General features: G+C 38.3%; 4 protein-coding genes and 1 long non-coding RNA gene across 7 annotated transcripts; 1 reads left to right on the top strand and 4 right to left on the bottom strand.

The window, feature by feature from the left end:
* Positions 1-11,998: 11,998 nt before the first annotated feature.
* On the bottom strand, positions 11,999-12,663 carry LOC110735727 (histone H3.2). Its single transcript, XM_021915911.1, has one exon. It carries the CDS (start codon positions 12,566-12,568, stop codon positions 12,158-12,160), a length of 411 nt encoding a protein of 136 aa, XP_021771603.1. The 5' UTR covers positions 12,569-12,663; the 3' UTR covers positions 11,999-12,157.
* A 19,840-nt stretch (positions 12,664-32,503) lies between these two features.
* Positions 32,504-33,384, bottom strand: LOC110735561. Its single transcript, XR_002514130.1, has 3 exons — positions 33,310-33,384; positions 32,914-33,221; positions 32,504-32,821 (listed from the first exon to the last, which is right to left on the bottom strand). It is a non-coding gene; the product is annotated as an uncharacterized LOC110735561 (long non-coding RNA).
* A 5,340-nt stretch (positions 33,385-38,724) lies between these two features.
* On the top strand, positions 38,725-39,592 carry LOC110735726 (histone H3.2). Its single transcript, XM_021915910.1, has one exon. The coding sequence runs from the start codon at positions 39,012-39,014 to the stop codon at positions 39,420-39,422; it is 411 nt and encodes a 136-aa protein (XP_021771602.1). The 5' UTR covers positions 38,725-39,011; the 3' UTR covers positions 39,423-39,592.
* A 1,621-nt stretch (positions 39,593-41,213) lies between these two features.
* Positions 41,214-48,571, bottom strand: LOC110735724 (protein ROOT PRIMORDIUM DEFECTIVE 1-like). 3 transcript variants are annotated; one of them, XR_002514165.1, is made up of 3 exons: positions 48,344-48,499; positions 45,568-47,333; positions 42,826-45,161 (listed from the first exon to the last, which is right to left on the bottom strand). XR_002514165.1 is itself a non-coding variant. In XM_021915909.1 (2 exons), exon 2 carries the CDS (start codon positions 47,295-47,297, stop codon positions 46,047-46,049), a length of 1,251 nt encoding a protein of 416 aa, XP_021771601.1. In that variant the 5' UTR covers positions 47,298-47,333; positions 48,344-48,499; the 3' UTR covers positions 42,826-46,046. The 3 variants fall into 3 exon arrangements, 1 of the variants encoding a protein (XP_021771601.1); XR_002514166.1 differs by lacking the exons at positions 42,826-45,161; positions 45,568-47,333 and adding an exon at positions 41,214-42,523 and having other exon boundaries at positions 48,344-48,571; XM_021915909.1 differs by having other exon boundaries at positions 42,826-47,333.
* An 18,197-nt stretch (positions 48,572-66,768) lies between these two features.
* On the bottom strand, positions 66,769-68,598 carry LOC110735811. The gene has a single exon (XM_021915997.1). It carries the CDS (start codon positions 68,596-68,598, stop codon positions 66,769-66,771), a length of 1,830 nt encoding a protein of 609 aa, XP_021771689.1.
* Positions 68,599-72,089: the final 3,491 nt, after the last annotated feature.

Genomic DNA, 72,089 nt, shown 5'->3' with positions numbered 1-72,089 from the left:
ATGTTTCTCCAAATGAAAGAGATGACATCCTTTGTCTTAATTCCCTTGACCGCCTCTACCTCAACCCATTTGGTGAAGTAATCTACAGCCACCAAGACATACCTCCGTCCGCCTGTAGCAGGCGTATATGGACCCAGGATGTCCATGCCCCGTTTTGCAAATGGAACCGGGCTATAGATAGCCGTCAAATCAGTAGCAGGACGGTGTATGAGCCGGCCAAATCTTTGACACTTATCGCACTTCTTCACCATTTCCATGGCGTCTGCCTCAAGAGTGGACCAAAAGTAGCCTTGCCGCCTGGCCCTTTTTGCTAGAGTTCTGCCGCCTATATGTGATGCACAAAAGCCTGAGTGCGGATCCTCTAGAACTTCCTTCCTCCTTTCAGGGGTAACACATTTCAGCAACGGCTGGAGGTAACCCTTCCTGAAGAGTTCTCCCTTATAGATCTCAAAACTTGTGGCTCGCTTCTTCAATGCAGCCGCTTCTGAAGAGGCATCCAGCAAAGTGTCGTCTGCCAAGTAAGCTTGGATGGCATCCATCCAGGTAGAGCTTCGGTCAAGAACTCCAATGGGATCATGTTCAATGCTTCTTTTTTCCATGACTTCCCAAAAGACTGACCTAGGCACATCACAAAAGGCGGATAATGCCAACTTAGATAGTGCATCTGCCTGGTTATATCCTGACCTGGGCACCTGACTTAGATGAAATTCGTCAAGTGCCCCGGCCTCGTCTTTGACCGCATGCAGAAATTTGATCATAGCCGGATGGGTGGCCTCGCAGTCACCATGGTATTGGCTAACGATCAACTGTGAATCAGAGCAGGCGTCAACTTTTCTTGCCCCTGGTGCCTTACACATGCGGATACCGGCTAGCAGGGCCTCATACTCCGCCTCATTATTCGAGGCTTGGAACTTGAACCGTAGTGCATATTCATACTTGTCCCCTTCCGGAGACTTGCAAATTACGCCTGCACCACAGCCGTTCATCGTAGAGCTCTCGTCTACATATACCTTCCAGACCTGGTTCACATTGTCCGGCTGAGCCGGCCTTGTCATTTCTACAATGAAGTCGGCGAACGCCTGACCTCTCACTACCTTTCTTGGTTTGAAGGTGATTTCCAGACTTTGCATTTCAATAACCCACTTAAGCATTCTGCCGGATGACTCCAAGGTTGTCATTGGCAGCTTGAGGGGTTGGTCTGTGTAGACCACCACCGGATGTGCCAAGAAGTATGGTTTCAACTTCTTGATTGCCATGAATAGGGCAAGGCCAAATTTTTCAACCAAGGGGTACCGCAGCATTTCGAAGAACATGGCTAATGAAATAGACTGGGAACTGAATGCCGTCTCTCTCAGCTAGGAGAACGGAACTGAGGGCATGATCTGAGACGACCAAATACATGTAGAGAACCTCTCCTGCTAGAAGCTAACCAGCCGTGGCAACGAGTGGAGGTGCTCTTTTAATTTCTGGAATGCCGCCTCAGCATTTTCCGCCCATTCAAATCTAGTCTTCTTTTTTATCGCCTGGAAGAAGTAAAGGCACTTTTCACCTGACCGACTGAGGAATCTCCCCAATGCCGCCAGACAACCGGTAAGTTTTTGGACTTCCTTGATAATGCGGGGTGACTTCATGTCAAGTTGATTAATGAAGACTGTATTAATCATTCGTTGGAAAGTAGCAGGCGCATTCTTCAGCCCAAACGACATCACCGTATAATAGAATAACCCTTGATCAGTGACGAATGTCGTCTTCTCTTGATCTTTTTCCACAAGGGTATCTGATGGAAGCCTGAATAGGCATCCATGAAGCTCATCAAGGCATGACCGGCTGTAGAGTCGACCAGACTGTTGATCTTTGGAAGTGAATAGCTATCCTTTGCACATGCCTTGTTCAGATCTGTGTAATCAACACACATCCGCCAAGTACCATTCGGCTTTTTAACAAGGACAACGTTTGCTACCCAATCCGGGTAGTAGCAGCTTCTTGACCTCGGCGGATGCCGCCTGAGATCTTTCCTCGCCGTGGTTCCTCTTCTTTTGCCTAACCGGCTTCTTTTTTGGATCCACAGCGAGTTTGTGGACAGCAAGATCCGAGCTGGCGCCTGGCATCTTTTCCACTTCAAAGGCAAAAATGTCTTTGAATTCTTTCAGCAGTTGGTGCAAATCTGCTCCCAACTTGGAAAAAGCAACCGTCCTCACTTTAACGGTTCGTTTCGGACGGATGTCATCTAGAACAATGTCAATATTTTCACCAGCCGGCTGGGGACGGAGATCATCTGACCGTTCCCCGATCAGTGATTGCTATTGCTTCTCTTTTTTTACGGCCATCAGGTGGTCCTCCTTTCTCTTTTTGCCGGCTGCTTTGGGAGCAGGCGCGGCTTCCTTGAAGTCATCAAGGTCAATGGGCTCCTTGCCTTGGTCGGCTGCGGCGATAGTAGGCTTGACGTTTGAGAAATAACACTCCCTTGCCGTCTTCTGATCCCCATTCAGGGAACCCACTGACCCATCATCCCTCTCAAATTTGATCAGCATGAGGGATGGGATGATGACTGCCTTGGACTCGTTGAGGGTTGGACGGCCCAAAATCAGATTATAGGCGGCCAGTTCCTCGACCACCACAAGAACTTGACGACCATGTGCCATCCCTCCCCCTTTTCTCCTAGCCGGATGGGTAGGTCAATCCTCCCCACCGGATGCACTACCCCTCCCCCAAAACCAACTAAGGGGTGAGAGACTTTGTGCATGCTGCTAGGCTTGTACTTGAGCTTCGCCAAGCACCAATAGCTTATAAGGTCAGACGAGCTCCCGGTATCAATAAGGATCTGGCCCACTCGTTGGTTGGCAACCTTGCATTCGATGACTATGGGGTCATCATGAGGTCGCCTGACCTTCCCCGGGTCTTTCTCAGAGATGATGACCTCAGGGAAGGTGTCTTTCGACGCCTGGCCTTCATCCACTGAGTTGACCTCCAGCTTTTTGATGTTGTCCTTGGTACCCTGGATGGTTGGACCCCCTCCGGCAAAGACGCCTGCTATAGTAAATATTTGCTCTTCATCAGTGTCAGAGCTTATAGCAAGGTTGTCAGGCTTCTTGGACGGCTGTCCATTGTTTGTTTTGGGGTTACCCTTGGACTTCAGCATATAGGACTTCAAAGCCCCCTCATCAGCCAGACGGTCCAGCAACCACCTGAGGCTATAGCAGCCATTGGTGTCATGGCCTATATTCTCATGGAAATGACAATACTTGCTCTTGTCCCGGCTTTTGATGGGACTTTTCATTGTAGCCAATTTTTCAATGGTCAACCGGTCTTTGATTTCCATGAGGATGGAGGAGCAATCCTTGTTGAACTCGTACTTGGGGACGTACGGCTTCAACTCTCTCTTTCTCTTCTGGGACGGCTGACCAGAATGGTCCGCCACCCAGACTTCTTTTCTTTTCTTGTTCTCTTCTTTTTTATCCGGCTAAGTAGTCCGACTCTCCTTTTTGTAGGACTTTTTAGGGTCCGACGGCTGCTTGATGGTACAGAGCTCTGTCGCCTGTATGTAGGCTTTGGCTTCCATCAATGCTTCTTGGAGGATAGCAACCCTCTTTCTGACCAGGTCGAACTTAAAGGTCGACCCGTCCTTCAGACCCTTGAAGAAGTCTGTGTAGGCAACTTCGTCAGACTGCCCTTGAATCTGAATTCTCATCAGATTGAACCGCCTTGCTTGTTATTGGTGTCACTAATGATCTTGATCTTTCAGTTTTAGAGCCATATAAAATGGGTGGTACTATTATCCTTGATTTGAAAAGTTTGAGGACAATGAACGGATCAAGAAACAGCAAGGTGACTAAGGTTATGTGTGGCTTGTTGGAAGGCCAAATCTCTCACGTCCTTTTCCATATGCAAACCTCCCTAGAGAGGGTCTCCTTGAGATGGAAGGACTGGAGACATGGGTCGTTCCCCCACACTTCGTTTCCACCCCCACTTGTTGAAGGTGTCCTATTACCGGTGGTGCATGATCAGCAAAACATGGAGGAAAACATCCCCATGCCCAAAGGTGGTGCACAACCATTTCAAGGTGCTCAAGCATTTGAGGGTGGCAACCAACCACTTATATTAAAGGAGCAAATTGCACGTATAAGGACTGACTTTGGTCACATGAGGACTGTCTTTGATGGCCTAAGAAGGGATTTTGCGGACACAAGAACTGGGTATGAAAACCTAATGAAATCTCACGACAGCATGGCCACCACTTTTGGCGAGATGAAAAGTCAATTCACTTCTATGCAGTAAGCATTTTAAGGCATAGGTGGCATGATGTGTCGTCATTTTGAGGGCGGTTCTAGCTCCGCCCCCAGTTATGATCCCTCTTCCGGCCAATAGGGCCTAGTTTTCTCTTTCCCTTGCAAGTTTTGATTGATATATGTTCACATTGAGGACAATGAAGTTCAGCTTGGGGGAGGGATTACTTTATGCTTTGTAGATATTAGTTTGTTTGCTTTTGGTTTATTCTAGTCTCTTGTTATGCATTTACATGGTTTTGTCTCAATGATGATATGTGATACACGTGAAATTTTTGAAAATTGAAAATTTTGATTTTGAAAATCCATTAACTTGGAATTGAACTTGAAAGTCTCCCCTTTTGCATTGCATAACTCAATAGTATCGTAAGGGTAAAATTTTCGGACCTTGAATTAGAACGAAGCTTTCCATAAAATAATTTCAACCTTGAATTGAATAGAAGAACTTGGTCTCCTTCTTTGAATTCTTTTCTCAGAAGACCCTTGTCATGCCACCTTTTGGTTTTCTCCTTGTACAACTTCGAGCTCTCATAAGCTTTAAGATAGAGTTCATCAAGCTCATTTAGTTGCAAAAGTCTCTTCTAACTCGCCGGTTGAGCATCTAAATGTAAACTTTTAATAGCCCAAAATGCTCAGTATTCTAGCTCACAAGCTAAGTGACGAGCTTTCCCTTAAACAAGTCTATATATATGGGGTTGTACCAATTGGCATATTAAATGCCGTTCAGTATGCCCATAATGCATCATCAATTTTTATGGACCAATCCTTCCTTATCCTTACTACTGTCTTCTCCAAAATTGACTTGATTTCTCTATTCGAGACCTCGACTTGGCCACTAGTCTGTGGATGATAACTGATGACAAGCCTGTGTTGCACTCCATATTTCTTCAACATTCCTCCGAATCGATGCTCCAAGAAATGTGTTCCCCTTTTACTTATCAACACACACGGTAAACCAAAACGAGGGAAAATAACTTTCTTGAAGAATTTACTTACCACGCGAGCATCATTGGTTGGAGTAGCAATTGCTTCCACCCACTTTTAAACATAGTCAGCGGCTACTAGAATGTATCAATTCCCATAGGAAGAAGGGAATGGTCCCATGAAATCTATCCCCCACACCTCGAACAACTTGACCTCAATTGTTGTTGAGTGGAGTCTCATTGTTCCTTGAAATGTTGTCGGTCCGTTGACAACAATCATGTAAGAATACACGTCCTTAGAACAAAGTTGGCCAATAGAAACCACATTGTAAAAACCTTTGTGGCCGTCTTCGTAGGACCTGCATGCCTACCACAAGGTAAGTCGTGACAATGGGAAATAATACAGCTTACCTCACCTTCCAGGATGCATCGTCTAATCATTGCATCTGCACATAGCCTATACAGGAATGGACCGTCCCAAAAGTGTCGTCGCGCCTCATAGAAGAATTTCTTCTTTTGTTGAGACAAGTAGCCATGAGGCATGTACATGTAGACAAAAAGTTAACTAAGTCGGCATTAAAATTTGACAGGCTTGTCGCATACCTCTCAAAAATCTCACATAGGTACTCAAGCTATCCATATGGGTTGAGCGAGGAGACCATTCTAGCCAAAAACAAGTTCAATTCCGAGTTAATAGGTTTTCGAAAACAAGTTTTTCAATTTTCAAAAATTTCACATGTATCACATTATAATTGAGGCAAAACCATGTAAATGCATAACAAGACACTAGAATAAACCAAAAGGAACAAAAACTAATATATACATAGCAGAAAGTAATTCTTCTCCCAAGCTAAACTTCACATTGTCCTCAATGTGAACATATATTAATCAAAACTTGCAAGGAAAAGAGAAAAATAGCCCTACCGGCCGGAAGAGGGATCATACCTGAGGCAGAGCTAGAACCGCCCTCAAAATGACGACGCATCATGCCACCCATATCCTAAAACGCTGACTGCGTAGAAGTGATTTGACTGTTCATCTCGCCAAAAGTGGTGGCCATGTTGTCGTGAGATTTCACTAGCTTTTCAAACTCCGTTCTTGTTTCTGTAAAATCCCTCCTTAGCATGGTTCAAAAACTCGGTCGTTACGTCGCGTATCGGCCAAGACGTAACAGATTTTGAAGCTGCCATTCCAATATTTACCGGTACAGTATGCTGCTTTACAATACTCCGCGATTTCGGTCGGTACGGCCGTTTTAAAGTGAAATTCGGCCGCATCAAACCTTACCAGCGAATATCCGAAGAAATAACACCAAGTTTTAAGCTCTGTAGACATTTTTTCCGGCGAGGGTTCTCTTTAAAAAAAATGGGGTACAACTAGTTATCAGACATCACTTTTTATTCTCTTTTTTGAAATTGACCTGACCCCACTGCTTCTCTTTCCTTCTGCTTTTTTCTTTTCTCACATCCCCCATACCCCTTCTCTTCCCCTTTTTTCAATTACTAATTTACTTCAAGGGCCCCACACTAAAAAAAAGATTTTAATTTTAAAATATAAAGAAGGGTATAAGAATACATAGTAAAAAGGGAAACACAGCAGTATACCTCTATAAGAATATAAGATTTTCAAAATTTAGAGAAAAACCATTGTAAAAATACAGAGTTTTAAACTTAAATATAATTTTAAATTCTTATGCGACAACCGCGATACGATCCGCGATCAACACATCAATTCCGTTTCCAAATCACGTGGTCGTTTCCGTGATCGCGACCGAAACCACATTTTCGTACTATGCTCCTTAGGCCATCAAAGTCAGTCCTCATGTGACCAAAGTCGATCCTTATACGTGCAATTTGCTCCTCTAGTGTAAGTGGTTGGTTGCCACCCTGAAATGCTTTATCACCTTGAAATGGTTAGGCACCACCTTGGGGCTTAGGGATATCTTCCTCGATGTTTTGCTGATCATCCCCCATCGGTAATGGGACACCTTCAGCAGGTGAGGGTGAAGTGAAGTCTGGGGGAATGACCCATCCTTCAATCTTAAGGAGACCCTCTCTTGATCCAGTTCATTGTCCTCAAACTCTACAAATCAAGGGTGATAGTACCACCCATTTTATATGGCTCTAAAACTGAAAGATCAAGATCATTAGTGACACCAATAACAAGCAAGGTAATCATACCCCCAATAGCACTCTCCCCAGAATCCTCAGCAACATTATTCACATGAACCACGCACCGTGGTTAAGAGTCCGTTCGGAGACATCCTCATTTCCTTGGACATCTGGAGCGGAGTTAACAACAATATGCCCCAAAAAATATAGCTCCTTAGCAGAGCTGCTTTAAGTCCCTCCAAAATGCTCTATCTGAATACCCCTCTATCCTAAATCGGTTTGGTCTAGTTTACTTTCCATGTGAAGGGAATCCTAAGAATCAATTAACTTGGCTAACTGTGAGAGTATGACGTACACCTATACATACATACTACCTCCGTTTCTGAAAATTCGGCTCACTTACTATTCATGTGGTCAAAATAAAATAACTTTGACCATATTTTATGAGCTATACAATATAAATAAATTAGCATGTAAGATCACATTAGATTCCCCTTGTTTTAAATAATCCAAATATAAACTGTTTACAAGCGGAGTTATTCTTGGTAATATGTTCATTGGAGACCGCGCAATTACAAAGTGAGTCGAACTTTCAGGAACGGAGATATAAATTTATATATATATATATATATATATATATATATATATATATATATATATATATATATATATATATATAAGGGGAGGGATCTAGTGAGAATAGGTCCATATGTGAAAACTCTACTTTATGAGAACTGATGTAAAATTTAGAACATGTGAGTAAAAATTTAGAACATACGAATTAAAATTTAGAACATATGAGTAATAATTTAGAACATCTGATTTAAGAATTAGACATGTGAATAAAAATTTAGAAAATCTGCTTTATGAAATTTAGAACATATGAGGAAAATTTAGAACACTTGATTTAAGATTTAGAACATGTGAATAAAAATTTAGAACACCCGGTATAAAATATAAAAAATGTGAGTAAAAATTTTAGACATAGGAATAAAAATTAGAATATATGCTTTAAAATCTAGAACATATAATTAAAAAATCTTAGAACACACGTTTTAAAATTTGGAACATACGAAATATAAGTTAAAATTTTGGAACAAGTTATTTTAAATTTATAACAATTAACTTAACCAATTTATGGTTTAGAACAAGTGAGCACTAATTTAGAGCATTTGATTTAATTTAAAACACCTATCAGATTTAAAATTTAGAACATATGAATCAAAATTTAGAACATAAAGAGTATTCTCGTATAAGAAAGAATTCTCACATAGAGGAGGGGCTATATATATATATATATGACTTATGGTTGACGGTCAAGGTGGAGAGGAACTCGAAAGTGAGATTGGCGTAAGTGTATGCATGCTTGTATAAGAAAGGAGCCTAACCTGCACAAGTGAATAATCTCATCTTCAATTCCTAAGGCTAAAATGGAGCCTCTATTCACAAATCTAGTAGGGAATGGACCTATGTCAAATCTTAAGGAATTTTGACGTATATTGCTAATTGTTCCCAAAATCACTTCAATAACTGTCAATAGGAGGGGGTTGTATATGTGGTGGGATGGGTTGTTGAACGGGTTGTCGTGATGGTGGGCGATTTCTAAGGTTGGCAGTGGAAGTGTTTCTTGGTTGGTTTCTTCTAGGGTTTGAAGAGGAAGCCATGACTTGGACTTCAAGTAAAAGCTCTTAATTGGACAAAATCAATGACTGTGTTGCTTTGAGGTATTTCTAGAAAACGGTTATAAAGCTAGGTTATTTCAGGAGAGTTTGTGTTGCCTGCTGAGAAGTTAATCTTTTGCTGTTCAGACATTCTAGCACCTTCTATATTTTAGCTAAAAGTTTACAATCTAAATGGTTTTCTTTGAGAGAGATATTGTAGCTTAAAATTGATTCACAATGCAATTAAGGATAGATTTGGGGGACTTGCAAGAATGGCTTTATGAGTTTTTAAATGTGATAACATCTCTTTGTGTGCTCAGGACGTTGTACCCAATGGTTATGATCTGGTGGTATCAAATACGATGATGGATTACTTTAGCCCAAGAACATGATGAAAAAAATGATTGTGCCATGAATAGGAGGAAAGCAAGGAAAGGAATCCTGAAATTTCTGAAAAATATCAATTTTGTTAGGATGGAGGTCCAATTGAATGTTTTACCATGGTTTTTTTATTATTTTTTTTGAATTTCTAACTGTTATAGATTGGATTGATCTTTAATTGATTAAGACAAATAGATAAAGAGTAAGCGAATTGAGAAAATAAGATAAGCTATAGAAATACAAGATTTCTAGTTTTTTACATGGTTTGGTCAATCTGACATACATCCACGTTTGAGGAGATATAGTCTTTCTATTACTGTCATGGAGAGAATATACTATGATCAACAAGACTAGCAATAATAATTTCATGGCTTCCATATGAATGGCATGGATATGTCTTTTTGAAGCATGAACCTGCAAGCCTGCTTCTCTTAAACAAGAATCTTCTGGAAACTTAGCTCGGTTATTCCAAACGGTGCCACCCAGTCATGCTGACAAACTCTTTAAAGCTCAGAACTTGCTTCAAATAGGTAAAGCCCTTTATAACAATAGTTCTAGCCTTGATTTTGCACTACCATGGCTTTTCATTAATCTCATTTTCATATTATAATGCATATAGAACATTGATACATGCTTTACTGTTTGAAGAATTGCTTTTAAGTGGTTACTTTATCGCTTGATCCGAGGGCTACAACATATAGAAGTATGAAGCACTTGTAGAATTGGATGGATTACACATTTACACTGGGTTTAATTTTCTGCTTTTGCTCTCTTCAGTATTGTGCATATTACTTTTACACGTCAAGCCTAATGTTTTCCTTTATTAGTTTCTCAAATATCTTGGAATTGAGCTGTCAGGTAAAGTTATATTTCCTAAGCAGATTGTCAATGAGAACTCTGCATTATGAAAACTTTGTGCCATACGTCGTGTTGTGCTCTTTCGAAAATTCTGTAAGAGATTGTAAGCTATGGACTATCTGGTCTGTAACTGAGGATGTTTTTCAGAAGAAGAAAAAAAATATGATGTATCTATGCTTTACCATATTGCTGCTGTTGTCTGATACCTGTAACACAAAATCCACTAAACCTGTTTTTTGAAGCACTGATCCAATTTGCAAAAATCTTTAGTTGTTATATTTATTACAATGATACTAAAATCTTTCTTTGAGCTGCATTAGTAGATGACCCTAAGAGGCTAAGATACAGCAGTGGCAGCACCAATGAGGAAGGTGACTAATGGCTTATTAGCATTAATAAATCACTAATATTAAGCTGAAGAGTCTGAACAGATTACGGAGGAGTTACTGTCATTGAGAACTCCTCTACATGATTTAATGGACTACTTAGTAAAGTAACCGGCCATTTTCATGTTTAAGCTTATCTAAATTCTTTCAACAGAGTATAGAGGAGTTAATGTTGCCTAAACAGCTTTCAGATATCAAGAGCTCCCTTTGCCTTACAAACGAAGTATTAACCTTGAAAAAAAAAAAAAGCCTGTGGCAGTAATGCAGTATCAGATTAACAGCTTATTATCAAGAATTGAATTGTTTCATGCCTCTTGAAGAAATCGACTAAGATAAGACAAGTTTGAACTCCTGATTTTTCTTTTTCTTTTCTTCTCAGGTCATTCAAGCTGTGTTTGACCAGACATCTGACTTTGTGGACATATGATCTGCAAACATCTGAATCTCTTGGTATCTGTGGCAAGAACCGTTCCAGAATTGGCTGTCTGGGGAATTATTTTTAGTAACTAAGGGAGCTAGCAGAAATGGCGATGCACCTTTCAGTGATGTGAAACCATGCAAGTATTGGTTGATAGCTGGGATAATTTCACAGTAAGTTATTCTGAGGCATCAAAAGTTGCTACCAAAAACAGAAAATAAAGGTCACCTCAGTCTCACAAAATTTTTCCCTCAGGTGACTTTCATACCTTTGCCTTTGTCAGAAGAAGCTTCGCCCAATAACACGAAAAAAATAGGTAACCACAATCTACATTTGATTGTATCGATTGATGGAAACAGGCAATGAGTCAAAGAACTGCATTTGTTATTCAGATATGGACATTGAACCTTTCCGGTGAGAAACTAGCAAGTTTGGCACTCAACAGGTGCAAGCCCAAAGTCCTTGAGCAGAAGCTATTTGCTGATTAATCCTTACATGTAGTAGTGATTTGACATACCAAACTAAGATTCTTTATATCGTCCTGTTTTCAGTGTGTACGCCATTGCTTATTGTATTGCTTATTGTAATGTAGTCAATTACTCATTAGCATGGGTTTCATAGTCTTCATTCTGCCGTGTCTAGCAAGAAGTAAACTCCCTATTTCCAGATGCTTGAAATCTCTACAGAAATTAAAATTGTCTGATTTATTAAACCGAATGATTTTGTCACATGAACATTATTTTTTGCATTCCTTCCTCCTCACATCCCCAATACAAAGAAACTCTAATTAGATGTTAGTCCAAAATCACCATCAAATTTGATACGAATCAATTAACTTGGATAATTAGTCAAACCTCTAATAATTTCCCAGAATAATTTCTCATTTCAAATCAAAATATAATACGAGTAGCATTCAACATAATTTTTTTTTTTAAAAAAAAAAAAGGAATGACAAGAGTAATTTAACAAAAGTAGTATTAAACTATAATAATAATAATAAGATTTCCGTAATTCCATTGAGCATAAAACAAACATTCAGACTTCCATTTAATTACACAAATCTTCACTACAAAACCCTAATTTCCCATCTTCATCCCCAAATTACAAACCCTAATTAAAATCAACCAAACTTAATCTCAAGCCCTTTCACCACGAATCCGACGAGCAAGCTGAATATCCTTAGGCATAATAGTAACCCTCTTAGCATGAATAGCGCAAAGGTTAGTATCCTCAAACAAACCAACCAAATAAGCCTCAGCAGCCTCCTGAAGAGCGGCGACAGCGGAGCTCTGGAAGCGGAGATCAGTCTTGAAATCCTGAGCAATTTCTCTTACAAGCCTCTGAAATGGGAGCTTCCTGATGAGAAGCTCAGTGCTCTTCTGGTACTTCCTGATCTCTCGAAGTGCCACGGTTCCAGGGCGGAAACGATGGGGCTTTTTCACTCCGCCGGTGGCTGGGGCTGACTTGCGAGCAGCCTTGGTGGCTAGCTGCTTCCTTGGGGCTTTTCCGCCAGTTGATTTACGAGCGGTTTGCTTGGTGCGAGCCATTAATGGAGGATTTGGAGGTTTTTGAGGAGAGAGAAAATGGAGGGAAAGTTTAATTTTTTTTATGTTTGAATTTGAGATGAAGAGAAATGGTGGGATGAGGGGGTTTATATAGGAGAGAGAAGGCGGGAGTTTGAAAATTTTTAGAAGGGGATTTTTGAAAGGTGTCTTTGGGTTGATATTGAGGCGTTGGATTTGATGGGAATGAACGATGGAGATTAGGTTTGGGGCATACAAATTCGCAATTCGTGTCGGTTTTTTTATTTTTTTTTATGATTCTCAATGGCAGTCATCTATATATTCATATTTGCTCTACTTTTTTTTTTTGCGGCCGTGTAAAAAATTTATAATTTGTTAACATTAATATTTGTACCTATGACTTCATATTAATTGAAGTTAAACTTTAACCATCACTCCAATAACGCATTTTATGACACTAAAATTATATTAAAAATACTAATTTTATTTCTTTTAACCACAAAATATGTTTACTTTGAAAGATTTTTTTAACATTAATAAAAATCCCTTTAATAAATTAATACGAAATATAAAATCTCTTTGACAAATATAATAAAATAAACAAATGTTTTTTTTTTTATAAAACCACCAATTTGTTTCACTTTATTTTTATTACAACTAGATTAGTGCCCGTGCGATGCACGATAGTAATAGTCTTTTCTTCCCATAACTAATTTGGGATATAATATAAAAATGAGATAAACAAATGCAATGCATATAAGAAAGATTAAATAATAAGAAAAAAAAAATATTAAACTACAATTCAGAAAAAAAAAAAAAAAAAAAAAAAAAAAAAAAAAAAAACATATATTATTTTTTATTAGTTGTGTTGAAAATATTCAAACATAGTATACAATATATTAAATTAATGATGCATGTTATTCTCAATGTAAATGTCTTATGGCTTTTTATTAATGAATTATAGCTTATTCTCCCTTAATTAAAAAGTCTCAAAATCTTGTGTAACTACGAAATAAAAAGGAATACAACTATTATAAAGATAATATATAAAATTAGGACTATTATATTATTATAATTGTATTATACAAATATTCCAAAAATAAAAGATTTTTTGCTAAAAAAGGGAGGGAGGAGTTTTGGAGGGAAAAAACAGTACCAGGAAGTAACATGTGTCATTCTTGGTGTCCGTTTTAGTATTATGTTATTGATGACCGGAGCATCACCCGGGCCTAAAACTAGTTTGATTTTAAAAATCTTAAACGTAACATAGTGTTGGTCCATGACTCGAATCGGATAGTAGTAGACAGTGGGGGATCCAGGATTTTATGGATGATAGGCCACCAGTTCATCACACATCGTCCATCAACAAGATAACGATATACGGTGTATCAATCAATAATAAATGCATTGTTTACAAAAATAAAAATCAATACTTCACAAACAGTCCTTCTCTCTCTAAGAGTAATAGATACTACCACCTTCGTTCCTTTTTTATCAAAAAAATTTATCGATCATGAGCAAAAAGAATATTACTAGGTGTACTTTCAATCTAATTAGGTGTATAATAAAATACTATCTCTTCTGTTTCGGGGTTTTCTGATGTCCTGCGGGAGAGTTACAATTCCGAGACTGGAACCGGACGCCTGTACCTGCAAAACAACGGAGACTCCTGGTGGTGGGAGCTCCGCCTCCGACGGTCAAGTTAGTACTTGATTAAGGAGTAATTAATGCGGAAATTAAAGTGATTGGGTCTCTCTAGGTGAGAGTGTTTAATGTGTGTAATCTGCGTTTTTAGCGTGATCTGCCCCTTAATGAGGATTAAGGGAGGTATTTATAACCTTGGAAAACGTGTCAATCCTAGGTTTAGGTTAACCTAGGGCTGATTGGGCTTTCCTCGGAAGTTGGGCCTGGGTGGCCGGTTCCTCCATTAGACATGGAGTATGCCACGTGTCATGACATAATAGGTCCAAGGTGGACGAATAAGCGTGTGCCACGTGGCAAACCCTGACAGTTCCAACTGGGGGACACTTGGCAGGACCTGATTGGCCCACGTGGCGCATTCCGATTGGTGGGACAAAATCCCCTAATCATTTGCCCCTCACAGGTGGCACGTGACTGGTCACGTGTTACCTGTGACAGGTGTCGCACTGTAACAGGCGACGGCCTGCTACAGGTGTCACTCGGCGAAAGGCCGAGAGATTCTCCCGCCCAAATTATGAATTCTGGAAGTGACCCTTCGCCTTCTCACTTCTCCTATATAAGGGAGTGTTGACTTCAGTCATTTTCACACTTGAGAACTTTGTGAGAGAACATTCGGACCCCTGAACTTGCTCTGACATTTTGGACCCTTTCTGCCTACCGCCTGCTCTGACAAGCCGACTGCAAAGGATTTTCAGAACTTCATCAATCGTCACTCGTTCAGGTAACCGTCGGTTCTCTTACTCTTAATTTTCTCTTTACTTTATTCTTTTTTGAAGTGGCACCACGGAAGCACACGACACGGCCTAGGTTAGTGATCAGCCGGTCACCGGGGACGGCTGAATCTAGGACTAGGAGTGTCGCCTGCCCTTTTCTGGACCCATCTTTGCCCTTTATACAAAGTCCGACTGTATCTGTGTCTATGCAGAGCATGATGGCCAGGACAAAAAAGACTGCCAGGATCTCAAACTCAGACGGCTCCTCCCACAGGGTGCCGATTAGTGAAACATCTGACCAGGCGCCAGATGTGGAGGTGAAACAAAGCGGCTTGAAAGCCGGCAGTTCTGAGGGAGGAGTCAAAGTGACCCCTTCCCATTTTACAGTTGACAATTCTTCATTCTCTCCTGCTCCTTTTAAAGGAGAGGAGGCGGGCCCCTCCGGGAGAGGGGAGGAGTCGTCCTCTTCGGACTCGTCAGAGGACGATTCCGAGTCTAGCTCTTTTGGCCATGCTTCCCTGGACACAGAAGAGAAAAACAGTCGCCTACAAGAGGCGAGGCTTTCTCACGCAGTTGAGAAGGGGGACGATTGGGCGGATCCATCCGCCTCTCACCGAGAGCAAAATACCCCCTACTACTGCACGGTACCTCGGGGCCGGATCACAGCCATGCAAGAGAAAGTGGAGAGCTTTATCGCAAACCACACAATGGGCCCCGGCTTTTTAGTGTTTGTGCCGGATCCAGAAGACACAGTCGTCTGGCCGGCTGGTACCAGTTATGATAGCGCCTGCTTTGGCTGCTACGAGGTGGCCATCAAGGCTGGGCTGCGCTTCCCACTACATCCGGTTGTTCAGCGGATCTTGGATGGGTATGAGTTGGGGTTATGGCAGTTAGCCCCGAACTCCTAGGTCAACGTACTCGGCTATGTGGCCGGGTGCGAACTGCACGGGGTGGAGCCGAGCTTCGAGGCTTTCGCCCACATGAACTACCTCAGCCGGACCCCTAAGGCAGGCGGTACCGGCTGGTATCAATTGACGAGCCACAGGGGCTACCTCATGACGAGAGGTAAAGCAAACAAATGGAAGGACTGGCGGAGCACCTTCCTCATCATTGAGAGTTCAGACACAGAGCTGAACAAGCGCTTCAACAGGTGGAACAGGAATCCGCCCCTTCTTGCAGGCGGCCGCAGCATGCCGCCTGTTCCCCCCAAGGCTAAGAAAGAGATCCTAGATAAAGGACTCTTCAAAGTCGAGTCGAAGGTGAACTCTACTTCAAGGGTACGAGAGCAAGTACCCCTGCACTGCGTCCCGAGCTTCAAATGGCTCTATGACGAGTACTTTTTGGCCGCCTGTGGCCTCAGCAGTCGGTGCTCAAGAGGTAGCCGGCCTGTCGAATACTCTGTTGTTCCATGCATTTCTTGTTATGACTTTCATTAACTTTGCTATTTGTTTTTTGCAGCGGACGCCATGAACAAAATTACCGCCTCCAAGACTGCGGCGGCCATGTTGCGGGCCTCCATCATGCAACAGTCTTCAACCGACTCCCCAACAAGGGGGCACCCTTGGTGGGCTTCGAACCTTTCACCCTCTTTTTGGAGTTGTGTTTATGCATATACTGACCCTTTTCTTCTTTTTTAGACGGGCGCTCCAAGAGCTTCTTCTTCCCAACAGCCGGACCCCAAGGCCCGAAGGACGACTGTTGCGAGCTCTCCTGGTTCTGCCAGGAAACATGCGGCGGCTGAGAAACAGCCGGCCACTTCTTCTAAAACTCCGGCTGGACCACCTAGAAGTATGAAATTGTCCTTGTAAATTTTAGACTTGCTCCCTTGTTTACTAGGTCTAATCCGTTTGTTTATGCTTGATGCAGCCGGCCCTAAGGAGCCTGACTTGGTCGAGGTGGCCAAGTTTATGATCAAGGCCGTTCCTCCAGCTGAAAGGGAGGCGGTCAGAGGTGTCGGCACCCTTGACCTAGACGGGATTGCAGGGGTCCTTGCTGAGGTATACTTAGCATATTTTTGAGTATTTGAATTCCAGGACACCTGTTTTCTTTTTGTTTGGAAACTGACGCCTGTTCCCCTTTGTACTTAGGCCCTGCTCCGAGTGAACGGCCTTCGCAAGCCGCTTGACCGGAAGAACAAAGAGGTAAAGGCTGCAAAAGCTATGGCCGCCTCTGACTGTGATAAGGCAATGTTTCAAATTGCCCAAAATGAAGTTCTGACCATTGATATTCTTTATTATCAGGCGCAGGCTACCGCCGCTATCCGAGCTCAGTTAGAGGCGGCCCAGAAGAGGAATAGCGAGCTGGAGGCGACCATCAACAACCTCAAGGCCGAGCTGAGACCTCTTCGCCAAAAGATGTCCTCATACGAAACCTTGGAGAAATCCTTGGCGAGTGTAAAGGTACGCCTGGTGACCCAGGAGAAGAGTCTTACTCAGGAGCTCTCGGAAAAGGCCGAGCAAGAAAAGAAAGAGCTGGTCCGGGAGATGATGGAAGACTCTGCTCAAATCCAGCGCATGACTTGGGGCCGCCTCTTCCCCAATGCCGACTTTGCCTCATGGGAAAAAACGTACCGCCAGTGTTCTGATAGATATAATCAAGAGATCCTGGCGGCTGCTGAGAAAGAGGCGTTGGAGGAGGCGTTGGAGGAGGAGGAGCCGGTAGTGGCGCTTGTGCCGCTTGGGGGTAATGCATCAAAGAAGGATGCAGCTGAAGCCGAGTCCAGCAAGAAGAGTGCTGACCAGGCAGCAGCTGCTAATATTGAAGATCTGCCCCCTTCTTAAGCTTTATGTCTTCTTTCCACGGCCTGCGTGCCGTTTGTTTGTATTTACCCGGCCAGGGGGCCGGGGCTCTGAATATTTTGCCGATCTTTAATGACCGGCTTCTTTTTAATGAATTTTTTTGTTTTGCTTCAAATTTGTTTAAGTATTGAATATTCTGATATCCAATTGTACACTATACCGACTGTTTTACATGGCCGATAGTTGCAGATAGGTACGGATAGTTAGTCACGCCGCCTATGCCCCTGGACGACTGGTTGTCTGTTTCCAGGCTAGACGATCAGTCGGCCATTTATCCAATCGGTATTCGAACCATTTTAAAGGCTGGATCCCCTTTAGGCAGGCGGTCCTGTCATTTGTAAAATTAACCAAGTAGGAAAGTGGTTTGACCAAGTAAACATGGTTGTTACCTAGTCGCCAAGTAACTGAGTAGTAGAGGTATCAAGCGGTTGGTACCGGTTGTTCCCCTTCATTCGCCAATGTCTGTTGGCTTTTAACTCATAGGTTGTTAACCTAGCAGGAGTAGTGGTTGAGAGCCGTTGTTTGCTAAAAACAGGCGGACGACTCATACCTTTTAGGCTCCATACTAAGTTTGAGAGAGTGACTGTGAGTTAACTTTGGAGTTACTCAGTCGTCGTCACTCCTGCTTGAGTAGTAAAGGTACCAGGCGGCGGAGGTCGGCTGAACCTTTTGATTCGCTAATGTTTGTTGGCTATTAACTCAAGAGGTACCCCCTGCATTTATCCCAAGTAATACAGGCGGTCATCTGACTCAGATGTCAACTGCTACCACTGGTTTGGTTAGTGATAGAGTTATCCTTGTCTCAAAAACGGCTACGTGGTTGCCCTTGGGGGCAGTCGTATAGGTGCCGTGTAATTAGTTTATAGAGCAATGTTCCACCCAAAAGGGAGCTGCTCTCTGCGACGAATTTCATCCGGAGGGATGCCGCCGGACGCCTGCTATGATGTTGGGACAGGTCGTATTAGTTTTGAAGATTGGATCAGTTGGCTTGGCGCCTGGTCTGATCATTCGGCCTGTGGCCTTGGTTAGTTCTTGGTGAACGTAGGTACTAAGTAAAAGGAGGGTAGCCGCCTGTTTAGGCACAGGGTCGGCAAGGCCCTGATCATTTTTAGTTAAGTATAAGGGGGGGTGGCTGTGTGTTTGGAACCAGTCAGCCCTCTTTTATGGAGAGTAGCCGACTATATGTCCAGACAGCATGCCCCTATGGTGAGTAAAATATTCAATGGAGAGTAGCCGACTGTAAAGGTACAGGCGGCATGCCCCTCTTAGAGTAAAATACTCAATGGAGAGTAGCCGACTGTAAAGGTACAGACGGCATGCCTCTCTGAAGATAGAGTAAAATACTCAATGGAGAGTAGCCGACTGTAAAGGTACAGGCGGCATGCCCCTCTGATGATAAGAGTAAAATACTCAATGGAGAGTAGCCGACTGTAAAGGTACAGACGGCATGCCCCTCTGATGATAAGAGTAAAATACTCAATGGAGAGTAGCCGACTGTAAAGGTACAGATGGCATGCCCCTCTGATAGAGTAAAATACTCAATGGAGAGTAGCCGACTGTAAAGGTACAGACAGCATGCCCCTCTTAAGTAAGAATAAAAACTATGGAGAGTAGCCGACTGTTTGTTAGTAGGCGTGCCTCTCTTAGTACAAAATTGAATATTAAGTATGCAAACTTTTATTAAGTAGCCCTTGACTATTTACATCATTCAAAAGAAATATTTCTTAAGATTATCTACACTCCAAGTTCGAGGCAACGGTTGTCCGTCTGGTGTTCCCAGACGGTAGGTACCGTCCCTGACCTCTTCACAGATTCGGTAGGGTCCTTCCCAGTTGGGAGTTAGTTTGCCAGACTCATTAGCCCTACCAACTGCTTCCATTTTTCTAAGTACAAAGTCCCCCACTTTGAGTGGACGCCTGTGTACTTTTTTGTTGTATGATCTAGTCATTCTCAGGCGGTAAATTTCATGGCGCAAGACAGCATTGCCCCTCCTTTCAGGAAGTGAGTCTAATGCCAGGCGCATGGCTTCCCAGTTTGCCTCTTCGTCATATAGCATTACTCGAAGAGTCGGCTCGTAGTGTTCTATTGGAAGAACAGCTTCCGTACCATATGTTAGGAGGAATGGAGTTTCTCCAGTCGCCCCTTTTTCAGTCGTCCTAATGGCCCAGAGAACATGTGGTAATTCATCCGCCCATAGGCCGCCTGCTCGTTCAATCTTTTTCTTGAGACCGTCTGAGATGATTTTATTTAAGGCTTCTACCTGGCCGTTTGCTTGTGGACGGCCGGCTGATGCAAAGTGGTGTGCAATTCCTTGGTCACCCAACCAGCTTTTGAGAACAGGCGTCTCAAATTGGGGACCATTATCAAAAACCATAGACATGGGAACCCCGAACCGAGTGATGACATTTTTCCAGATGAATGAAATTACATCCTTCGTCTTGATTCCCTTTACAGCCTCCGCCTCTTCCATCAGACGGCTGTTCCCGTAACTCCACTCTCGACTTGGATTATATATCCAAAAAGGTCCGCTCTCGGCCATTCCACACGCTACCTAGCAGAGGCGTGGTTATCTGAAGTGGATTCTCTCTTTTGTAGTAGATGCCGAACCTTCTGCTCTATTGACTAAGAAGGGGGCGGACGCATCAGCTACATGGACCCCTTCCTTTCTGTTGTAGCCAGCGCTTTCCCGGGCCGAGCCGGAATTCTTTATTAAAAAGAGCGAGCAGGCAAAGCCCAAAGGCTGCTTTCCCAATAGGCCAGCGAGCGGAACGAGGAGAAGGCCCGAAAATCATACCACCGCGGCCGAAAAGGTGTGTTCCCTTCTTTCGAAAGAAAGATTGACATTCTCGGTCTTCTTCGTTTTCGATGAAAAACAAAGAAAATCTCGATCTCCGAAAGCCCTTTCCTTCCTTCGTCGAGCCTTTCCCTTAATGGTTAGAGAAAGCATTCTTTTATCTGAACTTGGCGGGCTTCCAGCCTTACTCAAATAGGGAGTGGGTTTGGTTTGAACATAGGCTCAAACATGATTTGAAGGGTCCTAGCTATGCCATGCAGAAAAAAGAAAGAAAAAGACCAGATAGATCCTATCCCCTATATCGAGAACTCATTCCTATCTATTGATAGAAAGAAAGATCTTCGTCAAATACCGGACTTTGCCTTTTTTTTGGGAATTCTTCATATCCAAGGCAGCTTACCAAAAGCACCCCGCCCCATACGACTAGTTGGGGGGGGGCTGTTCGCCTTTTGAATAAAACAAAGTAAGTAGTAAGGTAGCGTAAGCTACTTTCATTCTAAAGGAAACCGAAGAAGCAACCTTTAGTCAATAGGAGCCCTACTTTCCTCTTTGCGACCTCATCACTTCAATTCAAGCGCAAACCTATTTCTTAGTCATCGGGCGGAGCGCACCTTTGGTACTTCAGTCGTGTGAGTTCTTTGATAGTGACTTCTTTCCTTACTTATTCAAGTAAGTGAATAGGAATTACCTTTGGTAAGGCGACGAAAGGCTACTTCAATCTAGGAAACTGCCGGAAACTCGAGAGGGTCGCCTTTGAAAGCGTTCGCCGGTAAGCGTCACTCCTTCCTTTTGATTATGTCGTGACGCTGACTGAATCCAATCCATAAACCCGGAAACAAAACAAAGTGTGTTCCCTTTCGTCAAGTAGGTAAAGTAGGCATACGAACCACTTTAGCTTTGCCTTAGACTCTTTTGGAACAAAGCAAAGAAGAAGGAAGAATGGAGAAAGGAAAGGGACAAGGGCGGTCTTGCTTGGCGCGAAGGCTGCTGGTTCGGGGGTAGGGTACAGTACTAAAGGTCCTCGGACTTCCAGGCGGTTTTTCTTTTAGGCAGCTATTTACCGTTGGATCTCGCCAATACAACCTCCTATAGTTTTCGATACCGAGATATCTATTTTTTTCATTGTTCCCAGGGATTTTTTGGGTCATCTGCTCCCATACTGCAAACAGTCAAATCTGAACTGAACCTTGTCGCTCTTCTTTCTTTCCTCGCGGGCAGGAAGCACACCAGCAGCGTGCATTGCGTGATTATACTGTGTTTTTTGCACTTGACTGGGTGGACAGTTGACCGGAAGAGAACTTCGATTCGCCCGGCCAGCAGGCGAGCGGCGTGCTTATCTTGTGTGACAACACTAGAGAGCGAGTGGCTCTTCTAGGCGGGCAGCTGTGTGACAACACTAGAGAGAAAGCGTCGCTTTCGTTTAACATGCTATGGTCTCAACGCCCTTACGAGGTAGTGATGAGTTTCACGCGCTCTAAGCCCGGCCCGGCCCGCGCGCGGTTAGGAAGATTGGCCGCAATCTGAGCGGTACCACCCACCCTACCCTACCACTTATAGGCGGCCGTCCGTCCTACAGCCGCCCGAAAAGGAACTGCAGTGATCTTGAATAGGGATCCTACAGCGATAAAAAGAATCCCCATAAAAATACCACTAGATCGAACACTAGTGATTTCGCATCCGGTCAAAATCTTGGCTAATTGATCGAAATGGGTAGCTCCTGTAGACCCATAGATCATGGAACAAATAGGGTGGGTAGGCCCAACCACCACACTACACGTATAGACGCGAACCCCCCTCGTTACCGTACGTGCGACTCTCACCGCATACGGCTCGCACAAAGACCCCCATTTAGTGAAGTAGTCGACGGCAATAAGTATGTACCTCCTTCCGCCTGTAGCAGGCGTATATGGACCCAGAATATCCATGCCCCACTTAGCAAACGGTAGTGGGCTATGAATGGTAGTGAGGTCAGTAGCCGGACGGTGAATTAGTTTGCCAAACCTTTGGCACTTGTCACATTTTTTCACCATCTCCATTGCATCTGCTTCTAAAGTAGGCCAAAAGTAGCCCTGCCGCCTTGCCCGTTGAGCAAGCGTCCTACCGCCTATATGGGAAGCACAGTAACCAGAGTGAAGATCGTCTAGAATCTCTCGTCCCTTTTCTGGAGTAACACACTTTAAGAAGGGTTGAAGGTACCCCCTTTTGTGAAGTTCTCCCTTTATTATTTCAAAACTGGTTGATCGTTTTTTCAGTGCTGCCGCCTGTTGATGATCATCCGGCAGGGTACCGTTTGTCAGATATGCCCTGATTGGATCCATCCAGGTTGAGCTTCGGTCTAAGATTCCAATAGGTTCTTCCTCAATGCTTCTCCTCTCCATTACTTCCCAAAAAACAGTTCGAGGAGAATCACAGGAGGCGGATGATGCTAATTTTGAAAGTGCATCCGCCTGGTTGTTTTCTGATCTCGGCACTTGGGTCAGATGGAAATCCTCAAGGGAGCCGACTGCTTGTCGGACCGCCTGTAAATACTTGATCATGGCCGGATGGGTTGCTTCGTATTCGCCATTGTACTGACTCACTATCAACTGTGAATCGGAACAGGCGTCTATTTTTCTTGCCCCCGCCGCCTTGCACATGCGGATTCCGGCTAGTAAAGCTTCATATTCTGCCTCATTGTTTGAGGCCTGAAAACTGAAGCGTAGAGCATACTCGTACCTGTCGCCCTCTGGCGACTGACATATGACGCCTGCTCCTCAACCATTTGAAGTAGAGCTTCCGTCCACATATACCTTCCAGACTTGGTCTGTAACTTGAGAGTCAGGAGGACGAGTCATCTCAACAATAAAGTCAGCAAAGGCTTGCCCCTTCACTGCTTTTCTAGGCTCGAAAGTAACTTCGAGGCTCTGTATTTCTATGGCCCATTTGATCATTCGGCCTGACGACTCCATGATGGTCAGTGGCCGCTTGATAGGTTGGTCTGTATACACGACGACTGCATGTGCCAAAAAGTAGGGCTTCAATTTTTTAACAGCCATGAAGAGTGCAAGACCAAATTTCTCCACTAAGGGATACCTCAACTCGGCATTTTTCAGTACATGACTGACAAAGTAGACCGGGAGCTGACAGCCGTCTCTTTCAGCAAGGAGAACAGCGCTTAACGCATGATCAGAGACGGCCAGGTACATGTAGAGTACTTCTTTGGGCAAAGGGCTGACCAGCCTCGGCAAGGAATGCAAGTGAACTTTCAATTTCTGGAAGGCCGCCTCAGCATCCGGCCCCCATTCAAACCTTGCCTTTTTCTTAATTGCCTGGAAAAAGTATAGGCATTTGTCACCTGATCAGCTTAGAAATCTTCCCAAGGCCGCCAGACAACCTATTAACTTCTGAACCTCTCGGATGGTACGAGGCGACTGCATGTCAATGACCGCCTGCACCTTCTTAGGGTCCGCCTCTATTCCTCTCTGATTGATAAGGAATCCGAGAAATTTCCCAGACTCAACTCCAAATACACATTTCTTGGGATTGAGCATGACATGGTGCCGCCTGAGTGTGGCGAAAGTTTCTCGGAGGTCCGACAGATGATCTATCTGAAGCTTAGACTTGACAATCATATCATCAATGTATGCCTCGACGTTTCTCCCAATTTGATCAAAGAACACAGTGTTTATCATTCGCTGGAAGTGGCCGGGGCATTCTTAAGACCAAACGGCATGACCGTGTAACAGTATAACCCCTGATCAGTGACGAAGGCCGTCTTCTCCTGATCTTTCTTCCATAAAGGAATTTGATGAAAACCAGAGTAGGCGTCCATAAAGCTCATCAAAGCATGGCCGGCTGTTGAGTCGACCAGGCTATCAATTTTAGGCAGAGGGTAACTGTCTTTGGGGCACGCCTTGTTTAAGTCTGTGTAGTCTACACACATTCGCCAGGTGCCATTTGACTTTTTAACAAGCACCACATTTGCAACCCAGTCTGGGAAGTAACATTGCCGAATGAACCCTGCATCAAGTAATTTTTTAACTTCGGCGGCTGCCGCCTGACTTCTTTCTTCGCCATGGTTCCGCTTCTTCTGCCGTACCGGCTTCTTTTTCGGATCCACGGCCAGTTTATGTACCGCCAGATCAGGACTAATGCCTGGCATTTCATGGACTTCGAATGCAAAGATGTCCTTGTATTCTTTCAATAGTTTGTGAAAGTCGTCACCTAGGTCCCTCAGAGCAGTCGTCCCAACTTTGACTAGTCGGTCAGGACGCGAGTCGTCTAAGATCAGGTCCGTATGCTCACCAGCCAGCTGAGGGCGGAATTCATCCGACCGCTCCTATGCCAATGATTGCTATTTTCTGTCTTTTCTTGCGGCCCCTGTCTGGGCTGCCTTTCTCTTCTTGTCGCCTGCTTCTTGAACAGGCGCACTCTCCTTGACATTGTCAAGGTCTGTTTTTCCACCACTTGACCCAGTGGCCATAACAGTGGGTTTGACATCCGAGAGATAGCACTCTCGGGCCATCTTCTGATCTCCCCTCAGGGACCCGACTGTTCCATTATCCCTCTCAAACTTGAGCAACATAAGAGATGGGATTTAACAGCCTTGGAATTATTCAGGGTTGGTCGTCCCAGAATCATGTTGTAGGCCGAGAGTTCTTCTACTACCAGGAACCGGACTACCATGTGTCGTCCTTCCCCTTTTTCGCCCAGGCGGATGGGTAAATCCACTCGTCCCACTGGGTGGACGACTCCTCCTCCAAACCCTACTAAAGGGTGGGATGCCGGATGTATGCAATCAGTCTGATATTTTAGTTTCGACAGACATTTGCTACTGATGAGATCTGAGGAGCTTCCGGTATCTATGAGGATTCGGCCAACTCTCTGGTTGGCCACTTTACATTCAATAACGATAGGGTCGTCATGCGGCCCTCTTACCCCTCCTAGATCTTCTTCAGTGATGACAATCTCAGGAAATGAATATTTGGAGGGCCGTTCTTGGTGAACGAAATTTACATCTAACCGTCTGATATTGTCTTTGTTGCCCCTAATAGTGGGGCCGCCTCCTGAGAAGCCGCCTGCAATGGTGTAGACGACTGCATCATCTGTATCGGAGCTGTCGGCCTGTTGATTCTTTTTGGTCGACTGCTTTTTTGAGGAAGTGTTCCCCGTAGATTTCTTGACATAAGTGTCAAGATCACCTTGTTCAGCCAGGCGGTCCAGATACCGCATGAGACTGATGCATTCATTGGTTTTATGACCAACATCTTCATGATAATCACAGAATTTCTCTTGGTTCCGACTGTTTGCAGAACCCTTCATGGGAACCGGCTTCTCAATTGAGATCCGTCCCTTGATTTCCTTTAGGACAAATTGGCTATCCTTGTTAAACGCATACTTTGGGGAGTATGGTTTGAATTCTTTTTTCTTCTTCTGGGCCAGTTGTTTAGAGAAATCAGCCGCCCAGACCTCTTTTCTCTTCTCGTCTTTGGTTGACGACTGTTTCTGTCGTCCTTCTCTTTTGTCGGACCTTCTCCCGTCCGACTGTTTTACCGTACTACAAAGATCATTCGCCTGTATATAGGCTTCCGCTTCAATCAAGGCCTCCTGAAGAGTCACCACCCTCTTTCGGACCAAATCAAATTTGAAGGTCGACCCGTCTTTGAGACCTCTGAAAAAGTCAGTATAGGCTACTTCATCCGGTAACCCTTGAATCTGTATTCTCATCAGGTTAAACCGCCTGATGTAAGAACGAAGCCCCTCCTTCTCGCCCTGCTGAATTGTTCCTAAATCAAGGGTCGTCTTCTTCGCAGGGATGTTCATGGCGAAGTTGGAGGTGAATAAGTAAGCAAGCGTCTTGAAGATATTTACACAACCAGTCGGCAGGTTGCCGAACCATTGTTGCGCGATTCCTCTGAGAGTCGCTGGGAAACACTTGCACCAAGTGGGATCATCCAACCCTTGAAGGTACATCAGGTTGGTGAATGCCATCAGATGGTCTTCTGGGTTAGTAGTGCCGTCATAGGCGCCTACTAATACATTTTTCACTTTGGCCGGCTGAGCGGCTTCAGTAATTTCCTTGGAGAAGGCCGACGGCTGTTCACCAAGTCTAAGCAACCATAGCTGCCAGTCCATAGGTTGGACGTTTTTTGCTGCATGTCCACCAAACGGAGGTGGCTGTAAAAAATACTGTTGTTGCGGTACAAACGGTAAGTTTGGTACCGCCTGGTCGCTATGATAGCCGGACTGACGGGAGGTGCCGCCTGTCTGACTCTCATGATACGACTGAGTATGCCTCATCGAGGTATTTCGCACACTGTCTTGGAAGTTTGAAGTAGAGGCCGACTCTGATAATCGGTCACTCTTCTTCTGCTCTAGCAGTAGCCGAGCGTCTGTGAATGTTTTCCTCGACCCGTCCGCCTGAATATGACGAACAGGTTTCCTATTTCCTGGAGTAGGAAAACGGTATTTTGTGAAATCAAGGGCAGTCGGCTCCCGCTTCCTAGATTTAGGATGAGGAGTCGCCTCTCGCCCTTGAACTGGCTTCCTCTTCTGTGAAGTGGAGGATTTCTTAGCCGACTGCTCCTTGTCCAGAGCAGGCGGCTTCTTGTTGATCAACTTTTGAATTTCTCCCTTGAAGTCCCTCATGAAGGTCATGAGTTCACTCCTTGTGATGGGAGCAGACCCATCAGTCGGCTGTTGCCGAACAGGCGGTGCGCCTGCTGGCTCACTACCTGTATGAAGATGTTCCCGTTCCCTCCTTTCGGTATGACGGGTACGTCGGGCCCTTAGGGTCCCGTCTGAAGCTGTGTGAGCTTCAACTTCAAATTCATTCTTAGTATCGTGGTCCGACTGAACTAGAGGGTCGTCCAGGGGACATCTCTCTTCAGGAGTCGGTACAAACGTGGATGCCATCTCAGAAGTACTCTCCCCACAGACGGCGCCAAATGTTTCGGGGTTTTCTGATGTCCTGCGGGAGAGTTACAATTCCGAGACTGGAACCGGACGCCTGTACCTGCAAAACAACGGAGACTCCTGGTGGTGGGAGCTCCGCCTCCGACGGTCAAGTTAGTACTTGATTAAGGAGTAATTAACGCGGAAATTAAAGTGATTGGGTCTTTCTAGGTGAGAGTGTTTAATGTGTGTAATCTGCGTTTTTAGCGTGATCTGCCCCTTAATGAGGATTAAGGGAGGTATTTATAACCTTGGGAAACGTGCCAATCCTAGGTTTAGGTTAACCTAGGGCTGATTGGGCTTTCCTCGGAAGTTGGGCCTGGGTGGCCGGTTTCTCCATTAGACATGGAGTATGCCACGTGTCATGACATAATAGGTCCAAGGTGGACGAATAAGCGTGTGCCACGTGGCAAACCCTGACAGTTCCAACTGGGGGACACTTGGCAGGACCTGATTGGCCCACGTGGCGCATTCCGATTGGTGGGAGCAAAATCCCCTAATCATCTTCTTTTCATATTATGAAAAATTAGAGATAAAATTGGAATTATTATATACCTTTTTTTTAATTTATGAAAGATATTATTAGGTGTACTTTATATCCGGGTGTATATAAGGCTAGAATCAATCTCTTCAAGTTGATATTATGTAAAATTAGATATAAACTTGGAATTATGTACCGTTTTTTATGGAAAGAAACAAAAAAGTAAAGGGGAAAGTCTAATAATATACAGTACGCGATGAAGAGATAGAATAATAAGGACCGAGGGAATACATAGTACAACCAGTTAGATTAAAAAATCTGATTTTGTCCAACTAATACGGTGTACTCCCTTCGCTTCATCAAAATCGCAGCATTTTGACTGGCACGCAAGCCAATGCACAACTTTGACCATTAATATTTGTAATTAGGTAACTTTATACCATAATTTATTATTTATCTCATTTTTCTAAAACCCCACCCAAAATATTTTAGGAAAAGTTGTGATAAATAAAAACAACATTTGGCCAATCTTCTTCCAAAAATATATAAAACAGTCTTTTGGTTATTTAAAAAAAAAACAACCTTTGACAGCTATCTACTCAAAATAGAACGTGAATGGTTGATAACTTGTTTAACAGGTTATTATGACATGTGTCGCAATGTGATTGATATTTTATTTAATACCGACCCCCTTCACCAACCACCAGCCGCCTAGCAACCACTACCACCACCATAACCCCACCGCTTCCCTTACCATTTTCTTTTGAATCCAAGGTTGTCTCCCCTTCCCTATGATACAAGCATTTATAATGAATCTAAACGATCTATTTTACCTAAATTATTTTCGTTAATAACTATATATTGATTTTTTACCTATATTATTGAAAATGAACATTAAAATTTTAAATTTGGTGATATTATTACACTACTATTGTTTATATGAATATGACACTATTTTAAATGAACATTGTAATATTGTGAAGTTTATATATGAACCTTTTAAATTAAATGTTTATGTTAGTTCTTACTCCCTCTGTTTTTTTTTTTGTTTTTGTTTTTTTTTATATGAATCAGTTTGAGCGGTACATTATCAAAACATAATTTTGACCAATAATATCACTAATTGTCTATTAGTAAAAATTGTAACACAATTATATTATGAAAGTAGACATTATGACAAATCTAATGATATACTTCCTCTGTTCCACAAATATTGCTACAAGGATGAAATTATGCATCCGAAATCACATTTTATATGTTAAATATCTATAATTATATAAGAGTAAAAATTATTAAAAGTTGATATTGTGAAAGTATTTTATGATACGAATCTAACAAGACCCCACATGACTATATTTTACTTTACGTATAAATCATAATTTGTGGTCAAACAAGCATGATGAAAGTGCAAAAGTCCAATTGTTGCAATATTACTAGAACGAAAGAAGTGTTATATAATAACATTTATTTATTGGAAAAATTGGTAAAAATAATCCCAACTTTTGCCGGTTCGCTCAAAATAATCCCAACTTTGGATGGTTTTTAAATAAATCCGAACTTTGGGAGTCATTCGCTCAAAATGGTCCCAACCGTTCACCACTGTTATAGCAGGTTAAGGTGACACGTGTCACCACATGAATGGTTGAAAAATTAAAAAAAAAAAAACTAAAACTTAAAAAAAAATTAAAAAAGAAAAACTTAAATAATCAAACAAAAACCCAGCCCCATCCACAACCATCGTCCCCACCACCAGCCACGACCATTCTCGGAACCCCCCACCTTCATCGCTGCCCGGAATCCCCAGCGTCAACGCCCAAACCCTCCCTCCGGCGTGCCGGCGTCGACGCTCCCCCTAAATCACCTAATTTCGACCCCAACACCACCATCATCACTTCCCGAAACACTTTAAAAAGCCCAGCCCCACCGCAAAACCCTCCAAACGGCCATCCCCACCATCGAAACTCTAGCGTCTAGGGTACCGAGGGTGGGAGAGGGCCGATTAGGGGGTTTGTGCGGTAGGGTTGCGTTTTTTTAGGTGATTTGGGTTTGAGTAAGGAGGTTTTCGGGTGGGGGTTTTGGTGGTTTAGGGGGTTAGGGGAGTGGCAGCGCCGGAGCCGCTGCGGTGGGGAGGCCGGGTTTCTAGGCGTGACAACGGTTAGGGGTGGGGGATTGGAGTACTTGGGCGGTGGGAGGAGGTGGCTACTAGAAAGTTGGTGGTGGAGGGGGTTAGTTTTTTTTTTTTTAGTTTATTAATTTTTTTTTCAACTAATCACGTGATGACACGTGTACCTTAAACAAAAAAAAAATTACTTCTTTAACAGGTTGCTGGTCACATGGGACTATTTTGAGCGAAAAACCCTCAAAGTTCAGATTATTTAAAAATAATCCAAAATTGAGATTATTTTGAGCGAACCGGCGAAAGTTGGGGTTATTTTTACCAATTTTTCCTTATTTATTTTATAATAGCAAAAAAATTAAATCAAACTAATGCATTAAAAAAAAAAAAAAACAGAGGGAGTATAATTGTATGATGAATGTTCATTTTTATTGTAATAAATATTCATTTTATAGGGTATGGACCAGCCAGTTCTAATTGGTCTACATTGAGTGCAACGTATAATTATTGACAGTTAATGGATCGGAGTCAATTAGTAAGTGTACCCCATTCCATGTGATCATCAATTATAATTCGGAAATTTCACGAGGTACGTACCCTTGAGGTTTAGCAAAATTCACAAGGTGCCCCTTCGTTTTTAAAATTTACAAGGTACCCTGAGGTTCATGTGTAATGTACTAAACACCCCTAATAAATAATTGATATTGAATACGTTAATTAAAGTGACTCAAAATCAGTTGACCTACAATGTATTTCCTTCAACATTACATACTATGTCATATAAGCCTAATAAAAGCAAACAAACTTGTTTAATTAAAAGACACTTTGACCACTATTAAATCTATTTTGACCATTGATTTAAGGCATCTCCTATTGATGTTAGAGGACATTTTTGATAAATTATGGGTTAGTAGGTGAATTAAGTTGTAATTAACTAATTTTAGATTATTTAGGTTAGCGGAAATAATATATGTGAACTATTAAGGGTATTTGGTACATTATACCCAAACCTCAAGGGTACCTAGTGAATTTTGAAAAACAAAAGGGTATTTCGTGAATATTGTTAAACCTCAAGGGTGCCTGGTGAAAAATCCTTTTTTTAAAAAAAAAAATATAAAAAAATTATATATATATATATACGGGGAGGTTCCGCTAAAAACAGGGCTTATGGTGAAAACTAAAAACAGAAAATCTCAACCATCCATTATTACTAACAAGATCTAACGGTTTAAAAAAAATAAAATAACATAGAGTCACTATATATAAAAATAACGTAACTATATACAAAAATAGGGTAACTATATCAATTTTTACAACATTTGTCACTATATACAAAAATAGGGTAACTATATCAATTTTGATCCTATTAATAGAAGTCACTATATACAAAAAAAGGGTAACTATATCAATTTTGACCATATTTACATAGAAGTCACTATATACAAAAATAGGGTAACTATAACAATTTTTACAACATTTACATTAAGGTCACTATATACAAAAATAAAGTAACTATATCTGAGTTTTTGACACCATTTACATAAAGGTCACTATATACAAAAATAAAGGTCACTATATATAAAAATAAGGTGATTGAACCAAAATTTACAACATTTCCATAAATCTAAGGTCATTATATCGAAAATAAGGTAACTATATATACATTTCGGGTAATTATATATATCAATTTGACACCATTTACCCAGAGGTCAATAAATATAAAAATAAGTATTAAAAAAGTCTATGTAGGATTCGAACCTACATCCCGTGATTACACGGTGCTCGACCAATTGAGCTAATAGGCTTTCAACATGCCAAAAACGTAGAGGCTTAAAACCAACACATATTTTAGATTCATAAACATATTCACTAAAGTCAAGTACCTTTACCAGAGTTTTCAAGCAGATCACATACCCTTCCAAAGTTGTGGGTCTAAAAGCAGACACTTCAGGATTCATACAGTCACTTTCAGGAAAAATCTCCGGAGCCTCATCCAACTTGTCATTACCACTAGTAACTTCTTTTTTTTGGTTGAAAGGAGGCCAAAGGTATGTTGATATCAAGTACAATCCAAACCATGCAAGCTTCAGCAATTAAGTGGCGCATATTCCCAGCTGCAAGTGAATGTAATAAACGAATCATCAGCAACAATTCAAACTCACATGTGGCATCAGCAAAGCATATGCAGTTTTTGTGATAATAGATCACTAGTAGATATTCTGTCTGTATTGTTGGACGTTTTTATATATATATATATATATGCTTCTAAGCAATTTGATTTAATCCATTTTACAGTGGACAATCAATGTATACTGACACCCACACAATCAAGTTGAGCCAATCATGTAACAGCTCTAATTAGCTCTAAGAATTGTTTATTGATCAAGAATGTATCATACAAAGCCACATAATTTAGACCCAAATATTTTTAAGGTATACGAAGTATGTCTCTACAAGAAATTTGCTTCAAATCAACATTTCAGAATAACAGCAAAAAGAAAAAAGAAGAGTGTTCGAGACAAATAATCAGAAAGAATATCACACAAAGAACACAAAAGTATCACACCTGCCAATTATGTGGAATAAGCATGCAGTCCAAATGAACGCATTCCAAGTGTCCAAACAAATCATGTTGATTTCAGGCAGAAATTTGAGAATTTAGAAAAGCTTGCAGGAATGATAACATCATCAATTTTTAGCCGAAGGTGTTCTTGGGCTGTTATCCTCATGTTTTCAGCAGCCTTTTCATGAAAAAGATAGATTCTTCTGAAATTAATAAGGCTGTATCCCATGAAAGCTTATTAACTATCTAGCAAGAGAAAAATTCATATACCTTTGGGGCTGCTTGGGCAGATTTCCATAATATTGCAACGCATGCTTCAGGAATGTCAAAAGGGAAATAATAAGGTAAGCATGTATTGGAAAATGATGAAGGAATTTGAATAATAATAAGAAACCAAAAATAGACAATAGATGCGAAGAAAACCTAGCAACATAGAAAGCAGGATTCTCAAGCATAAACAATTTATTGCAGCAACAGATGGCCAGAGCTCCCCCAAAACCACCTTCACCGGTGACTATTGAGATGACAGGAACTCTCAGTCCAAACATAGACCTTATGTTTTGAGCTATAGCTTCACCCTGAGCTCAGAGAGACAAATCATTTTGTCCTCATTACCACAGGTTTAGTCAATATAAACTTGAAATAAACTAGTAGTTGTCTACTCACCTGACCAAGTTCCTCAGATTTGAGATCAGCATAAGCTCTTGGCGTGTCAATAAGTGTAATTACGAGAAAACCATGATGATCGGCATACTTCAATTTTCTGTCTCCTGCACATGTAGAAATCTGTTTAATATTTGCAATGGAAGCCTCAATATATGCAATGGAAGCCTCTTTATAAAGCCTTAAAAGTACTAAACATAAAGAAAATATAATCCAAGAAATTATACAATTTCACCAAGTTCAGCTTGCTAGTTCCCAAAAATGTAACCCTATTTCTCATCTTTACTCTGCATCAAAATGCAAGGCAGTACAATCACAAGAAACAGATGCTAAACTACTCGAATTCCCCCATGAATCCGTGACAACAAACCGACCAAGCAAAAGGCACAATGAAGAGCTCAAGATTGCTCTAATCCCCCAATTTTACATAAATTCAAGGGTCACAAACTCACAATACATGACACATAAAATCTAAAAACAATTAAATGCTTGAATCGACAAAATTCGCATGCTATTAAACAAATTTCGAATCCAAACAACAATTTATATTTCATAACAAAAACATTCGAGCAATTAACTAGAAATAAACCCTAGATTGTGAAATTGATAGTCGATAATTTAAGAAATACTACCTGAGAAGCCGCTTCAATGGAGAAGAAAGCTCAAACTCGCTTCAATGGAGGATCGAGAAAGCTCAAAACTCGCTTCAATGGGATGAATATTCAGCGACGAAAATGATTAACTCACATAATTGATTGTTGAAACGCAAAACTCACTTTTCAGGTTTAATTTTGAAGCTAAAGACGAAATTGATGAAGATTGAAGCAAATTATTGATGAAGATTGAAGCAAATTCCTCTGAAATTTGATGATTTTTTGGGAGAAGGATAGAGAACCAGTGATGTCGTGAGATTGAAGAAAGATAAAAATAGAGCAGAGAGAATGGACGGTCAAGATTACAAATAACGCGAATGTAATCTAATCCGTCAGATGAAAATTCAATGGTCTAGATCATCTGTTTTCAGTTTTCAGCTTTAGGTTTGTTTTCACATGATCCAATCTCTCTCTCTCTCTCTCTCTCTCTCTCTCTCTCTCTCTATATATATATATATATATATATATATATAAACAAAAAATCTTGAAACCCATAATTCCCATAATTTTCTCTCCATATCTCTCATTTCATTTAGATAATGTTATTAATTATGGCGTTGATTGGTAAGGAGCTTTTAGCTTATTAATCACTATTTGAGAACTGACCATTTTAAAAAACTAATTAATTTTGGTGTTTGGTAAATAGCCTATTTAAAAAAGATTTTTGGGCTAAAAAAAGCTCATTTAAAAAGCTTTTTGATATTAGCTTATTGAACAATTAGCTTTTTCAGTATTAAATACACTGAAATAACTAATTACAATTAACAGCTATTTACAATAAGCTAATCAAACCAGATAATATAACTAGCTAGTCAAATTAGTTATTAATACAACCAACTAAATCAACCAACTATCAGCTAAACATGGCCTAATTAATATGATTTTTCTTATAATTACAAAATATTCATATATATTAACTAGATTGTTCATACTTAGGGCTTGTTTAGTTCACCTTATTTTTGCTTATCTAATCTGATGTGATCTGGTCTTATCTGAACTGAACTGATCTGGTATGATCTGATTGTTTGATTTGACCAAACTTTGACCTTATGTGTACGATAATCTATAAAGAAGATATATATCAAGTGGCATCTTGTTAGATTCGTATTAATGTGTATTTTATTAATATGTAATTTTTATAATTTTTTTCATCACGTAATTAAAGATATTTAGCAATAAAAAACCTCACATAAAACGATGATCTGATCTGAACTTATTTTTTATGATCCGAACTTATTTTTTCTGAAATAAGTAAAAATAAGTTGAACTAAACAAGGCCTTATTACATGTAATGTTCATTAATAATATTTGATATCAATAGGTCCAATGCAAAGATTTTGAGTATTTTGAACAAATTCAAAAGGTAGCATCAATTGACAAAAGAATACCAAATAAAGATTGCATTACCTTGAAAAGAACCTATCATCAATAAAAGACAGTCAAAGAGAGGGCAGCTCTTGAAGCTAATAAAAAACTATAGAAGCAGTAGCAACATTGGAAGCTGCTAAACTAAATGTTGCATAGCAAGCAGAGGAAACTGATCAATTGAAGCTGCTAAATAAAGCATTTTTATTTATTGCAATGTTAATTTTAATTTTCTAATAATTATTTCTTCTTATTTTGAGTTTCTTTTCTAATTTTGAAAAATGTTCATTTTTAATTTCTAATACTAACAATATTCGATTTTTGTTTGTATAAAATAGGTACGACTAGGATTAACGCACCAATACTATACTATAATGAAATGTTGCATTTCAATTTTCGGATATTTATTTCCTATTTTAATGTTCCTTTTAAAGTATGTATCACAAAATGTTGATTTTTTTTTTTTAATTAAATATTCATTTTTCAAAAGAAATGACCAGCTTGGTCGGGAGCTAGCCAAAAAATTTGTGTTAATCGAGTAAAAATATGGACTAGCCTATAATAATAGGCCTGGATTGAGGAGGTTAAATGGTTTGGCCCATAATTTTCCCCTCCATTTAAGGGTAATAAACTAATAATTTACACTAACCTTCCCTAGAGTTACACTGCTCCACAGAGCTTACAAATTCTAAATGAAACTTAACTAGAATAGTTCATACATTTCATATTCTCATCAAACAAACTTTTACCCAAAAATCTCCCACATTATATGACCCAGGTCCCCACCCTCTCAAGGAGGTAAGGTGATAATAACTCCTATAATGGCTATATATAAATGTTTTTTTTTACTAGGATACTCTAATATTACATAATCAATCACTAGACAATTCAACCAAACCAAATTTACTGTAGTATAAGCTAAGGGATATAACAAGATAAAGAGAGCAGCAAATGAAATTGTACTTAAACTAGTGATAAGAAAATTGGAGTTTTCGTAGAGGGAAATAATGCGAAGCCAAAGTGGTGGCGGGGATCTGTTCGCGGTGTGGTGTGGCAGCAAGAGGGGCGGACATGAAGACAGCCACCCAATTTTGATCTGTTTAGTATCTACGAGTATTTATTTTAAGCAAGTATTGGAAACCTATAATTTGCTCACTATATGTAGTGCAACCCTTAAATCTATGGTAATTAATTTGTCAATTATTCTTTTTTTTTTTTTTGAATAACATTAATCAATTACTTGTAATTATTCTGTTATGTGTGAAAATTACTAGAATTTAACAATATTTTGAACTTTTCATATTTATATATAGCTTTCTTAATTGATTCATGCATTCCCTTTTTTAGTTTAGAAAGAGTAATGTTTTTCCCCATAAATATTACCTCCCTAAGTAATAACTAACCCTGATTCAAGCGAGTATTATTAGCTACAAATACCTTTTTTTTTTTCTTTTTTTTTTTTTTTTTGGGTGCATTGGTACGAAACATTTTGTAATTAAATTTGCATGAAGTGTCACTCGCTTGCAATTAATTATTATTATTCAGATTTAAGTTTTACAAATCAAACCATGCAATTTATTCAAAAAAAAAAAAAAAAAAAATCAAACCATGCAATAATTTTCGAAATTTAGTCTAGTTGCATGATAAAGTACCAAAACATCAAACTTCAAAAGAGATGAATTGGTGCTTATACTTAGTGGGAATAATTTTATGCTAATATATAGTAGACAAAGTAAAGATAACTATGAAAAATTGTAAAAAAATCTCAATTTTGCCGTATTTTCTTTTAATAATCTCAACTTATGATTATTCTGAAATAATCCGAACTTTGGGGTTGTTTACTTTCTTCAATCCCTTTGTTTGGAGACATTTATAGTAGAGGTACATGTGCAAATATAAAATTTAAACTGATTGCCAAATTTTAATAATTATATAAATGGTGATACTAAATAATTTTGTCTAAAAATGTACGAAGTATAATTTAAAAATCACAACAACTTTATGGGCCGTTTGGTTGGGAGTATTTATCAAAAGGGAATGAGAATCAACTTTCACTCATTCCCTTTGTTGTTGTTTGTTATTTCTTTTTTCCCATTTTATTAACCCTCTCCAATCCATTCCCCCAAATCTTTCTAAGTTGTTTCAATTCCCCACTCCCCAACGTATCTCCATTCCCATTCCTTTAGCCACCAACACACCACCATACCACCACCCTTCTACCCACTATACCCACACCACCAGAAAACCCCACAATCGCACCACCGCCCCTCCCCCACCCTTCGCCGCACCTAGCTCCCCCACCCCTCGCCGGCCTCCCTTCCCCCGAAACCCTTCCCTCACCCCCGCAAAAACCTAGAAAATTGCGTTTAAGAGATAGAAAACGCATTTGTTTTGATGAATTTCTTCGTTAGCTTAGATAAATCGATTAAGAAAATGTAGGTGAGCTTTTTGATTTGGGTTTGAAAATTTGATTATTGTTTTTAATTTATTGTGAAGATAGTATTTATTTATTTATTTATTTTTCATTTCATCTAGGTCTAATATTTTGATGAATTTATACTACTTTTTTGGTTTATTATTTCGGCTTGAAACTATAAGTGAGCTTTAACAATTGTTTTGTAGTGAATTTTGTCTCTAAATAGCATCAAGGTTTGATCAAAATTGATGAAATTGAAATTTTGTAGTTTTTTTTATTTTTATTTTTATTTTTTACCTGAAGTTGAAAATGGATTAATATAATTTTTTATTTTGATTTGGGGTGTTGCAGAAAATTATGGATAAATCAGTTGAAGAGCTTAGCGGGTTGTTTGGCAATTGGGAATGAGAATTTGGAGATTAGATGATAGGAATGAGATTGAAAATTTAAAGCAATTTCTAACAAGCTACATGTTTGATTGAAAAAGAGACAAATAAACTCTACTCATATTATAACATATGGACAATTTTTTTTATATATTTTTTTATTTTTGCAATCTACAATACTCCGTATATTGTGTAGCTCACAGTTAAAACACTTTATAGCTAAAAATTGTTGTACTTTAAAAATTGATGTGGCAAAGCAAGCTATAAACACCAATTGATTGCTGATGTAGTGGTGATTGAGATTGCAATTAGTAGGGAGGACCGCGTGTTCGATCCCTCGTAATAACAAATGAGAGAGGAGTAGAACCTAATCACCTAAAATTGATCCCAAATTCAGATTTGACCAAAAAATAAAGCGGGTGGAAAAAAAAAGCAAGCTACAAATACAATATGGAGTATAAATGTATAATCAGTATATCTTATCATTGCTCTTATAAACCGCACCACAAATAAAATATGGAGTATAAATGTATAATCAGTATATCTTATCATTGCTCTTATAAACCGCACCATTTTTTTTTAAACAATAAACCGCACCATTTAGAAAAGAGAATAAAGCGAAAACTAGCGATACACGGATTGCGATCTGTGTGCTCCCTCACAAACCAATCTCCATCGTTCATTCCCATCAAATCCAACGCCTCAATATCAACCCAAAGACACCTTTCAAAAATCCCCTTCTAAAAATTTTCAAACTCCCGCCTTCTCTCTCCTATATAAACCCCCTCATCCCACCATTTCTCTTCATCTCAAATTCAAACATCAAAAAAAATTAAACTTTCCCTCCATTTTCTCTCTCCTCAAAAACCTCCAAATCCTCCATTAATGGCTCGCACCAAGCAAACCGCTCGTAAATCAACTGGCGGAAAAGCCCCAAGGAAGCAGCTAGCCACCAAGGCTGCTCGCAAGTCAGCCCCAGCCACCGGCGGAGTGAAAAAGCCCCATCGTTTCCGCCCTGGAACCGTGGCACTTCGAGAGATCAGGAAGTACCAGAAGAGCACTGAGCTTCTCATCAGGAAGCTCCCATTTCAGAGGCTTGTAAGAGAAATTGCTCAGGATTTCAAGACTGATCTCCGCTTCCAGAGCTCCGCTGTCGCCGCTCTTCAGGAGGCTGCTGAGGCTTATTTGGTTGGTTTGTTTGAGGATACTAACCTTTGCGCTATTCATGCTAAGAGGGTTACTATTATGCCTAAGGATATTCAGCTTGCTCGTCGGATTCGTGGTGAAAGGGCTTGAGATTAAGTTTGGTTGATTTTAATTAGGGTTTGTAATTTGGGGATGAAGTTGGGAATTAGGGTTTTATAGTGAAGATTTGTGTAATTAAATGGAAGTCTGAATGTTTGTTTTATGCTCAATGGAATTACGGAAATCTTATTATTATTATTATAGTTTAATACTACTTTTGTTAAATTACTCATATTTTCTTATTATGATTAGTGTTATTAAATTAAGGAAATTTTGAATAAAATTACCTTTTAAATTATTATTTATTTATTTATTTTTTCTCTTCATATATTCACTTTTTGAAGAAAATGTTACAAAAGTCCACCAATTTTAAAAATTTTGTTGCAATTTACCATTAGTTTATGGAGAATAGTTGGTGGGTTTGGTTAAAAAGTGGTAAATTATAATAAAAGTTTTAAAATTAGTGGCTTTTTGCAATAATTTTTTAAAAGATGGTTATATGCAAAAAAAAAAAAAGATTTGATAAATGGTTTTATACAAAATTTCAGTAAATTAAATATGGATTGAGTTGAAACTTAAGCATATTTTATTCACCATTTCTCCTTTGATCGTCTTTTGTTAATAATATATAAAGAAAAACATATTTATGTGGGATCTTTTTGAATTAGTCTCAATAAGCACTATTATAATATATAACTTTTATCATTTTTACTTATGAAGAATTAAAGTTATTGATCGTTAAAGTTTAGCATTGACAGGCGTGATAAAAGAAATAGGTCAATTAAAAAAAAACAAAGGAAGTATCAAACTTGAAAATAATGAGTTTTGAATTGTTGTTTTGATTTTGATAATAAGGAACAAATGATATGAAAAATTAAAAGCAGTACAAGCTATTGAAGGAGAGAATCACATTCTGAATTGGTTAGGGAACTTTGCAGTTTGCATGACAAATGCCAAAACTTTCTAGCAATTGTAATGAAATCTTTTCTGAGTTATGCTCACATTTAACTAAGAATGTGTTTGCTTTAGAGGAAAATAGTTCTGAACTGGTTTGATTTTCGCTACTCGTAGACGATACAAAGTTCACTCTTGATTAACATCAGGTTTTAATCAGAGGGGGTGGCCGGGTGGGGGTGTGAGCATTATTCCACAGAGACAGATTAAGATGTTAGCAGATCAAATGTCAGAAAATTATAAAGCTGTATGTTCCTTAGTGCTAGATAAATGTCTACTCAAAATGCAACTTGAATGATTGAGTGTTAAAAAATAATGAAAAAAAGGAAAAGATAATCAAGACATTCAGGAGTGCAAACATGCTGCCTTATCTTAGTCGATTTCTTCACGAGGCTCAGTGTCGATTTCTTCCTATGGGAATTGATACATTCTAGTAGCCGTTGACTATGTTTCGAAGTGGGTGGAAGCAATTGCTACTCCAACCAACGATGCTTGCGTGGTAAGTAAATTCTTCAAGAAAGTTATTTTCCCTCGTTTTGGTTTACCGTGTGTGTTGATAAGTAAAAGGGGAACACATTTCTTGGAGCATCGATTCGGAGGAATGTTGAAGAAATATAGAGTGCAACATAGGCTTGGCATCAATTATCATCCACAGACTAGTGGCCAAGTCGAGGTCTCGAATAGAGAAATCAAGTCTATTTTGGAGAAGACAGTAGTAAGGATAAGGAAGGATTGGTCCATAAAAATTGATGATGCATTATGGGCATATTGAACGGCATTTAATAAGCCAATTGGTACAACCCCATATATATAGACTTGTTTAAAGGAAAGCTCATCACTTAGCTGTCGAGCTAGAACACCGAGCATTTTGGGCTATTAAAAGTTTACATTTAGATGCTCAAGCAGCGAGTGAGAAGAGACTTTTGCAACTAAATGAGCTTGATGAACTCCGTCGGGAAAACCAAAAGGTGGCATGACAAGGGTCTTCTAAGAAAAGAATTCAAAGAAAGAGACCAAGTTCTTCTATTCAATTCAAAGTTGAATGTATTTTATGGAAAGCTTCGTTCTAATTCAAGGTCCGAAAAGTTTACCCTTACGATACTATTGAGTTATGTAATGCAAAAGGGGAGACTTTCAAGTCCAATTCCAAGTTAATGGATTTTCAAAATCAAGTTTTTCAATTTTCAAAAATTTCACATGTATCACATATCATCATTGAGGCAAAACCATGTAAATGCATAACAAGAGACTAGAATAAACCAAAAGCAAACAAACTAATATCTACAAAGCATAAAGTAATCCCTCCCCTAAGCTAAACTTCAAATTGTCCTCAATGTGAACATATATCAATCAACACTTGCAAGGGAAAGAGAAAACTAGGCCCTTTTGGCCGGAAGAGGGAATAACTGGGGGCGGAGCTAGAACCGCCTTCAAAATGACGACACATCATGCCACCTATGCCCTAAAATGCATAATGCATAGAAGTGAATTGACTTTTCATCTCGCCAAAAGTGGTGGCCATGCTGTCATGAGATTTCATTAGGTTTTCATACCCTGTTCTTGTGTCCGCAAAATCCCTTCTTAGGTCATCAAAGACAGGCCTCAGGTGACAAAAGTCAGTCCTTATACTTGCAATTTGCTCCTTAAGTGGTTGGTTGCCACCCTCAAATGCTTGAGCACCTTGAAATGGTCGGGCACCACCTTTGGGCATGGGGATGTCTTCCTCCATGTTTTGCTGATCATACACCACCGGTAATAGGACACCTTCAACAAGTGGGGGTGGAAACGAAGTGTGGGGGAACGACCCAAGGAGACCCTCTCTAGGGAGGTTTGCATATGGCAAAGGACGTGGGAGATTTGGCCTTCCAACAAACCACACATAACCTTGGTCACCTTGCTGTTTCTTGATCCGTTCATTGTCCTCAAACTTTGCAAATCAAGGATAATAGAACCACCCATTTTATATGGCTCTAAAACTGAAAGATCAAGATCATTAGTGACACCAATAACAAGCAAGGTAATCATACCCCTAATAGCAATCTCTCCAAAACCCTCAGCAACATTGTACAAATAATCCATGAACCACGCACCGTGGTTAAGAATCCGTTCGGAGACATCCTCATTTCCTTGTACATCTCGAGTGGAGTTAACCACGATATGCCACAAAAAATATAGCTCCTTAGCCGCCGGTGCTTTTCCTAGCGAAAAGAGTACAAGAGAGGAGTCAAACTATATATCTGAGGACATGATGAAAAATGCATGCGACTTTGGATCGACAAGGGTCATATTGCTCTAGTCTAGTTAAGTTCCTCCAAAATGCTCTATCTGAATACCCCTCTATCCTAAAGCGGTTTGGTCTAGTTAACTTTCCATTCGAAGGGAATCTTAGGAAACGGTTAACTTGGCTAATATATATATATATATATATATATATATATATATATATATATATATATATATATATATATATATATATATAATAAATAAAGGAATCTAATGGACCTATGTTGAATCTAAAGGAATTTTGCCATATATTGCTCATTGTTCCTAAAATCAATTCCATAAGTGTCAATAGGAGGGGGTTGTATAGGTCGTGGAATGGGTTGTTGAACGGGTTGTCGTGGTGGTGGGCGATTTCTAAGGTTTGGAGGTGGAAGTGTTTCTTGGTTGGTTTCTTCTAGGGCTTGAAAAGGAAGCCATGACTCACAATTAAGCAATCAAAGACACCACGAAGTAATCAAAGAAACAATAACCAATCAAGTACAACAAAGCTACACAACCCTAATTGATAACAAGAATTATCCCAAGATTTCCACAATACCACAATCAACTAGAATACTTATGACTATTACAACCACCAACAAACCATGCACTCAATCTTAACTCATAAAAATTGCTTCCAATTTCTAAGGATTCAAAAATTCCATCACAATCAAAACAATTAAGACTAAGAAAAAAACAAAACCAAATCAAAGTCAAAACTCTTTCAAGTAGCTACTCCATGACTACTAAGAACATTTGAAACTTCACAAAATTAATCACAATCCACATAAACAAGGTCAACATAACTAAAAAATTCCCAAAAGAATCACAAACTAATAAATTTCATCAAGAAATTTCACAAAGTAAGCCATGAAATTTTTAGAGAGAGAAAGAGAGCGGAAAGAGTATACCCAAGTTGTGATAGGTCTCAAATACCCGCAAATGACCCGTTCTTGTAGTCTTTAAAACCTTAGAATGCTCCACAAGCCACAAATTGCTTCCAATTAAGTATATGAGAAAACCCCCAAATTCGTTTGAAAGTTAGGATTTTCGAATTTTTGGTGAGATTGTGAGAAATTGAGTGAATTATGGTGAAAATTTCGTAGGAAATTGGTGTAGAAGGTGTAGAGACAGAAAATAATGGAGATCAAAAGAGATTGTGATGAAATTTAGGGTGTTGAGGGTGTGATAGTATAGAGAGGAGAGTGTGAAGTCGAGGGGGTATAGAAGCGAAAGAAATTCGTGAAAGTGTGGGGGTATTGAAGGAAAAACACAGACATAAGAAAAGAGCACGCTCAAAACTGACGAGGCACGGACGTGCTAACCTAAGGCAAGGACGTGCCTAATGCTGCGTACTGATGCTTGGCGACTGGGGGCATGGACGTGCCTACCTGCTCGGACACGGACATGCCTTGACGAATTTTTTTTTGGCAGTGGCTTGTGGCTTGTGGTGTTCTCAATTTCGACATGGCACGAACATGCTTTTCCAGGACACGTTCATGTCTCTTCCAACAGTGTCAAACTTTTTATTTAGAGAGCATATTCTTCAAAAGCTTAGCATAAGAAGGCATCTCAGATATACCATCAAGGAACGGGATATTTATGTGAAGCTTCTTCAATATATCAAGGAATTTCCCGAACTTCTTCTCTAACTTGGCTTGAGCCAATCTATGTGGAAAGGGAACTTGTGGCACATATGGAGCAAGTAATGGTGCATTTGATTCCTTTGGCTTTTCCTCGATCACACAACTATCGGCCGCTTTCTCATTTGTGACTATTTCTTGATTTCTTCAATAACCTCATTATGGTTCCCTTACGGGAGGATCCTCCATCAGCTTTCCGCTCCGCAAAGTCACGTCATCATATGCCCCTTCGGTGGTTGCTTTGACCAGAAAGGTACCTAGAGTCTTTAAAGATTGGCCAACTTGATAAGCAAGTTGACTTAATTGATTTCCATGAGCTTATTTTGAGCTTGTAATTGTTGGCTTTGAGCTTGTAGTTGTTGGATGGTATAGTTTGTATTGGTAATGAAATCCTCCATCTTTAACTCAAGGTTGGATTTTTGTGGGGGTGGTTGTATAGGTTGTTGGCTGGAGGTGGCCTTGCTTGAAATCAAGTGGTGCATTATAGTTGTTGTTGCGAGGGGGTGGTGGAGGTGGATTCTGTTGTGCTTGAGTGTTCTTATAAGAGAAATTTGGATGATTTCTCCATCCTTCATTTTATGTGTTTGAGTAAGGATCATACGGCCTTTTGGGTCCCGTAATATAGAATGCATTAGCTAGCTTGATCATCATCTCATTCATGTTTTATTGACACTCAATTGCAATGTGGCCTTGTATGCCACAAAATTGACACGTCTCAGCAACAAAGGTCTCCGTAGAGGCCATGGATGATCCAGTTTGGAGTTTCTCAACCTTGTGAGTCCGTGCTTGAACAGGCTAGGTTAGAGCATCAACATCATGAGTACCCCCCTTTTAAGCGTTGCGTCGTCCTCCTGGGTGGTAATTGTCATTTGCACCCATCTTCTCAATCAAATCCTTTGCTTCGGTTGGATTCTTTGTCATGATAGACCCCCTACGGATGCAGCATCAAAATATATGTGAACAGAAAATTAGTGACATACAGAAAATTAGTGACATCACAATCAGAAAAAGGCTTAGAATGATTATATCTCATAACTATTGAAAGTTCTTTATTCTGAACATTTTATGAAAGTAGACAGTAGACTACAACATTTTTGAAAAAGAGTGCACCAAAATTAGCAAAATATATCATAGGTACAAAGTTTTCATCCACTACAGGAATTCTTTATGGCAATCTAGTATTGTAATCCACTGAAATTATATAGTGGTCTTGTTCACTTTACACTCAGTCGAAGGATAATAATGAGATCCAAAAAGACCAAAATCAAAAGAAAACAACAGGCTTAATAATAAAAGTAATAAGAGCACAAGATAGAAGAGTTCAGATAAGAAACTACCCGTCGATTTAAAAAGAAAATGGAAATCTTCCACATAGAAGTATATCTTTCAGCCATTGCTGTCACAAAGAACCCTACAATAGAATAAACAGAAAGGAAGACCAAAACAAGATCAAAAGGGAAAAAAGGAGAAAAAAAACCCTGTGATTTCCCTTGTATTTACAGCATTCCAGCTTTTATGAAGAATTCAACACCTGAAATCTCAACAAAAGGTGAATTACTCAAATATGGCACTTGAGTTTTTATCTTACAACCAGAATAACCTAGAAGTTTTACAGTATTGGATGCTATGTCGAATTCGAGGGTCATATTTTTGCATAAGCTTCAAATCTTGGAATCCTATTGCTTTGTTTTGCTAGATTGGTTGAGAACTTCTAAGCTCATTCCATGTTACTATTCCTGATATAAGAAAACAGCAGCTAGATTCCTTGTCCATTTAATTAGTGCCCAATTGATGAACACCACATATTCTCAATTTCTCAGGAATCGTCCTCAAATAGTATCTTGTAAAACCTTTTCCTTTCCTCAGGATCAAATAGACGTCCAGCCTGACCTGCTGGATCTTCTTCTTCAGATATCTCCACATTCTTTTCCTTCCTTTTCTCTACTTTAGGCATCATTATACCTTTCTTCTTCCTCTTCTCTAGATTCAATAAACGCCCTCGCTGATTGTACTCATGCAGCCTCTCTTGCATTAATTCCCCAAATTTATCCTTCACCACAACTAGTGGATCCTTGTCAATCAGCTTTGAGGCATTATATCCCTCTCGGAGGAGAACCGTGTAGGTCTTATACTTGTTTGTTACATAGAATATGCCAGGATGTTTTAACAGCAAAACATTTAACTTCTCTGGCAAAGCAAACTCTCTCTTGAAATGGCCTAGCTTTATGACAGACAATTTCTTCCAAAGAGTTAGTGATAGTAATTCATGTACCAAGGCCACTGTCCTTTTCTCATGCTCCTTTGATCCTTCAACCAAGCTGCTGGGATTAGTGTAAGGTGATATATATGGCGTTGAATTGAACTCATTAAACCTCTCCCATGATTTAATCCATGTCGAAGGCAATGAACACGAAAAGCGAGGCTCTAAATTCTGCTTGCTAGCTGACATTTCAATGCACGAAATCGGCAGCTCAGGGTTCCATGACACAAGCTCGACCTCCATAGAACTTTTCCTCCCACTATAATTAATAAGCCGAAACATTTCTGAATATTTTGGAACTATTCTAATCAGATAATCATCAGGAAAACCGAAATTCCGCTTCAATTCATCCAGCTTTACCACATTAAGCCTTTGGTTTGAGCTCATCATCAATATTTTCGCCAACCGCTCAGCAAATACAGGCTCCTGCTCTTCTTTGATGGCCTCTTCCTCCTCTACTAGGCACATCATTCTTTTGATTAGTTGACAATAGAGCTCGTCGTTTTCTCGAAAGACCTCAAAGCAACATGGATACTTGTTTAGCCAATTGAGAGCTTTGCCTTGAAGATCAAGGGTCTTGTACTTCTTCTGGATGAAATTAACAGGTACTACCTGATTAGGGTATCTCAGGATTATGTTCTTAATTTGGTTATTCACAATCCAACGACGGTTATTTGTTAGAGCTGATTCAAGATCTGGGTCTTTCTTCATTGACCAAAGAGAAAAATCTCTAATGAAAATCGAAAAAGTTGGCTCAAAACTCTTATTTGTAAACTTCAGGTTTTGAGAGAACCTGATGATTTTCATGTTGAGCAATTTAAAAATAAAAAAATAAAAAAATCCCTGGTCAAATACAAAAATATAAAATAAGAGTATCAGTATCTTGATAAATGCCAAGAGAACAATCAAAATGCAAGGATTTAATGGAAAAATTTAGCAGTATATGTTATAAACCAATGTGATTGATCAACAACAACAACAAAGCCTTAGTTCCAAAAATGATTAGGGTTTGGCAAACATGAATCGTCATAAGGAACCGTATGGTATTATAAACCAATGTAATTGATAATAAGAAAAAAATGGTAGGGATACCACAAATCCGCGATTGATAGAACTGAAACCGCAGTAGGTTCTGCTTCAGGCGAAAGGCATAAACTTCAAATTCAAGACATGTCCAGAATGCAGATAGGATAAAAAAAGACCATCCATGAAATTTCAGACAACTCTATACGAGTATTTTTCTGAAGAACATACCTAAAATTTCACAAAATTTTGGTATTGTGACATAATACAACAATTCCTCTAAGTTCCTTCCATAATTTTCTTACTGTATTGGACAAAAAATTAAGACAGAAAGCAACTCCCAATTATATTTCAGCTAAATCACTGACTGTAAACATTACACAAAAGTAAAACAGCTCATAATGCAATCAAACCAACGAATTTTTGGCATATTTTCATTTTATAATCAACTAAACTCAGAAAGAAAGTCAATTGCAGCAGAATTCAGGAGGCAAAAAGTCCATTAATAAAAGAAAAAACTACAAGACATAGCAGGCAACTAGATGAACCAAGCCCGTCCCTGAGGCAGGGCAGAAGGGGCGGCCGCCCTGGGCCCAGGTAAAAGAGTTTTGATTTCATATTGAATTATCTCGAAAAATACATAATTTTAGGGATATTTGATTCAATAATCAAATTACGCTCATAATTTTCTTTTCTTTTGGATATGATGTTTCATAATCTAAGAATTTACGAACCCTAAAGTTAAAGCACTGATAATTAAATTAGATTAGATCAAATATAATCCCTAGATTGTGAAATTGATATGATGATAACAACAACAAACAACTTACCTTAGAAGCTGCTTCAATGGGGGATCCAAGAATTAGATTCAACGGAGAACGCTTCAATGAAGAACGTTGAGTGCACTTCAATGAAATAACTCAGAGAGGTAAGAAATAGGAATGGAGGCCTTTAAAAGCCATGACCCGCCATAGTTATAATATGGGTTAGATCCGTCTGATAAATAAATGAGGCGAGTCTTTATATGATCGTCTAATTACAAGACATGTAGAGCTTTATAAGGGTTTTATGTAAACATGTTTTAAATATTTTTAAATATTTCTATACACCAAAGCTTGTATCAATTCTTTGTAAGTTTTGTAGATTTTTTTTTTTAAAAAAGCTGAAATTACATTAATTAAACTGAGTTTACAACAAACAAAAGGACAGTAAGTAACATAAGTTACTATTGGCATAAGAAGCCCTTACACACTATCAATTAAGGTCATTAGCGATATTTACCTTTAAGTTATTACAACGAGTGAGGAAAACGCATATAAGGCTTACCAATATACATTTAAACATGCGATGGGACTATTGATAGAATGAGGGAAGTTGGTGATGATGTTTCGTTTTGTGCAAGGTATATTCTAACATACAATTAAAGTTCTATGAATGTTGCTGAAATGATGGAGACAACCCAAAATCAGTATGTTTTACTCTAAGGGACCCCAATAATTCAAATGGATAAAATCCTCTTGAGATCTATGCTTCATACATGTCAATCACATTTCTTTGTGATCTGACAAAACCATATGTTATACTCCTCCGTCCCATAATATAGTTCATATTGTTTTTTGTTCACGGTATTTAAGAAATGGGAGGAGAAGTGGAAAAAAGCTAGACAAAAGTTAGATAAAAGTACAAGACAAGTGGATAATTTATGGGGAAAAAAGTGAAAAGTCCAATTATAGACAAAAGTTAGAGAGAGAAAGTGAAAAAAGTACAATGCAAGTGGATAAGTTAAGGGTAAATTAGAAAGTTCAATGAATAAAGTAAAAAATAAGGGTATAATGGTCTTTACATACTATTCAAAAATAGAAACAGAAACAACATTTTGGGTCTCTAAAATAGGAAAACAGAAACTATATTATGGGACAGAGGGAGTATATATTCTCATACAAGGTCATGATGTTATGATGACTTTTACCGATATCACATACAAATGGGTTTAACAACACCTACTACCATCCTCCTTCAACAAGGGTTTATGTAAATCTGAAATTGAAATTTTGCTACATCTCCCAACAAATATAAGTAACACCACTTCCATTAAAGGAACACATTTTTATTAAAACTAAAGAGATAAAAAAGGGCAATTCCAAGAGTCAAACGACTCCATTTCATCCTCCAATTAACCCTGAATTCGACTTGTCTTCGCTTTTCGATCTATTATATTGGGTGCTTCCAAAATCTAAGTTTTATTTTATAGAAAAATTCACTTTAATTTATTAATCCAAACTTTCAACGATTTACTCTCAATAATCCCAACTTACATTTATTAGGGAGCACTATAAACTTTTGGTTTGATTTTCTTCCACTAGGTCGATTTACCAGTGACTTAAAGAAAGGGTGATTTTTATTTTGTAAAAGCCATGTGTGATGTGTCGCAACATAATTGGTCCAAATTATTTTTGTAAAAAAAGAAAAAAAAAAAAATTAAAAACCCTTCCCAGCCAGCCACCATCCTTCCTCCCTTTAGCCCCAACCCCCAGCCCAACCGAAATTCGACCACCTGCTCCCCTAGCAACGGATAACAGCCCGTCGGCCCCTCCCTACCCCTAAAAACAGTCGGTCGACCCACCTACACCATCGAAACCACCCCCCTTCCCCCATCCCCAAAATAGACCCCTCCTTCTCAGGTTGATGAAACCGCCCCTCCTCCCTTCCCTCGTCGTTGAAACGACCGATTTTTTAGCTCCCTCAATTGGAAATTATTGCCAGAAATTAAATGTAGTTGTGTAACTCAAAATTTTTGTGGAAGATTTTTTTTTTCACAAAAAAAAATAATAATTAAATGGTAGTTGTTCTCAAAGTAGTCATTATAATGGTAATTGTAGGTAAAATTTTCTTAAATTTTCACAAAATTACCCTATATCTAAAGTATAATACTCCCTTCGTCGCTTTTTATTGGATACGTTTTGACTTTTACACATTTGTCAATACACCTATTTGATTATTATTCATTACATACTTTTTAAAATTATAACGATTGAATATTAATAGAGCATTCGTTGAGACGAATCAAACATGAACTCACAATGCTCAAATATTGACTCCACCTGAAAATAGTCAACACTGTTTACCATTAAGGTAAATAGGGCAAAACAAAACAAATAGGAAATACGGATCAGCAAAATATGCTAAGTACGATAAGTGCAAGATAAGTAAATTCAATTTATTTGCAAACATGCTTTTTAAAAACCAATTTCAATGTTAATCCAATAATTCCAAAACTCATAGTTTCAAAACCAATTCTCAATATTCTCAAAACAATTCCAATAACTCAATAATTCAATAAAAACGATTTATTAAACCAATTCCTCTTTTGAAAACCAATTCCTCACCCAAGTGTGCACACCTCCCAAGCTAGTCTCCTACTAATTCAAGGCTATTCTTGAGTAAAGACTCGGTCATACAAAGTCCAAAGTCTTATCAACTAAATCAGTATAGTGGGATTACTAACATGCTTGTAAAGCTTTAATAATAAAAATTCAATAAATCCTCTTTAAATTCCTCTTTTGAATAAATCAAACTTTATAATAGAATAACTCAAAAACTCCTTTTGTATTTAATTTAACAAGCTTTTAAAATCAAACCTCAAAAAAAAAAAAAAAAAAATAAATAAAAACTCTTTAAATCCATCCAACATACTTTTAAAAACCAAATTCCTTTAAACATAATACGGAGTAAATAGTTTCAAACCATTCAAAACATGATATTAAAATCAAACCTTCAAAAATACATTTATCAAAACAAATATTAAAATCAATTCCTCCAACCATACTTTATTTCATAAATCATAGTTCAAATCAATTTAATTCAATCACCAATAAAATCATATAAAACATGCTATTCAAACCAATCACTTTCGAAAATATCTAGCCACCTAAACGTACCTTGGTTCCGAATATCAATCAACACTTCGCACTTTCAAAGTCCAATCACGTATACACCTTGCAATTAACATAACCATAAGGTTATCACAATATATTTAGACATAAACCCAAACTAATGTACATGGATTATGAAACTCATTTAAAAATAATACATTAATATAAAATTATAGCTTTGAAATAAGTACTTATATTTTAGAAAACTAACCATGAAGAAAATAAAGGAATAGGATTAAAGAGAATTGAATTTGCGTTGGAAAGAAAAGACAGAACTTGTAGAGGCTATAACTCCATCAATATAACTCCGAATTGGGTGATTCTTGAACCAAACCTCAAGGAGTTTTCAAGAGGAACAATTTTCCATGAAATAGCAAAACCTCAAAACTAAGCAGAAATATCTGAAAATTGGCTCTAAAGATATACGAGCTGATTATGTATGAAAAGAGTAGAAAGAAAAGTATGAAAAGGTTTGGAGAAAAGAAGAATAAGAGAGAAGAAGAGAATTGGGTTTTGGTTTGAAGAATATGAGAGGTACGAGGGAGTATTTATAGGCTCATGAATGAAAGAATTAAGGTAAGATCTTGTAGGAAAAATTATGGTAAATGTAATTTAAGGAATTATTTGGAAAAGAGAGTTTAAGAATTAAGGAAGGTTTAGTTTATGGTGATTAAGAAATAAAGAATTCAGGTAAGTATGTATTCATGAAATATTAAATGGTAAATGGCTTTTATTGGGTAATAATCAAGAATGTTTTATGGTAAATAAATAAGATGATCAAATATTTAGGAGATAGAAAATAAGAATTAAGCAAAATAATAGAATTGAGGATGATAATTAAAATACAAAAATTACCAAAATAATTTTGCTCAAAATACAATATGGTGGCTGAAAATTTAAGATTTCCTAAGCTCATATTTTCGGACCTCCCTTTAAATATTTAGGCAATTATTTTGCTAGTTTTTAAGGAATAAAAATGATTGTGTAAATAATATATTTTGTATAAAATAATTAATTAGAAAAATACCAATTATTCACTAACTAATTTAACTAAGAAAATCCGAAAATCCTAGCTAATTAATTAGGGAAATCGACCCTTTTAAATTAAATAAGAAAATATAATTTTGCTTGATTAAAATATCATAAATATATATAATCCGGTTTTTAAAATGAAATAAATGGATAATAAATCTTATCCAAAATCCAAAATAATAATTGAGTTTTGAATTAATGTTGTTGGCGCCAAAATTCAAATATCGTTTTGGCTCCAAAATTCAAATAGTAAAATAAATTACTAAAACACCCTTTTAAGAAAATACTAATTAATTAATTAGAAAATATGTTTCAAAAATTCGGGGTATTACACCATACTTCCTTCACGAGATTCGAATACTCCTTGCCCTCCTCGACGTTGCCTTCGACCTCGACAAGAAAGATTGATAGTTTTGAGGGTTTGGTCCCAAATCTATATTTCAATTCATATTTGATTTATTTACTTTGTTGATTTAATCTTTTTTGAAGTTACTAACGTGTTTATTGTTTTAATAGCAAGAAGGTTGAGGCATCGAAGCGAGTAATTCAATTACCCTTGTTATCGTTCCTTTGATTTCGGTGTAGGAATCATGTTTAGAATATTTTTATATTTTAGAAATCATGTTGAGAATGTTTTTTTAATTCCTAGTATCATGTTTAGGATGCTTTTTATGATTTCTAGTATCATGTTTATGTTAATGCTTTGATTATGGTTTTTATTAGTGACATGCTAGGGTTTGTTATTAATCCGTTTAGTATCATGCCTAGGATCTTACTATTAACGATATTTTGATGATGATGATTGTTGTGTCAATTAGTCATATGTTGCTTGATTATTCATGATTGATTGTTATTGCTTGATCACGCCCCTTCTTGCAGGTTTAAAGGGAATATGTACTTGAAATCACGCCTAATAAGATAATTAATAATTTGATTTTAGGTTAATGTGATTTTAATTCAAATGATCACCAATAATAGATTTGATTGTGCATTAATAATTAACCAACATAAATTAAACAGGACCAACATAAATTAAACAAGTTTAGGGATAACTTGACGTATGTATGTTGATCGAAAAGCGCACATGAATATAATAAGAATTAGTAGAGGCCGATTTAGAGTGGATTCAATCTCTTTTAGGTTGGATTCGTACCATCATCCCCGAATATCCAGTCATGGTTCCGGACCACTATGGAGTTAGTGATCTCCGAGATCGTGAATGGGGTGTAACCTTCGCACATGTGAACGGTTTACAAGTTCCTAAAACTTGTTTGGCGACTCTTCTATCTCTAGCTTCTTTGGACGGCACCATGCCTAAAAGCATGATCACAGTGGGGGCTCAAAAGGTTGAGTTTGGAAAATTCCCTACAATTATACTATATATAATCCAATATATTATACTTGTATGTATAGCATAAGAACCTGAGAAGCACATAATATACTATTTTGCTTTATAATTTTTTGCATTTTTTTTTTACAATAGCAAAAACACAGCAAAAACGAGATCTACAGGAAAGATAGGTTAGTCCGGTATTGTCTAGCATCGCTGGGAACATGCTCTTTGGGAACCTTTAAGATAGTGCATCGCTGGAAGATTTCCCCCACTTCCCTAATCCCTTTTAGAATCCAAGTTGTCGTGATTTCGTTACCCGTCTTTTCCTTTAGATTATTAACTAAGAGGCTCGAGTCAGAAAGAATAAGGATCCCATGCTTACCCTTATCTCGCGCCCACTTCAAGGCCTCCAGACAAGCCCAAGCTTCACATTGAAAAGCGGACACTGCTGCTCCCTGATTACCTCCCTTCTCCAGTATATGACAATGCTCATTAGGCTTAACCACCCACCCTATCCCTGCTCTTGCTGTATAATTCTTTGCAATGGCGGTCGTATTAATTTTTTTTATTGTGTTTTTATTTAGTATTGCAAGTTGTTGTGGAAATAGAGGTACACCAAGCAGGAGAACTCAAGTCAAAAATCTGTTATTGCAAAATTGGAACCAACCACAACAGTAAGTTTTAGTGTATATCTTTACGTGTTCCTTATTGAGAAAAATGAGAAATAATGAGATAATTCGAGTATTAGACTACAAAATGTTATGTTATAACCAAAAAAGCTTAGATGATTTTAGATTACATTTCACTAAAGTTGTGAACTTTTGATGTACATGTAAAAAATGTATATCGTGACAATTTGTTAATGTTTTTTCGTGCTACAATATTCATTCTATTCCTTTTCATTATATATATTCATGTGTTTGTGTTTAATAATGGTTTTGTTCAGACACATGAATTATCACGAGATATCAAAACAACGGAACCATACATCACCAATAACAACACATCCGAGGATTCAAAGAGCACATACATATAAAGAGACAAACTATACATCACCAAATACAATGCATCAAAATTAGTGGCACGGGGTTGGCAAGAGGTGATTTTCTTTTTATATATGTCTCTTAATGATATATTGTCCTTTTTGAGAATGTTTTGTATTATCAATAATTCCCACCATTATGTTACATGTATATATAGTAAACACAATGATTCAAAATATATATATGGTAAACACAAAGCTAAAGAGTACAAGTCAACCTTAATCTAGGGAGTAATGTAGCAAGAACATATGTACAACTAGTTCACAGGAGATTAGTAAGGATGATAATAACAAGATATAATCACCTAATTTAAATGGAAAAATTGTCAAGAATAAAATGTCCTTTCAGCGGTCTTCCAAATAACACGACCTTTTGATTATTTAAAAAAAAACGACTTTTGACATACATTTGCTCAAATAGAACGTAACGGGTTGGTAACCTGTTGAACAGGTTATTGTGACACATGTCGTAATGTATTTTGTTGTTTTTTTATTTTTACTTTTTTATTAACAAAAATGATTTTAATTTTTTTTTTTTTTTAAAAAAGCCACTTTCACTCAATCATCACCCCTTCACCAACCACCGCCCACCCAATCACCAACACCATGAGGCCTTCCAAAGGGAGGTTACTTAGGTATGAGTAAATGCACAACGAGGGGCATGAGGGTCATTTCACGAAAATGTATATTCTAAATTTAGTAGTTTCATTAGGTGATCAATAGTATCACTAAATAATCAAATAGAACCATTGAACATTAATTGGTACTATGTATGTAAGTAGTGATACTATATATTCATTCAGTGGTACTAATTACGTGTAGAAATAGTATCACTACATAGTCAATGGTATTATATAAGTTTTTAGTGGTACATTTAAAAGTGGTTCCAATTACCCATCTCTCTCCTCCTTTTTCTCACCCCATATGCTTTTCAATATTTTAGTATTTGTCATGCATTTGCAAATGCATGTCAAACCTACATTAGTACTTCCTCCCACCACCACCACCCTCATTCACCCACATCCAATTTCCAATCTCCAGTCATTCTACTCTTTTTTTTTTTTTTTTTTTTTTTTTTTTTGTAAAGAAAATCCAATAATTCTACTTTTCCTATTACTTTCAATGCTACTACATTTTCGTCCTCACTATCACTGATCCAACAAGATTTGACTCTAATTTGTTCATAAAATTCAGTTTCGGTTGAATTTTATTGCGGAAGAATTTGAATAATAACGACTCACGATCCTGCTGAGGGGTAGTTAGGGGGTTGCTAGTTGGTTTAGGGGTGGTATCGATTGTTGCGGGTAGGTTTGAGGGTGGTTTCGGGGTTATTTCAAAGAGTGAGTTGGTTAAGGGGTGAATTCCGGGGTTACGTGTGTGTTTGCAGTGGTTTTAGGGTGGTTTCGGGGTTGTTTCAAGGGGAGTGGGGTGGTTGAGGGGCTGCAGGTGGGTTTCGGAAGGGAGGGAAGGTACTTTTGTGGTAAGGTGGTGGTAGGGAGGCCGTTCAGGTGGCTCACAAGGACAGAGAAGGGAGAGGAGGAGAGTGAGGGTGTTTTTTTTTAATTCAAAATCAATTTTTTTATAAAAAGAAAAATGTAAAATAAAAATAAAAAATTCCAATCAATTACAAAGAATTAAGAGACATGTGTTCAGTTTTAAGTTTTTAACGGGTTATCGGTTTTTTGTTCTATTTTGGGTAGATGTATGTCAAAAGTCGTTTTATTTTAAAATAATCAGAAAGTTGTTTTATCTTTGGAAGACCGCTGAAAGGTCATTTTATTCTTGACAATTTTTCCAATTTTAATTAGGTATAGAAATTACAAGACCTTGTTTTAAGATCTAATAATACATACTCCCTCTGTCCCAAATTACTTGCAACGTTTTGACTTTTTACATTATTCCCACATTTCACTTTGACCATCTTTTTTAGCTATTATATGAAAGCCAATGTAATCATGTAAGATGTTGTTGAGTCTATTTTAATGTATAGTTTCTTAATATAAACTTTTTATATATAGCTTCTATAAATATATAATAAAAGATATCGACGATCAAACATGTGGTTCGGCAGATGTGTCCAGTCAAAATGTTGCAACTAAACTGGGACAGAGGGAGTAATTATATAAATTAATAGTAATGTCATATATGTATGTAAGACAAATTTTTTTTGTAGAGCTATGTACTCCCTCTGTAATTTATTACTTGCTCCACTTTTTTTTTGTTTATGATCGTATTTTATAACTTGCTCCATTTCTTTTTTTGAAAACCTTTCACAATATTTTACTAATTTATTCTCTTCTAATGGATCCTCAAATTTATTAAACTATCATACTTCAATAATTTTAGATTCTCTCTTCTTCCAACTATCATATTTTATCCTTCCCCCAACCTCACTTCATAATTTATTACATTCTACTATTTATCCTAAAACTCCGCTCATGAAGATATGGAGCAAATGATAAAATACAGAGGGAGTATATATTAAGCCCTATTCACCTCACCTTTCAATTACCACCTTTCAGCAAAAATAATTTTAGTTCAGGAAAAAAAAAATATTTGTTTAGTTAATATAATTTTAATTTAGTAAAAGTAATTTCATTTCAGTAAAAATTAGTAACTTTAAAAAAGAAATGTAAAGTATTTTCAGTTTGGAAAAATAATTTCAACTATAATAAAATTAATCTCATTTCAATATAATAATTTAAGTTCAACAAAAATAAAGTGAAGTGAATAGAGCCTTAGTTTTTTATCTCATCATTTTATATTAATTTTTTGCTCCAAGTTTGTCTTAGTTTTCAGAAGTAGTGATTCAAGGTTCATTTTATTTGGTGTATACGAAGATAAGTGTGTTTAAGCCACCACTAGTTGAACAAAATCATTATGGTTCTATCTTTGTTGATAGAAAGCGGATACGGAAATGCTTTTAATCAAATACAAGCTGGATGGATTGTAAGTGGTGACATTTTACCTTATTACTTCATATGAAAAGAAAAAAAAAACATTTAATAGATAACATTTGATAGTAGTAAATGATATTATTATTATTGATGCTCTAATGTTGTGTGCATGGTTTTATACATATATTCTGAAAAACCAGGTGTATAATAATTTACTGTGTGACGGAAAGGAAAAAGGAAAGAAATATGGATCACTTTTAAGACACTATGGGTAAAGTTTGATAGTTTAAAAGCAAAACCCTGTTCATTTCACCTAATTTTTGCTGAGCTGAAATTATTTTTAGAACTGAAATTATTTTTGTTGAACTAAATTATATTTATTGAACTGAAAAGTTAGTTTTGCTGAACTGAAATTAATTTTGCTGAACTACTGAACTAAAATTATTATTTACTAAACTGAAACTATTTTTGTTGAACTGAACTTATTTTTTACTGAACATAAATTAATTTTACTGAATATTATTTTTTTAAGGTGAAGTGAACAAGGCCTAATTATATGAGAATAAAAGTAATTGGGTAATATGAGTAACTTTTGATGGATTAAGGCTAATTTTTTGAGAATAAATTTAACTGTGTAATAAGGGTAACTTATATATATGGGACTAAAGGTAACTTTTGTAATAATATGGATAACTTTTAGTATACAATAAATGGATGTACATTAAATTTATTGTATATCCAATCCATGCAAAATTTTTTGATGGTTTTATTTCATAATTTTTGGTTTCCATGGAAAAGGATATATATATATATATATATAGGGTCGGGATCCGGTGAGAACCACCTTCTATGTGAGAACTCATCCCATATGTGAGAACAAATCTCAGCCATTAAATTGTATTAAATCGAACGGCTGTGATTAAGCACATAAACCTCCTACAAACCACTTAACTGTCTTCTCTCTCTATCCAGTTAAGTGACTTCTCTCCACCAAGAAGCTTCATCAATGGCGACTGATTAATCCATTTGAAGGCTTGACAATTTTGATTTCATCTTCTTCTTCACAAGTGCGAATAACTTCGATTAAAGAATATGAAGGCTCGATAATTATCAAGGTTTGTTCAACTTTTCAATTTCGATTTTACTGCTCTGAAAATTTCGAATTGCATTAATTATTAAGATTCGATTTTACTATTAATTTGATTTTGATTTTCGTTGTTGTCTATGATTTAATTTGAATTTAAATCAAGATTGTGCGATTTTGATTACAAAAATTTGGGTTTCACATTTTTTAATTCGATTTTAGTATTCTGGAAATTTTTTAATATGAATGTTCTTAATTTTGGTTATTCGAGTTTGACATTCTAATTTTTGCTCGATTTTTTTTACTTTGAGTGTTCTCAATTTAGGATTTTCATTAGAATTTTCAATAAGATTTTCAATTTTGACGGTAGACAAGATCCTTGACACCATCGAGGAGGTTGCAGACGAGCTGGACTTGTAGGTCCGCAGGAGGAAGAACTATGGTGTCGAAGACTTGGTTGGGCCTAAGGGTGATTTCATTGCCAGGGTAGAGATTGATCAACTAACTGAACAATTGGTAATTATCAATGAGTTTGTTTTGAATATCCTGATAGTGCATACAAGGTGTTTGATGAAATGCTTGTTAGAAAATGCTTGGTAATTATTTGTTGTTTGAGGAATGCTATCACATGGAATTGAACAAGGGACTATTAATGCTAATCAAATGATTACTCGGCTTAAGGAGAATGTAGTTGGTAGAATTAGATGTTTGCCATGTATAATTAGTGCTAAAAATAGAATTAAGTTGGTTTGATAATATGTGATGTATAAGTTTCTTTAGCTGCTTGTTTTGATAATATGTGATGAGCAACGATAATAAGTTAGTTTCTCATTTGTCAAATGAGCAAATAATTAGTTGCTCATTTGTCAAATGAGCAAATAATTAGTTGCTCATTTTCCAAATGAGCAAATACTTCGTTGCTAATTTCACAAATGAGCATTGAGTTATTTGCTCATTGGACAAATGAGCATTGAGTTATTTGCTCATTGGACAAATGAACATTCAATTATTTGCTCATTTAACAAAAGATCAAAGAATTGTTTGCTTATTTCACAAATGAGCATTGAGTTCCTTGGTCTGCTTGCCTATGCACAAGCCCCACCCCCTTCTTCTTGGTATGTTTCCTGCACACCAACCAAACTCCTTTCTTCCACTTTCCTCCACAAACCTATCCCCCTGCCCCATCATCTTTCGGCTTGTAGTTCTGATTTCAATAACTGATTTCCGTTCTAATTTTAGATTATGAAATTATTGTGTGTGTGTCTGTGTGTGTGATTGTAAGAGTGTATGTGTAAGTGTGTGTGTTTGCTCCTGGCCGTGTACATTCTTATTTAAGAATCTGATTTCAGTTCTAATTATTGAGAGTGTGTGTGTAAGTGTGTTTAATGGGGTGCATATTCACTTGTTACTAATTTAATTGATAATACTTCCTAGTAGTAGTTGTGTTGGGTGAGCATGTGTTGGGTAATTTGTGAGCTATAGTGGCTTTTGTAGTAATAATGGAGGCATTTCACTTTCTACATGTGATTGTTTTCCTCTGCTTCTATGAGAGGGTGTTGATTTATATCAAAAACCTATTAGCTCAAATGGTAGAGCACTATGCAAATGCATAGATAACGTAGGTTCGAATCCTACATAGGCTGTATTTATAAATAACTATATATAAAAAAAAAAACTTCAAAAAAAACTTGATCATTTCTCCTTTTCTGTTCAACTATGCTTTTTTCAATACTTTTTCTTTATATATCCACAGAAGATTAAACCACTCAGAAGAACTAAATTAATATGTAGTATCCCTCAGCTAATTCATAAATAGAAGTTATCACAGACGACATTTGCAGTATTTCAGGTATACAATCTGCCTGCCTGGCATTATAAGCTGCTTGTAGGTTTCTCAAATGCTAAAGAACCCTATTGGTTTGCAATCCTGAGCTCTGAAGTAGCTTCTATTACAGTTTCAATCTACTAATTCCCTTACATGAGCCTCAAATCTTGGAGCAACCCCATTTTGATAATCTTGGAGGAATATAAGTAGGAACTCCAATCTTGTAACAGGGGATATGCAACTGAAATTATAATGTTTAAACATGGCATATCAATTAAAAACTTTCCTCAAATTCTCAAAACCACCCATTATTTTTCTCTAATATCCCCAAATATACCCCTTTTAGGTTTCTAAGTTTCTAGACCAATTGAGTGTAGTTTGCTCATTTTTTTGCTCACTCTACAAACTTGTGTCTCCACATTACATAAATGAACCTACGTGGGATTCGAACCCACATCTTTTGTGCATTTGCACAATGCTCTACCCTTGAGCTAGTAGGCTAACGTATTAAAACATTCAAACACACTCACAAATGAGCACTAATTTGACAAATGAGCATTAAATAGTTTGCTCATTTGATAAATGAGAAAAAATTATTTGCACATTTTTAATTTTTGTTCATTTGATAAATGAGCAAAAAATTATTTGCTCATTTGACAAATGAACAAAAAATTATTTAATGCTCATTTAAATGAGCAAATAATTGTTTCTCATTTGATAAATGAGCAAAAATTTTATGCTCATTTGATAAATGAGCAAAAAATTATTTGCTCATTTGATAAAACAAACCTTTGTTAATAATCAGAACATATTAAATTCCTTCGACAATATAAAATCCACATAATTCAAATTTCTCAGCTCCTCAAAACATCAAAATAAAATTTTATAGCAACTCAAGACACACCAATGCCATTTCATATGAAACCCTTAGGAATCATCATAGGCCATTCATGTCAAAATAAAATGAGCAAATTAAAATGAGTAAATTAAAATAAAATGAACACCATTCATCAAAGTTCATACATCATTGGCGAAAATAGTAGAGAGAGTTAGAAAGGGATGAGGTTCCCCAAAGCTTTCCCAGGAGGAGATTTCTTTAATGCCTCTTTACACATGTCACGTCTCTAAACAGAAAGGCTGCTAATTGGAAAATGATATATACTACTAATCTTAACAAATATTAACAGCTTCATCTAACAAGTGTTTTAAAAGTTACAAAAATCATCTGTGGCTGCTGGAATCATGCTTAAACATGTTTAATATTAGCACAACAAATTAGTTTACTGAACTCGAAAAAGTACCTGTTACTTGTTTAATATTTGAATAAAATTTCACGTTGTAGCTTTATCATTATCTCAAGAGCAGAAACAATATCATCATGGATGTAGTAAAAACGGTGGAGTATGATGTCAACCAACCTCGAGCTTGTATATCCTGTCCATCATTGTAAATCAAGGTATCAGATATTTACCTTTACATTTTTACACCTTAAAAAGTGAGGAAATGTAAATTCAACAAAGTTGTTATGAGGGTCATGTCAGGGAAAATAGGTTCATATAAAAGTTACTACATTTAATTAAGCGTTTCAAAGTGAATAGAGTGAAGCCAATATGATAATATGTGCTATTTAAAGTGAAATAAAGAAATAGCTGGAAAACGACACAACATCATATTAGGGGCACACCTCTAGGCTTTAATGTATCTGAAAGTTGAATTATAGAAATGAGGAAGAAGAGAATGAAAGATGATCATAATTTGATGTGATTTGCTAAACAAAAAGTGGCTACAATCCTAGACCTTCATGTGGCTTTGTAAAATAACTCCCCATAATTTTCTGATTACACCTCTCTACACTAATCCTAACCAACTAATATTGTCATAGAAAACTACTAATAGACCAATCCCCCCAGAGTCCTAGACTAAACATTACTCCTGAGAAAAAAGCCCTTTCATATTCCAAGTGAAACTATAATTTTTAAGGATAGATTACAAACCAATACTATTCATACAATAATCACAAGACTCATTTGCAATTAGTAGGCACGTTGAATCCTATGCATAAAAAGTGTGTCGCAACATTGTTTCCCTTAGCAAAGACAATTTATTACAAGAATAAACCTGAGCGAATGACAAAGCCTACCAAATTCCTCAACCTTATGCCTCCAAGTTTATTGAACATAATATGAACACAACCCTATGTTCAGAAAGTCTTACAGATATAGAAGTTACAAATGAGCTTGCAAGGACACTTGGCTACCTTAGTCTGTCAGGAACTTCCAGATTCTGTGGTCAAATTAAAGAACAATAAAATTTAGGTCGAGTTGCTAAAACAATTATGCCATCTTCTTAGAATACATGTATGATAACAAAATTGAACACAAAATTTCAAAAAATTGATGAAGAAATTGAAAAAATCAAACACAAACTGATAAAATTAAGCTAAAATAATTGACAGAAACTGACACAATTAAGCAGAAAAATTAAACACAATTGAAGAAATTAAGCCAAAAAATCAAACAAAAATTAAGGTAAAAACTCAAATAAAACTAAAATCAACTTAATAACTACTCAAAAAAAAACGAAAATCAAACTAAAATCAACAAAAAAAAACAAAGTAAAACAGAATTGACACTAATTAATAAACAATGTGAGCTAAAATCAGCGAAATTCAAACGAAAATCAAAACAAAAATCAACAATGAATGTAACTGAATGTGACCTAAAATGAATTGAAAAACACGAAAATATAAACAATAAACTCACTTTGATGAAGAATTGATGAAGATTGAAGAAGTAGTGATGAAAAATCAGAGAGAATAGCAGAGGGAAAGAGAGTAGAAAACAGAGAAATTGAATGAGGAAAGAGAAAAGAACGCTTGAAAGAGGGAGGAGGAGAGAGAAAAAACGCAAGAATTTGTTTTCAAATTAAATTGTTTTGTTTGACCGGGATTAATTGTGGTCGTTGGATGTAATTGATCCAACGGTTATAATGAGTCCTCACAAATAATAGGGTTCTCACATAAGGGATGTGGTCTTATATATTTATCTAACTTCTAATATTATTGCTTTACATTGTCATTTAGGTGGATCCCGAATTTTATGAAGATTACGAACCTCATCTATTCATAAAGTCGACAGTGGTTTGTTCAAACTTGTCCTTTTTATTTTGTGATATTATTTACAAATTTAAATTTGTTTATAAAGTATTTGGACGATTAAATTATTCACATTCTCTTCGTGTTTTAATAAGTAGTGTTACATTTTAACCAAACACTGTGTATATGTCGAGACACAACTTTGACCATTAATTCATTTAATTACTTCGCATATGTTAGTAAAATTATAAGATAGTTGATATTATAAAAGTATACATTATAACGAATCCAACAATGTATTACACAATAACATTTGTTTTTTATATATTAGTAAATTAATCAAGTCGAAACCTTAATATAAATAGTGAAAAAAATCAAAATGTGACACTTATTAAAACACGAAAAGAGCAAAACGAACCTTACCTCTCCACAAAATATACTAATGATGATGAATTAATCATTGAACTACATTGCGTGGTTATGATAATCTATGACTCATATACTAATATTTACACCATATGGGCATCGCCGGTGTACCTTGTCACGATTTCACAATCTGCTCCTATTTCGTTGCACATAACGGGTCTAAAAAAGTTGGCGACACCTTGAAACCATCAAAAATTGATTGGGACCTCAAGAGACATTGGAGCTTTTTTTGATAAAAGTATAACATTTTAGCTATTACATTTTAACTTTTTTTTTTTTTTTTTTTGACAATAGCAAATGAAACTAAATACACCTACAACCAATTAGAAATTTCGATCCGACAGTTCCTAGCAATGTCATTTGCCCTTTGAACATGATCTCTAGGAACCTTCAAAATCGTGCATCTTTGAAAAGATGCTCCGACTTCCCTCAACTCCTTCAGCAACCACTTTATAGATATCTCCTTTCTCTGGTTATCCTGTAAATTGTTTAAAAGGGAAATAGAGTCAGATAAAAGAAGTATTCCATGCTTTCCTTTAGCTTTGGCCCAATTCATCGCTTCAAGACAAGCCCAGGCTTCGCATTGTGTGACTGACGCAGCTGCTCCATGTTTTCCACCCTCATCAAGGGCAAGGCCTTGGGAATTAGTCTTAACTGCCCAGCCAACCCCTGCTCACATCGTCTTCTTGTCCCAGGAGCCATCTGCTTCCACTATAAAATCATCAAAATCATGCTTCTCCTTTCCTAGCTGCACATAGTTGAAACCCGGAGGAATAATCGGATTATCCTTGCTAGCAGCCTCCTTCTCGTTTGTTGGACTTGCTTGTTGTTTAAATGTCTCATGATCCTCCATTGCAAGATTTATGAATTCCATCACTAGGCTTCTTGTCCCCATAGTGCCTTTGAAACATCTTGCGTTCCTGGTTTTCCATAGTCCCCATAACATTGCAATAAACAAAGCACATCGGTTACTATGCTTACCATCCTCGCTATTAAAGAGCAGGATATAGTGCTGAATCCATCTTCTCAATGAAGAGGACCCAGGATAGTCAGGGCAAATAGTTAGGGAGCCATTCTCCAAACTTCCTTTGCCAGAATACATTGCCTAAACAGGTGTTGGCTATCTTCCAAGACCACTCCACAGAGATCACAAGCAGTTTCATCCATATCCCCCGTCTCTCCAGATTACCCTCACTGCAATACCATCATGAAACAGCTTCCACATAAACACTTTCCATTTCGGTTGAATGTTCATTCTCCACACCAACCTAACAAATTCCTGGTCCCGTTCCAAAAAAGTAGAGCGTTCCAATCCTAAATCCTTTGAGAGGTAGTAATACCCAGTTTTAACTGTGTACCTACCCGAAGGGTGATATTTCCAATAGAGGAAATCATCCTCGGTTGAATGCGGAAGCTCCATTGCCAGAATCGCCTTTGCACTATTCCATTCAAAACATTCCCTTATCTTTCCTGCATCCCATGTTTTAGACACCGTGTTAATGAAATCACTCACTTTCCAATTCACTGCGCCCCCCAAAGTTTGGCCCGCCTTAACTAGAGGGATTTCCCCTTTCACCCAAGGCATGCTTATAGCCTTGATCTTATTACCATTCCCCACCTTCCACGCAAATCCCTCCTTAAAGGATTAGGCGATTTTTTGAAGGCTTGCCCTACCCATTGAAGGATTCCCTTGCCTTTTATAAGGCCTAGTGATATGACATATACTGCATGGTTGAAATCCTTTGTGTACTCTTGCTAGTAATAGCTGTGGATTAAGGTGCATCCTTGTTGCTTGTTTGAAAAGGAGAGCGTCATTAAGATTCGAGCACCCCCTGATTCCCAAACCTCCCATACTTTTCGAGAGCTAGATGACACTTCTACTTACCCAGTGTAGGCCCTTATTCCCATTACCAGCCCACCAAAAACGACCGATTAAAGAATCAATCTTGTTTGCAATGCTCTAGGGAAGTTTCAGACACTTCATGATATGAGCAGACATGATTACCAGCACAGTGTTGATAAGGATTAGTTTTGTCGGTTGGGAAAGGTGTAAGGAAGCCCAAGAGATGATTGTTTCTGAAACTTTGTCAACCAGAAATTGGAAAGCGGAGCTCTTCTTTCCTACAATATCAATTGGAGCCCCTAGATGAATTCCCATATTCTCGGTTTCAGGCATAGAAAGGATCTGTTTCGTAGCCAATCTCTTCTCATAGTCGACACCCAGCGAGAACTTTATAACTGACTTTTGGAGATTTAGCTGTTGACCAGAAGCTTTCCCGGACCTATTAAGGATGTCAGAAATGCACAAACATGCCTCTTCATTTGCCTTGAAAAAGAGCATAGCATCATCTGCGAAGAAGAGATGAGAGATCGAGGGAGATCTGTGAGATACTTTCAATCCTTTGAGAAGATTGATATCCTCTGCCAGAGTTAACATCCTTGACATGATGTCCATACAGAAAATGAATAGGTATGGGGAGAGCGGATCCCCTTGTCTCAGGCCACAATTAGGAGCAAAGTGTTTAGTTGTTTTCCTGTTGATGACTGCTTTGAAACTCACTGTTGAGACACACTTTGATATCATCCTTAACTAGTGGTTCGAAAACCCAAATGCTTGTAGCACTTTCAGAAGAAAGAGCCAATCCACTCTATCATAAGCTTTTGACATATCAATCTTAATTGCTGTGAAATTGGAGCCCCTCCTCGAGTTTATAAGGTGCATGAGTTCATGACTCAGAAGGATATTATCCTCCATATACCTTCCTGGGATGAAGGCATGCTGGTTTTCTGTGATAAGGCTAGGGAGGATTGGTTTAAGCCTATTAACCAAGCATTTAGAGATGCACTTGTAGGCTGTGTTGCACAAACTGATCGGTCTAAACTGACTCGCAAGCTCTGGAACCTTAACCTTTGGAATCAATACTAGCAGTGACTGGTTCCATTCTTTGAGCATGTTACCTGTTCTCAGAAATTGTTTTACACTATCAATCACCAGTTGCCCTACTTCATGCCAGTAGGATTTGAAAAAATCCACCGTAAACCCGTCTGGGCCTGGAGACTTGGAGCAATGCAGATTGAGCATTGCCTTTTTAATTTCACTGTCAGAAAAATCCCTGTCTAGCCAAAGCCAATCCTCATCCCGGATGAGGGGAATATCAAGTTGTCGAAGCAGAAGGTCAATATCTTCCCCATGATTATCAGGCATAACCGGGTTATAGACCTCCTTGATTGAGGTCAAGATTACCTCTTCAACCTCCCTTTGCCCCTCAACCCATGTATCATTTCCATTCCTTAAAGTCAAGATTTCCTTTTGAGATTGTTGTTGTTTTACTTTCCTGTACATGGTAGGCGTTGGGCAGTCCCCGAACTTGACCCAGTTTGCTTTCATTCTTTGTTTCCAAAACCTAAAACACAATTGACCCTCAGGTATAAGAAGGTGAATACGCTTGACATACCCCTCTCCTTCCTTAATCAAACTAATATTCATCCCCGTGCTTTGAAGATCCTTAGTGATCTTTTTCCAGTTGATCCCCCAAACCTTCTTATTTTCCAAGCACCAGTATTGGAGTTTTGACCTAAGCTTACCCAACTTTCTAATTAGCTGGAACATGTACGAACCCTGACAATCCTCCTTCCAAGAATTTTTTACAATTTCTTTGACTTTCGGAAAGTTGAGGCACCAGTTCTCAATTTGATAAGGCCTATTAGAAGAGGTAGATCTAGGCTGATCATGGTAAGTCATGACTGCGTGATCGGAACAAACAATTGGTTCATGAAAGATCCTTCCATCGGGAGAATGAGCAAACCATTCCTCTGTGATGTAGGCACGATCCAGCCTTTCTAGGATAAGATCATTACCTTCCCTTTTATTGCTCCAAGTGAATCTTGGCCCCGAGAAAGGAACTTCCGTCACATTGCTACCAAACCTCCAATCTAGGAAGGCATCGATTCCTCTTATTTGGGTCAATCCCCCTAGTTTTTCACTCCCACTTTCTACTTGATTAAAATCTCCTATTACTAGAACGATTTTGAACTCTTCTAAAAACCACTGGAGTTGTTCCCAAATAATTTTCCTATTTTCTACTTGAGGCTCACCATAAAAGAAAAGTACATACTTCAAACTTCCATTCATATCGATCATTTTACAGAGGATAAATTTTTTTGAGGAATACAAGCATTCGATTTCATCATTAGACCAACCTAAAACTAGAAGGCCCCCACTACTTCGATCCGAGTCCCAACCAAAAGCGGAAGTAGTGTTAATAGTACTTAATCTAGCCGCCGCACAAGCAAACTTCATTTTAGTTTCCGAAATGAACAAAAACATAGGTAACTTCAATCGATAGATCCATACTAGGTAGGGAACCGTAAGGGAGTATGGATCATTGAGACCCCTACAATTCCATGCCACTATCTTCATATCCCTGTTGGGGGCTGATTTGGAGCAGCCTCCTCCACCCCTGATGATAGCCTCATCAAGTCAAGAATAGGTAATTGAAGATCGATTTCCATGTCATCCCTTACATTCCCTTAGAGCCGAAGTAACTTCCTCACTTTTCTGCCTCTTGTAAGATTCAGTCAAAGAAGAAGAGTTATCTTGGGGTCTCTCGTTCTTTCCCCTCATTCGGAGGTCCCCATCAACATTAACCCCGAGTTCCCGTGCCATGTCGGGATCAGAGATAGCCTTCGAAGCAAACCTACACTTCCCTTTTTTATCCTTGAGCCAAATCGAGAAACCACCCTTCTCGGACCACCTGTGAAACCTCTTGATTCTTTTCATTTCCACCCATTCATAATCAGACTCCCTGTATCTCACCAAATCTCCATCACAAGAATGCGGCAAATTTCCAACCGCCTCCCTTAGGTGCTTCTTGTTGCATGCCTCATCGTCGTAGTTAAACAATTCTGTAAAGTTAAATGAGCTCAAATGCGACATTGGGCTGTTAGGGGGGTCAAATTCCGTGAGAGGTAGATTCGGAAGCCCCCCTAAATCCGCCTGTGATAGCCGAAGAAAAGGAGAAGTAACACCCCTTGCAACTCGGTTAAGCTCTTGAATCTCCGCCCTCCTTGCTTGTCGAATACCTAAAGGAAGAATCGTGCTTGCTTCCATTATGCACGCATATTCATTTTCCTCTAGATGTTCTTCATCATGTAGTCTTCTCGAAGCCATAATGGGTGAGCTTTCCCAATCCTGATTCGACATAGCAGCAATTGGTGACATCAAGTCTCTACCATGCCCAGCCCTATTTCCATGCCCCAAATCATTAACCCTTTCGAAACCAATAGGTGAAGATGCCCATTCCGAGATACCCAATGTATGGAAAATCGTCCCTGGCCCCCTTCCCTGTCTGTTCCTCTGCATGGCTGCCGAAGATTCCCCCACCTCATAGGTCGAGCCCTTGAAGAGAGGCTGAGTTGGAGGAGGCAAAGACGTAGTTGTATGTGCCTCTCACCCTCTAATAGCGACGTGCCTAATTGGAATTGCACCCCCTGTTCTCCTTTCTAACACACCATGCTGCTCATCTAGCTGCTGTTCCACGCACATCAAAGGAGGATTTCCCCTATTATAGTTGCCCAGATTAGGGCTACATTGCCCCTCATGAGTGAACTCCGCATAAGGGTCACCACCCAAACCCAGACGACTTCCAGGCGAGAGTTCGAGTTCTGGTCTCACCGGATCTTCCTCCACCTCACCTAAACCCGATTCCTCCTTCGAAAACTCCTCCTCGCCAGTTTGAAACCCCTCACTATCTTCACTTTCATGAGATGATAGGGACTCAACATACGGGTGATATTCTTCAAAACCCATATTTTCCCCTTGCACCCTCCTATACAATGAAGGCTCTTCTTGTATTTCTTGAGGACATAAGTCCAAACCAGTATTTCGACATCTATATGAGTCTGGCAAGCCACGAATAAAGTTCGAATAAAATGGGTATTCAGCTGGCCCATATAACACTCTTATACCATCGGCTTCCACCTCATTAAGTCTCCTCCTTGCAACAGCAGCGTGAAGGGAGCAGCGAGAAGTCGCATGTCCTGCACACCCACAAGATTTGCAGAATCTGTATATACCTTCATGTCGCAAGTATACCCAAATCACTCTATTCCCTTCCAGGGGAATGAAGCATCCCGGGATTAAAGGGATAGACAGATTGATTAACATCCTAGCTCTGAGCTCAGCGTGGATGGGAAGATCATTTCCTTCCTGATCAATCTCCTCGATATACACAACATGCCTTATTATTTGTCTTGCCCAGCTTGTAGTAAGGTAGGCTGAAGGAAGCCCATGAACCCTTACCCATATACTTGCCAGAGTAAAGCTCATTTGGTTAGGTACAAGATCAACTTGATACCCTCTTAGGTTAATCACCCTGCCATCGATGATTGTTGTGTTGGCTAGGATAAGACCTTCAAGGTCTTGGCTGTTTCTGCATTCAACCAAGAAGTATGGCCCCGATCTATGGACTCTAATCTCATCCCTCCTTATCCATCAAGAGTCGACAATGTGTTGAACAAAATGCACCGATGGGGGGTGAGGTCCTGTGAACAAGCCTATTACACTTGATTTATAATTAATAGTAACGTTATCAATACGAAAATCTATTAGAGTGGGAATGAGGGGTCCCCCTCGCATATTTTGGAGATTATGATTATTATGAGCGTTAGGAAAACCCCTATCATTGCTCATGATGTTGTTCAGAATAATAGGGAATGAGACAAAGATTATTAGAGAGGAAAGAAAGAAGCATGTGAATGAAAGAAGAAAAGACAAGAGAAACAGAAGAGAAGTTAAGACAGAAAAGGAATTAAGACTGATGATACATCCCAGAACGAACCCTTGGCATTTATAGCCAAACTCCAGTTCTTGGAATATGAAAAGACCACTCGCGTGGGGAGCCAACGCTGAACGGGATGGGATCTTAGAGGAATAGCCGCCTCTAGTTGTTAAACTCCACCAATAACACAAAAAGCAATTACTTCCCAATTGAATTGAAGAGGAAAGCGAAGTTTACACCTCTGCTATCTTGGAATAAGGAGAAAGTTGCTTAAAAGGTTAAAACCTTTTATGGGAAACGAGGTATTTTAATACAATTAAGAAGATTAACTTCTTGGATGGAGATAAAGGAGGATAAAACCTACAGGCACAAGAAACTATTGATCTCCCTCCCACCTAGAGGGTCTATACTGAAATGCTGAGAGGAATGGAGCACGCAAGAGATATTGAGGGAGAAAGCAAACCCTAGCAAACCCTAGCAAAACTAGTGAAGCTCACACTTAGTGAGAGATGCTCTCAAATTTCTAGAGAGAGAAAACGTACTTGATCTGGGACTTCTTAATATTATCTATACATTTTAACTTTTAATATACAAAATATTTCGAGAAAAACAATGTGGTCTAGATTAAGATATATTGATGATGTGGCTTGAAAACGAGTTTAGTACAATTAATAATTGAGCTTAAATCTGTAAAGTATAACACATAAACTTGCCTTGGGGGTGTGATTGAGGAAGACCCCTAATGCCAAAGTCAGTAAGCGAAATAATAATAAGAGTATTAAATAGTATGCAAGTATAATTAATGCTTGAGGCTTTGTATGAATACCTTGATGAAGTATCAATTTATAGCGGTGATAATTCCGGTCGTTAGGTCGGGTTCGGGGTCAGATGTTGGGTTGTGCTTAAAATCTTATGAAATTAATGCAAGACATATTGACGGGTACTTTCTTTAAATTTTAATACTTCGTATATAAAAGATCTTGGTCAAATCGGGTTGAAATCGTGTTGTTCGGATTTGGGGTTCTCTCGGTGACTTTAAGTAGGGTTCGAATTGGGTCATGGATTGATCAATTTGGCTATCTATACCAATGGAATAGTAATATTGTACACATGGGCTAGCATGATCACTCGG

The sequence above is a fragment of the Chenopodium quinoa genome, unplaced genomic scaffold (genome assembly GCF_001683475.1).
Source record: "Chenopodium quinoa cultivar QQ74 unplaced genomic scaffold, ASM168347v1, whole genome shotgun sequence".
NCBI classification, from domain to species: Eukaryota; Viridiplantae; Streptophyta; class Magnoliopsida; order Caryophyllales; family Amaranthaceae; genus Chenopodium; species Chenopodium quinoa.
The sequence above is the reverse complement of the archived record's forward strand: the minus strand, read 5'-3'. Positions and strand labels throughout refer to the sequence as shown.

What these genes read in the sequence shown, in the direction of transcription:
- LOC110735727 (XM_021915911.1), bottom strand. Translation starts at nt 12,568, where the DNA reads ATGGCTCGCACCAAGCAAACCGCTCGTAAATCAACTGGCGGAAAAGCC.
- LOC110735726 (XM_021915910.1), top strand. Translation starts at nt 39,012, where the DNA reads ATGGCTCGCACCAAGCAAACCGCTCGTAAATCAACTGGCGGAAAAGCC.
- LOC110735724 (XM_021915909.1), bottom strand. Translation starts at nt 47,297, where the DNA reads ATGAAAATCATCAGGTTCTCTCAAAACCTGAAGTTTACAAATAAGAGT.
- LOC110735811 (XM_021915997.1), bottom strand. Translation starts at nt 68,598, where the DNA reads ATGAAGATAGTGGCATGGAATTGTAGGGGTCTCAATGATCCATACTCC.